Source organism: Homarus americanus, unplaced genomic scaffold (assembly GCF_018991925.1).
Source record: "Homarus americanus isolate GMGI-L3 unplaced genomic scaffold, GMGI_Hamer_2.0 scaffold36188, whole genome shotgun sequence".
Lineage (NCBI taxonomy): Eukaryota > Metazoa > Arthropoda > Malacostraca > Decapoda > Nephropidae > Homarus > Homarus americanus.
In genome coordinates, this window is record NW_024718183.1 from 3,797,908 (window position 1) to 3,859,938 (window position 62,031).

Genomic DNA, 62,031 nt, shown 5'->3' on the forward strand with positions numbered 1-62,031 from the left:
AGGGTATTGGAATGTACGTTAAAGTCTATGGGGAACAGTTTTCTCCCACAATACCGCAGTAAATTCCTGGTTAACTTATGGCCAGCTGGTCACTTTAGTACACATGGTGGAGGCGAGAGGTAAGGAGCCATCACTGGAACAAACCTCTTAGTGAAGTCCATACAAAAACTTTGGGTAAATATTTAACCAACAATTCCACATCAAGTTCTGGTTTAATTAATATCAGTAAGTCTTTTAAGTACAGAGAGCCAAGACAAGACGTACTACACTTCTCCTCAGGCGTAAGGGAAATATCTTGAGGGTTATTTTACACATGACCGAAAAAACACCAAAATTCCCAGTGGCAATAATAATGAGGTATGAAATAGGCACACAAGGTCAAGGCAAGACGTACTTCACACCTTTCAAAGCTCATAAGAAACCTTTATGTTAATATAGTCCATTAGCAATGAAATACCCCATACAAATTACCTGTCTGCTGTATCATTATTAATTCCGCCATTATTGTTGATGAAGTGATGATAAAGATACCTAGGGTCGAAGCAACACGTATTACACACTTTGTGAAGCTCATACGAAACAATTATATTTTTCGGTTGATGTCGTTACCAAGAGTGATCCATCTTGAGGCGGCGCGGCGTGGGGCAGCCGTAACTGTGGCGGGTCACGCGCTCACCGCCCCGCAGTGCTGTAATTACGCACTTGTACGCACGTCATCCATCACCAGTTAGTTGATATTCAATGGCGTGGTCTACAGTACTGATGTTACTGGTATTAAGTGTTTGTGTATATAGCAAAGCAACAACGGTCTGAACAGTAAGGCATCTTATTTTTAGATACACGTGAGAGTTACAGTTACCTTGACTAAGTTCACCGTGTGTTGGTAACAATGTAACCACCGTGTGTTGTTAACAATGTAACCACCGTGTGTTGTTAACAATGTAACCACCGTGTGTTGTTAACATTGTAACCACCGTGTGTTGTTAACAATGTAACCACCGTGTGTTGTTAACAATGTAACCACCGTGTGTTGTTAACAATGTAACCACCGTGTGTTGTTAACAATGTAACCACCGTGTGTTGTTAACATTGTAACCCCCGTGTGTTGTTAACAATGTAACCAACGAGTGTTGTTAACAATGTAACCACCGAGTGTTGTTAACAATGTAACCACCGAGTGTTGTTAACAATGTAACCACCGTGTGTTGTTAACAATGTAACCCCCGTGTGTTGTTAACAATGTAACCACCGTGTGTTGTTAACAATGTAACCCCCGTGTGTTGTTAACAATGTAACCAACGAGTGTTGTTAACAATGTAACCAACGAGTGTTGTTAACAATGTAACCACCACTGTAACCACCGTGTGTTGTGTGAGTGTTGTTAATAATGTAAACCACCGTGTGTTGTTAACAATGTAACCACCGAGTGTTGTTAACAATGTAACCCCCGTGTGTTGTTAACAATGTAACCACCGAGTGTTGTTAACAATGTAACCACCGTGTGTTGTTAACAATGTAACCACCGAGTGTTGTTAACAATGTAACCACCGAGTGTTGTTAACAATGTAACCACCGAGTGTTGTTAACAATGTAACCACCGAGTGTTGTTAACAATGTAACCAACGAGTGTTGTTAACAATGTAACCACCGAGTGTTGTTAACAATGTAACCCCCGTGTGTTGTTAACAATGTAACCACCGAGTGTTGTTAACAATGTAACCCCCGTGTGTTGTTAACAATGTAACCACCGAGTGTTGTTAACAATGTAACCACCGTGTGTTGTTAACAATGTAACCACCGAGTGTTGTTAACAATGTAACCACCGAGTGTTGTTAACAATGTAACCAACGAGTGTTGTCAGTACTGCGTTAGATATCAGCTGTAATTACCAGCGACACATTAATGGATCGCCTTATTAATGTAGTTGGGTTATATTAATTAATTCGATACAACAGCTCCCAGTGACCGGTTGTATTATCTGATTCATAAACCTGAATTAACACACACTAAAACACCTCACCTGTTGTAGACATATTACTCGTCAACACTGACTGGGTGAGTCATGGTTTATCACTTTTTGTACTTTGGCGCACCTAAAAATTTTCCATCAGGCATGTCAGGAACTACGAGATTTATTGTTTACATTGTGAACATTACAGATTTGTTGACTGTGGGAGATGACCAGCTGGTGTACAAGTGTTTATGTACTACTGTACACTGTGTACAGTAGTTCGCGGGTGCCATCGCGCCCGTGGAGCCATAATCTGGAGCCCGCGAGGGTTTATTAAAAAAATAAATTATTTGGGATTCTTTTTTAAAAGTTAAATTAAAGGAAATGTGTAATAACTTGATACAACTGCCGTGTACAGGACGTGTGTACTTAACCCAGACCTGGCCCAGAGTGAATGTGTAAAACGTATTTAACTGGTAACAGTCAGACGTGTAAAACTGCTAATAACTGTACAGTGTATATGAGATTTTTGTTTCAAGAATGTAGATCAAAGTTTTGGTGCCCTCCACTATACAGGTATGTAGCCTACTATGATAAATGTGACCCAGAGCCTACAAAGGGTTGGGGACCACTGGTGTACAGCAAAATGGTGTTGGTGTACACTGTCTCTACAGCATGAGGGTGTTGACGTACTATTGTTATAGTTCGACCCGTGGGCACCCCTAGTTCACCCAGCCGTAGATGGGTACCTGACTTTACAATTAAGGCAGTAAAGGTGGTCGAGTGTATTGCTGGCCAAGCTGCCTCTTTATTGTCACAGAGTTTAGTATACAGTACAGTGTGCAGTTTACACATAGTCTCTACCGAGCCCTGACACTTTACTTCCATACATCCTGTGTGATGCGACCCTCAGTGTACAGTACATTGATCCTGGGTGACTGTCGTGTACAGTTAGTGTTTCCACAACTGTGTACCTGTACCTTAATGATGCTCTTCAATAATAGCAACAACAGACTATCACGAGGTGGTGGTGTGGCTGCCGAGTGAGGCGCCTGGCTGGTTCAGTATAGCGCCAGTGAGAACAACTTTGGGAATATTAATTCCTCACCCACACCCTAAGGACACCACTTGCTAGTGGTCACTCACATTACCGTCTCACACACACATACTTTTACGGTCACTTAGTAATTTCACTTATATATATATATATATATATATATTGTACACATATATAATCACTGTCAATATTTTTTTATCTGCAAATTAGGTAACATTCTGGCAGCCATTAGTGAACAAGTAAAGTTTCCTCTCATCATTACTCAAGATAATGTCGAGTTTTTTTTACACAGATTTGTCCGGTTTTTGGGTCGCCTCATGTGTCACCCGGCCAGGGGCTTTTTGTCTAGAGCTGTGTGTCCAAACGTCGCCACCACCTGCCATATTATTAAAGCATTTTTTAAGTCTGGTGACAAACAACCTCTTACCTCGCTGTATATTATGTCGACACAGCAATGCTGATCCTTGTCACGTCCTTTCCTGTTTCACATCATAACCTTAGCTTCAGCAATAAGGAACACACGTAGAGATACAGGGACAGGCACAAAGATTTCAAAATGAAAACCTTGTCTAAACTCTGTTCAGACTCACAGCATATTACGATACATCACCTTGTTACTATACCAAAATCTGGATAGATGCCTTTTAAAAAAATAGGTGCCGGAAAATACTGTTGTAGCTATAACTTTGTATAAAAACAATTATAAAATAGCATTGTGACTTTTATAAAACATTGACACAGTTGCTTCCTGAGTGTAGAACTTTAAGAAACTGGAAGGTGCGGAAAGTTTGGGCATACTTAGAAATAAATTCCCTTGGGAGTATGGGAACCCGGAGACTAAACGTATACAAAGTCTTGAAATTGGTGGATTCAACCTGCTGTACACAGTATGTGATACACACCGACCTCTTGCTGGTAAACTATGTGACACCAACAGCCTCAACACTTGAAACTTGTGTGAACCAGCAGCGAGAAAATATGTACCTCAGCAAACCTGTGATGCCGGGAACTACGTACTGTACACATAACAGTCTCTCGACTTTGTAAATAAGTAGACTACAGTTAAAGCGAAAAGTGATCTTTATGACAAAAATTTAATATACCAAAATGTTGTTAAAATATGAGTAAAAAGAATATAGAACGTTAAGAAACCGTTTTGGTTTCTTAAGTAAAAGACAATGTTAAATTATCTCCTTATCAGGAGACGCTAAGAAATTATTTAGTTCCTCAGAAAACTATGTTATGAATTACCAGTAAACCTGGTCTTTAGTTATGAGGTGCCGCTGTCGTTACAAGTACTCCTCATATTGTGTACAATATTGGGTAGTAATACAGTACTTACTGTTGATCATACTTGGCTACCATTTATTCTTTAGGGTAGAATACACACATAGGTTCCCTTAAGTAAGCTGGTAGTGTGAGTACTGTAGTGTTGTGTACGAGTGTCACTCAGTAAAGACACAATCACTGGTCTACCCTCACCAGGGGCTTGTGAGACCAGGTAGTGTAATATTCCGGTGTTCACCTGCACATCCATAATAACATTTGTATCCATATATAAGCAACATCGAAAGAGATAAAAATACTATTAGAAAAATGTCATCAAATACTGGTGTGAAATGTGACATGAATCTCACCGCCGACACACATTTGGACTCTTGATTATAATGACACACAGTCGACTTTGACTGAATATAAAAGAGGGCTGCTTGAAGCGGGTCGTTTGAAGGTGTATATTACTTTTTAAAATCATTTGCATATATATTGGAGTCTCCAGCCTCACGCGATCACTGTGCTGTTGAGTTGCTTCTCGTATTCCCATGATAAAATTTCAAATGTGTTCACACTGAATAGAAACATGACATTACTTTAAGAATAATGCGATGAGGGTAAACGACGTATGACTGAAACAAGAGCAACTGTTGACATATACAAATATATGTCCATTAAGTTGTAGCGACAAGAATAGAAACTTAACCTAATTTACCAGAAATATCACTTGTTTTGTAAAGCTTAATCTATGATGATTCCTATTTAGTAAGATATATGTCCTGTACAGTATACAGGTAGCAGTGTAAGACATATGTCCTGTACAGTATACAGGTGGCAGTGTAATACGTGCTCGGGATCTCACATCTCAGGTAAAACAATAATTAACATAGATCTTGATTTAACACTGATGTTTTGTGTAAATTTAAAACATGTCTAGTAATAACATAAATATTGTATCATAAGAAATTAGTAGTGAAGAAAACACTTAAAGATTTTAGATATATCAATAAACAATTAATTAAAATATTCATGTTACTACAATAAATTAATTATAAAATGAAAATATTACACACACAAAAAATCATGTTGAGAATTTCATATAAAAATATTACATTTTAAATATTTTTATTAACTAAATGAAACTATATTTTATTTCAGTAATGACATAATCGGATTAAAATAGTTAAACTCTCATTTATGAACCACGAGAGTCATTATTCGCTAACTACTCTTTAATCTACTGTACACTACATCCACTACTCTTTCATCCACTGTCCTCTTCATCCACTGCTCTTTCATTTATATGCATTCTGATTATCTTCGCGCTAGTCTATACCCAGGAAAAGAAAATATTGAAACCCTAACCTAACCTAAAGTACTTTAAGCTAATATAATATAGTTATCATCTGTAAAAAGGATCCTGTCTATGAAATGGATCAACGAAATTTACAGGACGTCAACAGAGGAGCGATGGAGTCGGAGCTCGCGTCCCACAATAGTGTTCCCGAAAAAATATAATAAATCTTCATTATTAAAATACTATAAAGTTTTCCTCATCAATTACTGAAGTAAACAAACCCCTCCATAGATATATTTCCTCAAGTTACTGGCTAGGTGCGGAATTGTCGTTATTATTATTATTAGTAGTAGTAGTAGTATTAGTAGTAGTAGTAGTAGTAGTAGTAATAGTATCGTTATTGTTATTTTTCTCATTACTATTGTTATTATTATTATTAGTAGTAGTAGTAGTAGTTATTATTAGTAGTAGTAGTAGTAATAGTATCGTTATTGTTATTTTTCTCATTACTATTGTTATTATTATTATTAGTAGTAGTCCTCCACCCTCTGGAAGAAGTTATCAGTGTCAATTTCATTCCTAAATTAGTGAAACACCCTGACTTAACCCCAGCAGAAAGAGCACTTCTTGCACTTCCACCAAGACTGGGAGGGATGGGACTAACAAATCCAGAGGAGATTGCTGCCACCGAACATCAAAATTCACTTAAGCTCACGGCAGCCCTCACTGACCACATAATAGCCCAGAATGCAACAGGGGAGGTGGATACCAGTGAAGTAAATAAGATTCGTATTTCCATTACGACAGATCGACAGCACTGCCAAAATGATAAGTTGCAGCAACTGTTGCTGCAGGTACCAGAAAATTTGAAAAAAAATATAGCTATAGCACAGGAGGTGGGCGCCTCGAACTGGTTAACTACGTTACCAATAAGGGCAAATGGTTTCAGTCTTAATAAACAAGAATTTACAGATACCATTGCTCTAAGGTACTGTCGGCCAGTAGAAGGTTTGCCCTCCCAATGCATGTGTGGCTCTTCCTATGATGGCGATCACGCCATGGTGTGCAAGAAAGGGGGCTTCATATGCATGAGGCATGACGAAGTAAGGGACCTCACCGCAAATATGTTGAATGAAATCTGCCGGGATGTCATGGTAGAACCGACCCTCCTTCCATTGGATGGTGAGATCTTCCAACACAGGACTTCAAACACATCTAACGAAGCCCGTGTGGACGTCAGTGCTCGAGGATTCTGGACACAGGGACAGCAAGCTTTCTTCGACATCAGGATTTTTGATCCCATGGCCGCATGTCACCGTAACCTAGCTCTCGATGCTGCACACAGGAGGAACGAGAACGACAAGATAAGGACCTATGGGGAGATAATTCTGAATGTTGATCAGGGCAGCTTCACTCCTCTGGTGTTCGCAACCTCTGGTGGGATGGGACCAAGTGCAGGATGTTTCTACGCCAGACTCGCGGAGGTGATCTCCGAACAGAAGCAGCAGCCCAGAAGTTACGTTACAGCCTGGATGAGATGTCGACTGTCATTCTCTCTCCTTCGGTCGGCTTTGCTCTGCCTCAGGGGAACGAGAGCTTCTGCCCCAATTCTGACAACTGCTGCAGATATTGACTATGAGGCTACAGTCACTGAATGCCGCATAGATCTGCGGCTCAACTAATTCAACACAGATACGAGAGCTACTTATGTATTAGGATATTTAATATTAAGGTAATAAAATGGTGGCGAAGGTGTGGCTATTGGGGGAGGCTGGAGGCCACGTTTAAAAAAAAAAGTAGTAGTAGTAGTAGTAGTAGCACGACTCACTGCCAACAACTATATAACGACCTTACAACACCGTTTGAAGGTTGTATACATCCTAATAATACTGCCGTAATAATAGACAAGAGCTAATATCTGCTCTCAACGTTCAGTACACACTATTTATCATGATTTCTGGTCAGGTGAGGTATTAAGTGAGGTATATTTCTGGTCAGGTGAGGTATCAAGGTGAGGATGATATATTTCTGGTCAGGTGAGGTATTAAGTGAGGTATATTTCTGGTCAGGTGAGGTATCAAGTGAGATATATATCTGGTCAGAGAGCAAGAAACGAATATATTCTCCCGTATAAGAATGATCTGAATATTCCATTTGACTCTTAACGATCTTTCCCTTAAAGTATTTCATGAACAAGTTTATTTAGGCTCGTTTCTTTCACAACAAATACTCCATGAGTCACCACTGCACATTATCATACATATTAAACTAAGTTGACGTGCTCGAAGGTCAATTTTCAGGCATATTAGTGCAATTAGACCTCAAGGACGTGAACACAAGAGCTCATCCATCACAGCAAACACGTTAATGGTGCGCGAAAAGTTATTGTACACACACGGTTAATTTTATTCTTCTCACTCGATGGCGACATGAAGCCATTGTTGTTCAGAGAGGTTGTATGTATGCATGAATGTATGTATGTATGTTTGTATGTATGTATGTATGTATGTAAAGTATAAACAGTATGTATTTATGTATGTGGGGTGATCGATGTATTCCATAATGAACACTGTGGCGCCTCTGTTGTCTCGGTAGGGTTGTCAAAATCATTGGGTTTGTTGTGTTATATTGTCTACCATAATTTTGTATTGGTTGTGTGTAGAAAATCCTTCCCCTCCTGAAATTAATAAAGACATTTCCTGTAGCCTCTTAATAAAGTGATTCGACCACCACTTTTGTCTCTTAGTCTGCCCGGTTCCTTCTTCTTATTGTCTGTCTATCTGTCTGTCTGTCTTCCTTCTGTCTGTATATTGTCTGTCTCTCTGTATCTAACTGGTTCTCTTCCTTTTTATTAGACTGGCAGTGTTTCTTCTGTCTGACCGTGACTGTAAGCTCTCTCTCTCTCTCTCTCTCTCTCTCTCTCTCTCTCTCTCTCTCTCTCTCTCTGGCTGCAGGTTCTTCGTGTTTTCATTACTATCCTGTGTATGTTTCTTTCTCTTTCACTCTGTCTATTTATTCCTGTGTGTCTTTCCGGTTTGTATATTTGTTCGTCGGTCAGTCAGAGTATGGAAAAATCTTAGAGAGAGAGAGAGAGAGAGAGAGAGAGAGTCTGCTTCAACAATCATCTCACACTGTGGGGTCTTGCATATGGAGATGACTGCACTCTCACATAGTCTTGACAAGAAAGAAAGAAGACGCCTTCCATTCTACACACCAATAATTTATACCTTGTGTCTACCTCAACTTGGGGTAGACTATGATAGCTTACATTTAGCACAACGAAAACACAGATGATGAGGGTAATGACGATTATCAGAATATGTGAAGGACGTAGGGCGTTCAGTAAGCATAGCGGATGTCGTGAGCAAGAGTTTTTACTCAGAAGTGGCACTGAAGATCTGTAAAACTGTGTAAGAGGCACAAGTCTGCTCACATCATGAATATTCACCGCTCTCCTGGATGGTTCGACCTCCGTTATATCACTGACTCCTGGTCAAGGGTTCACGGAGACTCATATCAAGTCTGGACACGAACTGGCAGGATATGACATATCAGCAGAGTTTACAGCACCAGAAAGCTACTGGAGTCTGACTGTCATGTTCAGGTTAAATATATATTACTCCAGGTTTCTCGCCTTGACACTCTCTGGGTACCAACAGAAGATGGTAGAAGCAGCTCCAGGAACGAAAGATTTAACTGTGCTGTATCGTGTTCAGGAACATCAGGTCACTAGTGTATACAAAATACATATACTGAATATATAAGTCGAATAACCATATGAATCTTCTGCTCACTAATGAGAGCAACAAACCGTTTATTAAATTGAACTGTTTTATAAGTTAAGGCATTAAATTAACATGACTCAGTACAACAGCTTTAACCAATGTAATACAAGATAAAAGGGTCAATTCTTATCCCTACCTCACCCCGCTGGTTCATAGTATAGTGTAGGTGAGGGAGACAGAGACTTTTAGGTAAAAATTGATTTCGATATTAACAAAACCACTATTTTATATAATGGTCCGGCGACCGAGTGCATACGACGCTCGCTCCCAGTCCTTTTGGTAGCTTTTTAGCTCTTAGTGCTCCCTCAGGTCATCTCAGTGCTCCCTTAGCTTGTCTCAGTGCTCCCTTAGCTTGTCTCAGTGCTCCTTCAGCTTGTCCAGTGTTCCTCAGATCATTCAGTGCTCCTTTCAGTGCTCCTCAGCTCATCTCAGTGTTCCAGCCTCAGTGCTCCCAGGTCATCTCAGTGCTCCCTTAGCTTGTCTCAGTGCTCCTTCAGCTCATCCATCTGTAAACGGGAAACTAATTACAATTGGGAACTGAAGGTGCGGTACCAGCCACACTGACACCACGTGTACCGAGAGAAGTAAGGGAGGAAAGGTAGGGGACGAGGTAAGGGAGGGATGGTAGGGGACGAGGAGAGGGGAGGTAAGGGAGGAAGGTAGGGGACGAGGTAAGGGAGGGATGGGTAGGGGACGAGGAGAGGGAGGTAAGGGAGGGAAGGTAGGGGACGAGGTAAGGGAGGGATGGGTAGGGGACGAGGAGAGAGGAGGTAAAGGAGGGAAGGTGGAGGTGAATAGGTAAGGGAGGGATGGGTAGGGGACGAGGAGAGGGAGGTAAAGGAGGGTAGGTATGGGACGAGGTAAGGGAGGGATGGGCCGCATTGATAAGGCAGAAAATTAATTAAGAGGAGAGACATTATGGTGAGACCTCTGACCTGTGATGAATGATGTGTGAGGAAGTGTAGGGGGAGTGGGGTAGAGGTGTGATGAATGGGGTGTAGTGAGGGAGAGTGAGGTAGGAGAGGAGGTGTGAGGGAGGAGTAGGTGTGAGGGAGAGTGGATAGTGAGGGAGAGCCTATAAACTTTCCGCTGGTTGTTGTAATCATTTGTTGGTGCCTGGACAACAGCCTCACCAAATCTGTAATAGACGGCTGTGCTGTGCTAGTGGTGTCGTTGTTGTGGAACAGTGATGTAAACAGAAGATAACCAACACCACCACCGCCTTACCAACACCACCACCACCACCTACAACACCACCACCACCTACCAACACCACCACCACCACCCTACCAACACCACCACCACCACTCACCAACACCACCACCACCCCCTACCAACACCACCACCACCACCACCAACACCACCACCACCACCCTACCAACACCACCACCACCCCTACCAACACCACCACCACCCCACCACCAACACACCACCACCACACCCTACCAACACCACCACCCACCAACACCACCACCACCGCCCTACCAACACCACCACCGCCTTACCAACACCACCACCGCCTACCAACACCACCACCGCCTTACCAACACCACCACCGCCTTACCAACACCACCGCCTTACCAACACCACCACCGCCTTACCAACACCACCACCGCCTTACCAACACCACCACCGCCTTACCAACACCACCACCGCCTTACCAACACCACCACCGCCTTACCAACACACCACCACCCCTTCCTAACACCACCACCGCCTTACCAACACCACCACCGCCTTACCAACACCACCACCGCCTTACCAACACCACCACCGCCTCACCAACACCACCACCGCCTTACCAACACCACCACCGCCTTACCAACACCACCACCGCCTTACCAACACCACCACCGCCTTACCAACACCACCACCACCCCACCCTAAACCAACACCACCACCACCACCCTACCAACACCACCACCACCACCCTACCAACACCACCACCGCTACCAACACCACCACCACCACCCTACCAACACCACCACCACCACCCTACCAACACCACCACGCCCTACACCACCACCACCCTACCAACACCACCACCGCCTTACCAACACCACCACCACCCACCCTACCAACACCACCACCACCAACACCAACACCACGCCTACCAACACCACCACCACCACCACCCTACCAACACCACCACCACCACCCCACCAACACCACCACCGCCCTACCACCACCACCACCCTACCAACACCACCACCGCCTTACCAACACCACCACCACCACCCTACCAACACCACCACCACCACCCTACCAACACCACCACCGCCTTACCAACACCACCACCACCCACCACCCCTACCAACACCACCACACCACCCTACCAACACCACCACCGCCCTACCACCACCACCACCCTACCAACACCACCACCGCCTTACCAACACCACCACCACCACCCCTACCAACACCACCACCACCCACCCTACCAACACCACCACCGCCCTACCACCACCACCTCACCCTACCACCACCACCGCCTTACCACCACCGCCCTACCAACACCACCACCGCCTACCAACACCACCACCACCACCCCTACCAACACCACCACCACCCACCAACACCACCACGCCCTACCACCACCACCACCTACCAACACCCCACCCACCACCGCCCTACCACCACCACCACCGCCTTACCAACACCACCACCCTACCAAAACTACCACCGCCGCCCTAGCAACACTACCATCGCCTTACCAACACCACCACCACCCTACCAAACCACCACCGCCTTACCACCACCGCCCTACCAACACCACCACCGCCGCCCTACCAACACCACCACCGTCACCATCATCTTCAACTATCATCACCACCCTACCACCATCACCACCCCCACCACCATCACCCCTACCACCATCACCCCTACCACCATCACCCCTACCACCATCACCCCCTACCACCATCACCCCCTACCACCATCACCCCCTACCACCATCAACTATACTCACCTCCCTATTACCACAAGGTTGCCACTTCAGCCAATAATCAAATTTTGTTATAATGACTAACAGAAAGTTCCACGCTGTTGGGAGGCTACATCACAGGCGTATTCTCTCACAAAAAATACCTTAATATGTTAAAAAGCTGACATACATCTCAACGACGTCATAGAGAGCCGCGTTTAATTCGTGGCCGAGAGACAGTCCCCGTTTGCCCCGGACTCTGCCATCTTTAGAAACTTCCACTCGGGTCTGCCAGTCCATCAAACCCGCTGGTGGTAGAGACCTTTCGAGTAACAGTCACATGTGTCACCTTTCACTGGGAACCTCTCCAGCTGATCTCCTTTGATGACCTATATGTACACATATGTATGCTGTACTTACATGTACTTACATTCACTCATACAAACCCTTCGTAAGAGTCGTAGGCACTTCAACATTATGAAGTGTTTGGAAACTATCAGTGAAATATATATTTTATAAAGTGTATTTCCAGTCAAGTCGATACGTGCCAAGTGCTGCTGTGTGTCACTGCTCCCCGGCGTGTATTTGCCTTCAACAACAGAGATGATTTTAAAACTAACATTTATAATGCATATGTATGTTTTAATTGTTTTTGCTTTTTGTGGGAAAGTGTAAATCGTCGCCTTTTGTGTGTAAGATGGAATTAGTACCCCTGTCCAATATTATGTGTTGTGTAGGTGTGAGTGTGCTTTGACATCTTACCGTGACAAGTCGAAAGATTATAATTAGATTTGAATGAAACTTGCTGTTTGTTGACGTAAATCTATGATGATGTTCAGACGGGTTTGATAATCATGATTTTTCTCTTTCACATCTTGGAGAAATTATGGTCCGTTTTGTCTCTGTGGCGTCAGGGGAACCTCAAAAGCTCCTCGCGGTCACCTTGTTGGCGACTGTGTTCACCATATGAGTGTCCTACTCAGAAATCTCTCGACATGTTGATAATAATTTGCCGCCCCTACAGTGAGGGGGTGCTAGCCAGGGTCTGGGGACGTCTCCGAGTGGTTCTTTCCTCTTATATTTTGTCGTTTGCTTCTTTAACGTCCTTTCAACTACTTCCTCTCTCTTCGTCTTTTCCTAATCCTTTTCTTTCTATTCTTATTTTCTTCGTTTTGTTTATCTTCGTCATCTCCTAATATAGGATGTGAAGTAGAGAACGATGTTCATTCAGCTGCTCAAGTTACAGATGGTTAACCACAAGAGTGAATTAGACAACATTACTGAACAATTTTCTCTTATTAAATAATACTGATGTCGATTATACACCGAGGAAGTTAATAATAATATCAGTTTAACACTTATCGGTTTAACACTAACTTTGCCAAGTACAAACAAGAGGTGTAACCTCGTGGTGTAATATATTAACAACTGAGTTAATGGAGGTGAGTGAAAGGGCCTCTTAGTTTGAAGTAAAATTGCTGCAACAAGAGAAAAAATTATTGTGATAAACATTCCTGGAACTAATCCGTTCCGAACACATTGTACTCGAGATGTAAACGATAATGTCGCAGTAATCCTGAATTTCACGTAGCAAGAAGTAACCAGTGATCAACAATAAACAAAGGTGACGAGAGCTGATCACTGACTGTTATGCCTCTCTTGATAAAAAAAACCCACTTCAATCATGTCAGGAAAGGCAGCAAAAGGATTGTCTGGGTGAAAGAGTGTCCCGAGGCCCGTTAGGTGCAGCACAGTGTATACTAATCTTTGGGCACACAAGGAGGCATCATGGCCGGTACTGCACTCGACTGCGTTTATTTCCTCAACTTTCTAGAGTTTTGTACCCATTTACAGCTAGGTAGACTGAGAGTGCCCCAGGAACTCTTGAGAGGCTGCAGGCTCTCAGAGGTCATGAAAGTAAAAACACCTTCGCCTTATAATAATTTTGACTTCCCATGTCTTCCTAAAATAATTACTGAGCTTTAATACTTTGGGGAGGTCAATATTTTTTTTTTACGATTTAGTAAGACTGAAATTAAATTATACCTAAAGTAAGTTAGGCAAAGTCAGGTTAAGTTAAGGTACGTTAAGGTGGATTATATTTTCTATGAGACTATTCATTTACATATATTATGATGATCTATTATAACCGAAATAGAATGTTCTAAATATAAAAATGAATGTAAGATATTCATCGGTACTAGGCACAACAACCACGTAGACTGTACATCTAAATCACCACCACCTTTTATTCCAGAGGCTTATACATACAACACAGACATCTTAGCGTACACGATAATAGCTTCCAGTAATACAACATTCACTTCAGAAGATAATCACATTTAATCTGCGAATCCATTAAGGACTTCGGAAAATCTGGTATCATAGATGAGTTTGCAATTAGTGATATGACGGAGGCAAACTTTAAGCTGCTTTGTGCTCCCTCATAACCGCCACACCTATTTAAATCCCCTCTTCCCCCCCCCCCTAGCCTATATAGTGCCGAGTCCCCTCTCTCTCTCTCTTTCCTTTACAGAATCGGTGTTTTCCTCAGTTATCCTGTTGCAATATTAGTACATTTTAGGGGTGTTGGGAGTGAAGGTGGGGGAAGACTCCGTAACCCCCCGGCATTCCATCTTCTAACACCAGAATATCTGAAAATATCTGTTAACGAGAACGACCGATCTGTGTATGTGACGACTATGTGTGGAGACCCCCAACCGCCCACCAAACCTGATCTTACGTCACTGTCTGGAGGGTCAGGATGGATACAGGGTAAAATGTAAACACTTATGGGGGCGTTGTGTTATCTCGTGGCTCTTTTATTATCTCGTGGGATCTTGGTTAAGGTTCTCTTTAGTCCACTGTTAGTCTCCTCCTTCAAAGTTATGTCTTATTTTAGTTCCTATGCCATCTATTTAATTGTTTCCTGAGTCGTGGCAAGCATGTGTTATTTGAAGGTTATTTTTGTTAAGTAGGCTGGAATTCTTAGTTATATTATCATTAAAATGTTATCTTTCACACCCATCAACCCAATACTAGAATATCGTGTGGGTCAAGAGCTTTATAAAAGGTCACAGTCCTTATTATCAGGTAATCATCCGTCACCACCACCAGGTCACCCTCAAACATCACCGGGCCACCACCAGGTCACCCTCAAACATCACCAGGCCACCACCAGGTCACCCTCAAACATCACCAGGCCACCACCAGGTCACCCTCAAACATCACCAGGCCACCCTCAAACATCACCAGGCCACCACCAGGTCACCCTCAAACATCACCAGGCCACCACCAGGTCACCCTCAATCATCACCAGGCCACCACCAGGTCACCGTCCTCCGCCTCTGGGTCACCCCTTAATGACACTCTCACTCTCCCCCAGTTTACTTCTCGCAGTCACCCTCATCATCCACCTTCCCCCCAACCCTCATCCACCCAAAGCCACTTACCTGGAAGGCTGACTCGTGTAGGTGGCCTCCTGGAAACATAATCTGCCCAGTTTATGCGACATGCGTTTTAAGCCAGCGACCACAAGCGTCCCTTTCCCTGAATGGCGTCCACTGTAGTCTCAGTGTGGGAGGGCGGAGGTTTCTGACCCATCACACACCGACGGCAGCTGGTCACGCTATTCCTCTCTCCCTCATTCCAAAGGTATGTCTCCCATTTGGGAACAGGTCATCGACCCACAACGGGGCCTGGGGGGAATAAGAGTAAAAATAGAAAAGAAAAATATTATATTAATCTACACCACAAAGGTGCCGGAAAACCAGTTTTTTAAAGTGAGACAGATTGTATCAGTATGGAAACAACAGAAGACGGCAGAGTTTGGCTGTGTACTATAAAGGGTTATTCTAATGTGACCGGCATCCACACATAAACGGTGGGCACCGCGGGCACGACGAGTGTTACGAACCCTTGTCGGCGGTACACAGGATGCCAAATCCACCGAACATTGTCCGTTAAAGTACCTGTAAAAGAGAAAGAGAGAGTGAAGCAACATTGCGGCGAAGAGAAAGGGAAGAAAGATTGTCAACTAAAGGAGGAGAGTTAATAAGACGAAATGCCTTTGATTCCACCCTATCTAACAGTTGGACAGAAGAAGAGCCACCCCAGATATGAGAGCAGTACTCCAAGTTAGGACGAATTAATCCCTTAAATACTTGAAGCAACTGCTCAGGAGTGAAGTAGCTACGGCATCTGTACAGCATTCCCAACTTTATGGAGTTGGTGTTCAGGTGAAACTAAATTTCAGCTCTCTGTGAATCACCTCAACTTGAATCACCTCACTCTAAATTACCTCACTGTAAATAAGCCGTTTGTAAATATATCTATGAATCATCTCTCTTTAAATCACCTCTCTATAAATCACCCTCTGTAAATTACCACTGTGATTCATTTCTCTTTCTAGCAGAATAACTTCATTTTGATTCAAAAACCATTTGAGGTCCAAATCGATTTCCTCTTAACTCGACATGAGTGGGAGATGAATTAAGCCCGATAGGAGGATTCCAACCCACATGGAGCACCAGAGACCCCATGAGTATTGCCCGCAGCTTAACGGAACTACTGCTCCTTAAGTCATAAAGCCTCTTATGGTGCCTTTATAAAAGAGTGCCTCTGCCGGGAAGAAGAGAGGAGAGAAGGATGTTTACCTGCTGACTACAGTGACAGGGAATGTGTTACTGAAGGAGGAATGTGAACGTAGGGTGTTGGCTGTGTAATGACGTAAGGTGTTGTTGGTGTTGGCTGTGTAATGACGTAAGGTGTTGGTGTTGGCTGTGTAATGACGTAAGGTGTTGTTGGTGTTGGCTGTGTAATGACGTAAGGTGTTGTTGTTGTTGGTTGTGTAATGACGTAAGGTGTTGTTGTGGTTGTTGGCTGTGTAATGACGTAAGGTGTTGTTGGTGTTGGCTGTGTGACGTTGTTGGTGTTGGCTGTGTAATGACGTAAGGTGTTGGTGTTGTAATGACTGTGTAATGACGTAAGGTGTTGTTGTTGTTGGTGTTGGCTGTGTAATGACGTAAGGTGTAATGACGTAAGGTGTTGTTGGTTGTGTAATGACGTAAGGTGGTGGTGATGGTGTGCGTCTTGGTCATATGCACTACAGTAGAGTTGTTTTCTCCCCCAAGACTTTTTTCTCCTTTAAGTCTTTGTCTAATAACCTAACCGACTCGATGAAGCCTACTCATGTGTATGTCAAGGTGCACACACCTCAATGTACATGTATGTCATCAACTATACACCTCAGTCACAGTGTACGTGTGTATCATAAGCTATACACGTAATGTGCACTTAGTAGTAGGTAGTAGGCAGCTACCAAACAGAGAGGTACTACTGCCTGGGAAGATATTGGAAGCATAATGTGTTGCCTAATGGTAGACCCTGCTACCATATGGCATCACGAAAATTGTGGCCAAGTCCCAGGTTGATGATCTGACTTTCTGCCTCATTTACACACAATTGCAGGGTCTCAATTGTTTCTCTTACTTTGACAACACATCGTAAGTACAGTATGTCTGATGTGTTGTCAAAGTAAGAGAAACAATTGAGACTGCAATTGTGTAAATGACGTTTCTCTTGATTTTTTTATTTATGGTTCTTTTATTATTATTGTTTTGTATTATTATTTTTATCATATTTATTATAATTTTTCTTTGTTTGCTTTAATTATTATCATTATTATTATTATCATTATATTTTCGCCTCCGAGGCCCCAGTGTGAGTCAGTGACCTGTGTATAGTGGGCTTTTTTTTTACGGGGCTTAGCCCACCCGGGCACAGGTCAACGACCCACATTGGGGCCTAGGGGGAGAAAAAATAAGAATAGAAAGAAATTAAACATAGAAAAGAAAAGGGTTATATTAATCTACATCGCAAAGATACCGGAAAACCAGCTTTTTAAAGTGAGACAGATTGTATGAGTATGGAGGCACAGAAGAAGGCAGAGCATTCCACAGTTTGGCTGTGTGAGGAAAGAAGGGTGTACTATAACGGGTTATTCTAGTGTGACCGACATCCACAGAGAAACGGTGGGCACCACGGACAAGACGTGTGTTACGAGCCCATGGCCTTGCCGGCGGTACACAGGATGCCAAATCCACCGAACATTGTCCGTTAAAGTACCTGTAAAAGAGAGAGAATGAAGCAACATTGCGGCGAAGAGAAAGGGAAGAAAGATTGTCAACTAAAGGAGGAGAGTTAATAAGACGAAATGCCTTTGATTCCACCCTATCTAACAGTTGAACAGAAGAAGAGCCACTCCAGATATGAGAGCAGTACTCCAAGTTAGGACGAATTAATCCCTAATAAACTTGAAGCAACTGCTCAGGAGTGAAGTAGCTACGGCATCTGTACAGCATTCCCAACTTTCAGGTGGCAGCTTTAACAATGTTGAGGATGTGTGGCTTCCATGACATATTAGAGGAAATGGTGAGGCCTAGCATATCTGTTTTAGAATTTAGCAGAATAATAGCGTCCTGAAATGTGATTGGTGGGAGATCATCTAATTTGGAAATTGTAATTGGTGAATACGGAGTTTTATTACTATTGAATTTAACCAAGTTTCTAACTCCCCATTCGGAGATGCTGCACAGATCCTCGTAAAACAAATACAAATTATACGTGGCTTGGTAGTGAAGACAACGCACCTGGACGCTCACATACAGGACTACTGATAAGTTAGTGAACCTCCAGGATGACATCAAAATAGTTTGAACGTTATATTATTGTTAGTCTTTATCATTTCTTCCTTCATCTTCTTTCTTTCGTCTTTCTTCGTCTATAGATTCCAAAGCAGTAGGCAGTATGCACCACAACTCACTCAAGCTTAACTCAACCACCCAATTTCCAGATGACGCATTTAATAAAGACCTTTGAAGCGCAGTGATACATACATTATAACATGAGCCAGTCATCAAGTTAGTTCACTAGCGTTTATTATCCCTATGTTAGCCGTAAGATAAGGTTCAATAATTACTATCCGTACATATATATCTCTTCTAAGGTTAACTACTACCAGCTTAGCCTACGTAATATCCTTCTAAAGTGTGAGTAAGAATAGCATTTGTATCTCCTGTTTACACTCTCTCACTCCCTCACTGGCACAGTTTACATTTCTCTCTCCGTCTCTCTCTGGAGCCTAAGTAACATAGTCTCTCTAAATCCGAGTCTTAATCTATATAGGCAAGGGGATGCCAGCACCTAAGAAATACTTTTCAAAAAAAAAATAAAAGAAGGAAAGGATGTCCTCAGTGTTAGAAGTCTGCTTGTACCTTTTCTAAACTTTGGGAGAAAATGGCCCCAATAAAGAACGTCTTTTATGTTTTTTTTTGTGCGTTGAGATAGTGACACCCACCGAAGAATGAGTCTCTGTGTATGAATAATCTGGGCGCAACTTATATCAGACTACATCTTTACCAGATGTCCATACGGAGAAGAATGAGTCTTTTTCACATGGAGATTCTAGGACCGGGTAGCCTCTGAACCCAACTTTACGAGACATAAACACGTCGAGGAATGCGTGTTTTACATGGAAATCCTTGGGAGCAGCGGCTAGCGTCTGAGCATTATCACAGCGTAAAACAACAAACAGCTACACACTTTGAGAAATATTAACTACAGGAGATGGAAAAAAACTTTAATCCAGCAAAGGTGAATCATAGGGAGAAGTTTGGCAGTAAGATACTTAAGCTTAACTTCAGGGAGATTAACACAGCACTAACAGGAGTATAAAGTTAGAGACAAAATCTTACGACTTTAAGAAAAACGACGGAGGATACAATGTCGTTTTTCTCTCAAGTTTTATTACCTTTCGTACGTGACGTCATTAATCAGGCTATATTTGTTTATGTAGCCGTGGATGAGCACAAACACACAGCTCGTAATTAGCAACAACTTACAGTAGTAAAAAAGAGTTACTGTACCCTTGATTTCGCTGAAACACATGGAAACGACAGTAGTACAGTAAATGACCTCACTGTTGTCCACTTTTAGCCATTTTCATTCACGAGTATCGTCAGTCGTCGGCTAAAGTTCATAATCACTGCTTAGAGTACAATAAACCTGTTTTCTTGCTTGTTAGACCTCACTTGGATTACGCAGTTCAGTTCTGGTCACCGTACTGCGGAATGGATATAGAATCCCTAGAAAGAATTCAGAGGAGAATGACAAGACGAGTAGGAACCTTGAGTACAGAGACAGGTTAAAGCATCTTAATTTGCACTCCCTCGAGAGACGTAGAGTGAGGAGCGATATATCGAGGTGCATAAATGGAAATCAGGGCTCAACAAAGGTGATATAACGAAGGTCCTCAAACTGTCCAACCAAGGGCGAACTCGTAGCAATGGTTTTAAATTAGACACCATTTTTGGGAAACGTAATTTTCACTAGGTACCTTAACAGGTCCCTTTTCTACCAAAATATCAATTGTCATAGTGTCCAGTAAATGTGGCCAGTTGGCTAGATCACATAGATCTTCATCAACATGACCGTTAGCGTAGGTAGAACTGTCCATTTTAAAAGCCTTAGTATTTTTTCAGTACTCTCCTCTTCCTCAGCTTGAATATGACCCACACTATCACTATCACAGTCGCTCAGGTCTTTTTTGCATAAGTTTCTGGTGTTTTTGAAAACACATATTTTTCTCGGGAACCTTTCATTGACATTTCGATTTCTTTTCTCTTCCATTTTTTCTGCCTTTTCTCTGCATCCGAGATGTATTTTCTGAGTCTGTCCCTATCCCTGCTGCCAATGGTATAATAAAAAACGATGGCTGTGTACGATAGTAAAATAATGTATATCAACAATTTCACAAAACACAAATCACGGACAACTGGAGGTTCATACACCACTGACAGGTGCCCGTTGTCAACGTACCACTCCTCTTCGACAGAGAGCACGGTAAAGAATGACATTGTTTTCAGTCTGGGTGGTATGAAGGGGTGGCTTAATCTTACCTTTGACCTCATGTCAGCAGATGCATTGCCTGACTGTGCTGGTCACTAATCCTTCAGGTGGTCTCCTGAATCTGGGTGGTAAGGTGAGGTCAGCTTAACGCGGTCACTAATTATGGTGTTAGGTGAAGTAAGGGCCGCGGGGCCCCCACTAGCACGGTGCCCGGGCGGTCGGACTGGTTGCCATGCCCTCGGGACGGCTCTGCTCACCAGCACCAGTCATCTTAATTCTGTTGGTTGTAGCACTTGTGAGTACGTTACCCGCCACTATTATAATTTTTTTGACCTTCCCTTTTCACACCTCAGCGACCCTGAGTTTTTGTTGTTCTTTAATCAGTACCAATATTCCTACACTGATGATGCTGGTGTTGTTCCTTTAAATTTACTGGACCGTATGTGTTACACCCCCGACACAATACTCCCTCGTATTGACCCTGATGCCTCTCTACAACACTCACTGGGTTACACCAACCCCAACTGTAACTCTTACTCACCTTTTTACTTTATCCTCTTCACCAAATGATCGGCTCGTTAGCCGCTTGGGCGATCGGTCACGTCTCTGTTACGCACTGTTGGCAAATACTGGGCATGCACCGGCTCCTGAATGTACCTGAACCTGCTCCAGTGTTGGTCAAGTCTTGTCTTGAAAGAGCTCACACTCGGTGCCGTCACAACACTCTCTGGTAGATTGTTCCAAGAGTTCACAACTCTCACTCCGAAAAAGTTTGCCCTCACAGTTTTCTTGACTTGCGGCTTCTTCAATCTTGAGCTGTGACCCCTTGTGGGGCGAGCGTCCGCCAGCTCCAAGTAAGGGCACTCGACTGAGTAGTGCCCCTTGAGATGCTTATACACCTCAATTAGGTCACCCCTTGCCCGCCTGTAGAACCGACTCTCCTGAGTTTAGCTTTGATCTTCTACTATCTCATTCCTTCTCCTTAATTAGCCATAACATCAGTAGTATTCTCCTTCACTTAGATACCTTTTTAGATCAGTGTATATCTTCTGCCCACAAATTTCATGTACTTGGGTTCTGCGTCAACACGTCACGACACAGTGGTGGTGTCGCTCTGCATGTTGATATGAAGTATAACACTTCTGTAAGAGATGATTTAAAGGTTCAGTGTCATGGTCACGTTTGTGTAATAGTCCGTTCAACGCTTAAGTATTCATATTATGCTACATCGCCCACAAAATATATGAACTTTTGAGTCCCCCATGTGAGACGTTCGTTCTCTAATCACTTCAGTATGGCTTTGACCTCCGTTTTCTTTTCGTGTAATCTATCAGTGACTCGGGTATTTCTGTATACCTCCCAGGGTGATCCCGAATTTGAAATTGTGAGTGAATGAATTTATTGTACGGACAAGTGTTTCTCTCTTCCTGGTTGGCTTGATCCTTTGGGTGTGGTTTCGTTTGCTTGTTTGATGGACGGGCTGCTCGATAGAAATATCTTGGTCCTCTGTTGTGGGGGGCTTGTTAAATTGAAGTTGACAATCTTTTCCTCCTCTTTCTGCTGTCTTGGACCGTCACTCGCGAGTGTCTGGGTCATGTTCTTCGTGCCATAGTTGTTCGTAGATGTTGAGGAGGTGACCGTGATAAGGTGTTCGTCTGCCCCGAGAGGCCCGTGTTTTTCTTGTCTCTTGGTAACTTGTGTCTTTTCTATTTTTTTCTTATCTTCTTGTGTTTTTGTTTCTTTTTTTCCTAACTTCGGTGTAAACTACATGGAGAGCCTCCTTGTAGCGAAGTTTCTTGTTTTGGCGAACCTTGGCTACCCTGCACTCCTTCCACTTGGGGCAGGTCCAGTCGGCAGTCCCCATTTTGTGTTTTCTTTTAAGATCATTTAAAATGTTTCATTATGTGTTTCGGTCGTCATTAATTCCTTTTATTTTGTAACCGTAATTTAAATATCCTGAGGTGGCATGTTTGGCACATTTTTACATTTAAACCTGATTATATTGTAGGGTACGTGATGTTTGGTTCACACTCAGGATGGGATGGAGAAAGGAAACTCACAGTGTGCTCTCTGTATACATGTTGTATTGGATGTACAGTGCAGCTTGGTGCTGGGAAGGCAGCATGGTTACAAGCGTGATGTAGAGAGAGCTGGTTGGTGAGGACGCTCAGAAAAGGACAGCTTGTGGGTCGCCATGCTCGCCGGCTGGAGCGAGGGCCGCCAGGCAGCGGCGGAGGAGGTGGTGTAGCTTGCTGCGGCTGTAGCTAGAAGAAGAGTGGTCACCACGAGGTCAGGTCTTATATAGCGGAGGTAGGCGTGGCTTCATAGTTGACCTCCGTCATGTAAGGCGGCGCTGGTTGACCTAGACCACGAGGCATACACTGGGGAATTCGCGGGGTCGGCTTCTCAGAGACAAACAGCGTTTGTAGGGGAGATATCCATTACAATATATTATATTATACTATTTTATTTAACTGATGAGGACTGCAGTTGTCAGTCGAAATTTGTTAATATTATTGCAATTTTTAGTTTTATGATTCACCTGTACTGCATCAAAGCATAGCAGTGGCGAGGTGCTGGACAACTCGTACCCAAGCAAATTGTAGCCATCAGAAAATGTCAAGTCATACCCAATTCACGAGACAGTTCGTACCCAATACCCATATATATATATATATATATATATATATATATATATATATATATATATATATATATATATATATATATATATATATATATATATATATATATATATATATATATATATAATATATATATATATAAGAATAGTCCTTCGGGGCAACTTCTGATCCGCTACACCGGTATGCCTACTCGCGTTTTAAATTTGGACTTTGCGTAGCGATAAAAAGCCTATCTGGTGATGTTTTAAAAATTGGCACGGTGGCACCAGAGAAGCTACAGCGGTTCTACAGCATCACAGACATAATCAGGACCGAGTTACATGCAATAACTTTGATATAGAAGAGAAAAAGTCTACTGTGTGGCAAAGAAAATTATGTAACCATATATGTGTTGTACAAAACGCTTTAGCTAATAAAAAACTAGATGGTTTGAGAAAATGTAGCATAGAAGGGGTTGTAGTGGACGTCTCCCCTACAACTTCCTACAACTGCGTAGCCACAGCCACTACCTGCTACCGCCTCCCTAGCAACCAACCAGATGTTACCGTATCTTAGCAACGGAACTAGTCACCGGCGACTTCTCGGGTTTTCCCAACATGACTCATAGCGGCTGCTGGGTATATAAGCTCTGTCTCTCCATTGAGATTCATTCTGACCATCTTCTTGAACAAGCAACACCTCCTCGCTTCTCCTCGCCTGCCTGGCGGTCCTCGCTCCCGCCAGCGAACATGGCGACCCACCAGCTGTCCTTCACTGAGCTTCCTCACCAACCAGCTTTCTCATTCTGCCCATCTTCCTGAACAAGCAACACCTCCTCCAGCAACCTCCACGCTGTTAACATTTATTCAATCAGGAGGCCAGCAACAGGCAACATCTTCTCTAATGAAGCTCCTGCACATCTACCTCCTTCAACACGCTACTCACCGAACGTCTTCTACTGAGCAGCCCCTCACCACACGGCACCTCCAGCACCAGACTGTCTAACATATAACTTATATTATATAAGAAAACCACATTAGAGTTTCCTTCCATCCTGAGTGCTAGACAACATTAATATCTCGATACCCCTACAAATGGTGACTCCCGGAGATTAGCACTCACACAGGATGGAGGAGACACTGATCACGCTCCCAGTCTTCAAGCAGACACTGGCTCCTCTTCCTGCCCCAAGCACCACATCCTGATGACCCCAGCACACCGTCCTGCCTCAGACGCCGACCCCGGCCCAGCAGTAACCCCTGCCGCCCCTGCCGCGGACTCTGTTCCGGAATCCAGACCCACACACCCCTCTTTTCTCCCTCAGGTACTCCCTGCTAATGTCCTGCACCCTGCTGCTGTCGTGGACCCAGCTGCTGTCACGAGCCCTATTCCGCTTCTGCTGACGCAGCCCCTGCTCCTGACCCAGGCCCACACACACCCCAGCAGGCGCATCTGACGACCCTGTACCTGTCGAGAGGGAAGCACAACATTCATCGCCTCCACACACCCTTTTTCTCCCTTCTCCCACAGATAGTGTGTATCTAGACAGTTGTATTTCAGCGATCGGCTCATCACGCCATCGCCGTTGTCTCACATGAGGCATGCACCGCCCGGTCTGCCTCACATGTGCTAAGCAACTCTACAGACAACAAGTCTCCTACACCGCCTGGAGGGAAGGGGGAGTATTGTAGTGGACGTCTCCCCTACAACTTCCTACAACTGCGTAGCCACAGCCACCACCTGCTACCACCTCCCTAGCAACCAACCAGATGTTACCGTATCTTAGCAACGGAACTAGTCACCGGCGACTTCTCGGATTTTCCCAACATGACTCATAGCGGCTGCTGGGTATATAAGCTCTGTCTCTCCATTGAGATTCATTCTGGTCTCTCTTCTTGAACAAGCAACACCTCCTCGCTTCTCCTCGCCTGCCTGGCGGTCCTCGCTCCCGCCAGCGAGCAGCGAGCATGGCGACCCACTAGCTGTCCTTCTCTGAGCTTCCTCACCAACCAACTCTCATTCTGGCCCATCTTCCTGAACACGCAACACCTCCTCCAGCAAGCACCACGCTGTCCAGCATTCATTCAACCAGGAGGCCAGCAACAGGCAACATCTTCTCTAACGAAGCTCCTGCACATCTACCTCCTTCAACACGCTACTCACCGAACGTCTCTACTGACCAGCCCCTCACCACACGGCACCTCCAGCACCAGACTGTCTATCATATAACTTATATATTATACAAGAAAACCACATTAGAGTTTCCTTCCATCCTGAGTGCTAGACAACATTATTATCTCGACACCCCTACAGGGTACTCATATCTAGCGCTTATCTAGCGTGTTCCAAGTGTCAATCGAGCGTCATATTGGGGTTGGCAACACTGGTGAGGGTCTGTTTACCGTCTACTGGGACGGTCGTCTGCCTGTGACCGATAGACAGTACCGGCTGACTCTTAAAATATGTTACGAATATCTTCCCGACTTCCACCTCGTGTGACATCTAAGGTTAGTGTCCAGTTTCTTCTCCTTCGAGGGTGAGGTGAAGATATACATTACTCCCCTTGAGTGTGAGAGTGTGTCAACCATCAGCTGATACAGGTAGCCCTAAATAACCCATTGAGTTGGATAAATCCCTCCATTCACCTATTGGGGTAATTAATCTGCATATGATTTAGTTATGATAAATAAAGACAAATTTATGGTAGTACACTGTTCTATCTTGATGTTAGAAATATGTTTTTCTGAATGTTTAAACTTTTAAGACATATTTCGTCCATGATATTTCTAATACCGAAAGAAATATAACCTAACTTAACCTACCCTTTTTTATGTATTAAAAGACAAAAGACAAAAAATCACCAAAAACTAACCTAACCTAACAGTAATAAACAGTAACCACAGAATTCCGGAAATTCACTCTTTTCAATCAATATACGTAACTATTTTTTTCTATAATCATTTTCTTATATTATTTTAGGTTAGGTAACACATTTTTTTACCAGATTCTTTGGTTGCTGTAATCTGCAATTTTACCACCTAACCTAGCCAAACCCAACAACCTAACCTAACCTAACTTATCATCTTAGGTTCTGCGAGCAAATGGCGGTCGACGACTGCAGTCATCATACTCGGGGGGAGGAGGTGCCAATAAAACCTTGTTCGCAGCAGCAGGAGCAACGTCACTTGTGGCCGGTGTTGTTGGTTACTCTGCTTGGAGTAATGACAACAGGAAGGTATGAATTTTATATGTTAAAAAGTACCTCCAGCCACTCCCCGAGTTATGAACAGGTTTCATTCCTGGGCCCTGTTTGTAGGTCAATTTGTTTGTATATTGGAACAGTGTCAATTCCATAGTTTAGGTAAGGTTAACACAACCCTGCCCATACTAAACAAAATAATGTACCATTTATAACTAATAATGTAAATATTACCAAAAAAAATATTAAACCATATAAATTAATGTAAAAAAATGGGAATTTAACTACAACGCTGTCCATACAAAACAACAGTAATAGCCCTTACATAATAAATAATGTAAATAAAGTACTGTAATGTTAAATAATACAGAATAATGAAGGTAGTAAACAATGGGACTTTTGTGATAAATATATTTGAATCCATTTGTAAGTGCAGGTGTTTTTCACTTGGGGTTCTTAACTCTGGGACTGTCTGTGTATGACAGGACCTCAAGAATTTTTGTGGTCCATGTTGACATGAATGTCTAGTCTTAATGTCCTTTTGTATGAAAAACCAATTAATTTGAAGCTGTTTTAATACATTTACTGTACTAACCTTGGTTGGTTGGTTAGTAACAGAAGTTTATTTTAAACCACGGAAAATTACTTTACATCTTATTGCTACAAATCATCTACAGTCCATACTTCACTTTAACGACTAATTGGTACCTCGAAAACGGTCTTTAAAGTGAAAATTGTTAATGTGGTGAGTATAGTTTGCAGGCTAATGAGTCAATTGGTACCAGCCCTCAGACACTTTCACCCCCTCGAACCCCTATAAACCCCACAAAAATTACAACCACTTACTCACACATTAATACTGCATGTAGCAATACTACAGGTAAAAGAAATAATTGTCCTAAGGGCATACAAGTAAAAATGTACCCCCCCCACCCCCCCGTCTGCAAATGTTATTCGGGGATTTGTCGATTCGCAACCATTTTGAGAATCTAACCCTCGTGAATTTGGGGGGCCCCTGTATTTTATTTACCTGATGACTTAAGTTTTTTACTTTCATTTACTGTATTTTGTCATTTTCTTTTTTTCTTTTGTCGTAAATTAAGTGATTTTAGATGTATATAAGGAGTTAGGCTATGATCTAGTGGGATTTTAAACATTGTTCTGTAAGTACGTTAGGCACATAGCATGTGTTCAGGAATGGAACCCTTTCGTAACCCGGGGATCCCCTGTATTCAATAATTGTAATGAGTTCCACTCTACTACAATATAAGTAACACTTTTAATTCCTCATATAAATATTCCGAATAAATTAAGGAATCTCATCACTTGGTCATTTTGTGCAGGGTGTTGAGAAAACCATTCCTGGCTCCAAGTATCTGCTTGATGTTATTCTTGGCCCAGAACAAGTACCTGCACCTCCTAAACCTTCTAAACCAGAAATTGGGCTAGTGAGGAGGAGGTTGGAACGAGAAAAGAAGAAAAGGCAGCAAGAAGAGGAAGAGACAACATCTATAGTAACTGATAGTGTAGCTGTCCAAAAAGGTAAGCATCATTTTTGATGGACTAGGGAAGGTAGCCTTTGGAAGAATAGCTATAAGGTAAGCTAGGTAAGCTTTAGGTAAAATGAAGATCATGCTTGAGCTGGAATATCCATAAATGGGAAGTGAGAGGAATGGAGGTAGTGATGGAAGATAATGTTTGACTAAAGAAAATTGACCAACAGTAGAGGTGGCATGGTGAAGAATGAAGTGTGTTATGGTTGGGATTGAAAGGAATTTTTATTGATTGGATAATGCTTAAATAGCCCTCTGTACTTTTAATTCTGGAGCTGGGTTTGGTAGAATTGAGGCTACTGGAGACAGCAGCAACTTAACACTGAGGACACAAGCCAATTTTTTTAGCCATTATTCAGACAGTAAAGTCATCCTATTTGTCATAAAATACGGTAACATGTGTATTTATTGTAAGACTACCGGGTATTTTTTTTTACTTTAAATACAAAATAAACATGCATAATGAAAACAAAATAAACATGTACACTATAATGAATACAAAAGAAACATGTTCAGTATAATGAATTTAAAATTATTTAATTTGGTATGCGGGATGGTGCCTTTTTTTTATGTGCTCACTGCCCTTGACATTAAAACCTGGCTACTCTGCTGTGTTATTGTTATTTTTCAACTCCTAAGTTTGAGTAGACATACATACAGGGATATCTCCATTAGCCGGAACAATTGGCGCAGAGCACTTCTGGGAATGAGAGATTTCCGGGTAACGAGACAACTCTCGAAGCTGGAAAAAATTTCCTCGTCCCCAAAATTTTCCGGGTACCTGGAAAATTTTATCAGAAGTTCCAGATCTTGTGCATTGCATCATATCTCGAACCTGGAAAAAATCCCTTATCCCTGGAATTTTCCAGATAATTCCTGCTTTGGGAATGATTTTCTGAGAAAATTTCAATTCCGGTCGGAGAGTTCCAGTTAAGAGGGATTCGGGCTAACGAGAGATATTACTATTTTACTCTGTTACATGCACACACAATTCTTCATACAGAATGTGCCAAAAAAAAAGAAGATTATCATGACGTCAGAAGCATAGAGAATAAAGCTTTCTTACATCTGCGGGAGTAAGTGTGCAGATTGTCAAAGAGGTCTGTACTGTACCTGAAAATTGCTTAACTATTAATGCATAATCTTATTTTATTTATTTATTTATTTTTTTTTTTAATTTCAATGTTGGGATAAATTTACATTTCTTGTTAATTCCATTGAGCCTGAGCCCCAATGATATTAAACAAACTTTTTCTGCTGATTTATTTTACGGTATTTTTAAAAAAATAATAATATTCTGCAGTAAATGACTTTGTATTTCTTTGTTACAGAACTTGAACCAGCTGTGGAAGTCTCTCTTGGTAAGGATTTTTCTTTTGGGGGGAGGGGTTCAAAATAGATATACATACATACTTTATGCAATAAACAAAACTTACTGCAAAACACATAATCCCTAGAATATAATTTTCCATATTTTCACATCATATGACATTTTCCGAGCTTTCTTGTGTTCAGTTACTACATAAAATTAAATGTACAGTTATGGATTGATTGATTGATTGATTGTGGTAATTACATCCCTGGCGACGCAACAGCTGTTTTGCCAAATTAAAATTAAGGATCAAAAGACAAATAAAATAATGTAAGATAAAAACACAATAAATAACATAGAACTTTCCTAAAACCATTTAAACATTAATAAATAAAACTCAAAGCTTGTGTAGAAGGCTGGCTTCCTCCTCCCAGCTGTTCTCTCTTATGCCCCATCAAGCAATTGCCAAAGAGCAACACAGTATTCTTTTATTTTTTTATTTATTCCTCTTATTTACTGGTATAGTATACTGTACTGTACATGTGACACAGTTCAGCTGGGCAGTCACCATGCTGATACAAGAGATGTATGTGGCTGCTGCCTGTATGCCATGACGTCACATAGGGGTGCAGTGAGAGTGCAGCTGGCCGCAGTTACAGCTCAATGCCTGAATACATACTGTCATTTCCTGCACATTTATCTTATTTTATTGTTTTATGTTATATTTTCCTTTTATTTTTAAGCTACATTAGAGTACTGTATTGTAATGAAGTGCACTTGGAGCACAGAATCCCTGTTTTTCCGACTTTCCTCCCAAATTTTTCCCAGTGACTTGAACGCCAGTAAACTGAAAATTTACAATCATTAATCAAGAAAGGGTGTTATAATTTTTATATTCTTAAACCAAAAAGTGATTAATTGTTAAACAAGAGATTTCTGTACCAGTATTTTAAAGGCGACATATTGGTTGCTACCTCATTATAACACTGATAAATTAGAGCTCTACCGAGGCTCAAAATAACTCGTATGCCGATAACTTTGTTGTACTCCACTGACAAAATATATATGCCTTGTGAGACCAAATTTAAGGCATTACCTACTGGATACCAGTACAGAAATTCATCGCGGGATTTTTCATTATAAAGGGACGTCCTCCCCAACTTTTAGAAAACAGTTACACCCCTGCATACCACCATGAAAGAAGTTCTATTGTACAGTTTTTGTATGGCGTTGGTCGATTAGATTTTCAATACAGTAACAAACATTGATGTGTGAATGTAATTTGTTACAGTAGAACCTCAATAAATCGGACTGATTGGGGCAGACCCCAGTCCGTAAAATGTGAATATATATTGGGGGGGGGGGGCTGGAGATAACGCTGCTTATCTGAGCTGTTTTGGTTGTCAACAACTGTTGCCACTGAGATGATTGTTATTTACTGTAAAGTGTTATATGCAAGTAACCACAGAATTTGTCTTATGAATAAAGAGAAAACTGTATACTGTACAGTACTATAAAGATACAAGTAAGTGTAGGAGTATATTGTGTGTGGAAGATGAATGTTTATCTGGGAGCAGAAGGGAGGGGGAGTATTACAGGTGGGTGATCTCTCCCCCAAGATTCCTTTTACACTTCTTTATGCAACTTTCACCACAATTCTCATATAATTAGGATCATTTGGTGCCAGGCTGATAAAATATTCTCCTTAAAGAATCAACTCTCCTGAAAAAAGAATCCCACGCTGAATTCCATGAATCTTTTGTTTGTTTACAAAGAGCAAACAGCTGATAGGCTTACCACAGTGTCTATCTTCATCACTTAATAAATTAGTACAGTACAACTGTTTATCAGCACTTAATAAGTAATGTTATAGTGTAAAGTATTATGCATCTGCATATACCCTGGTTTATTCATTAATCATTTGTCTAAGTGTACAAGTAGCCAAACTGAGTCATCATATAACACTCAAAGGTAGTAAATAACGTTTTTGGGGACGTGTCTTCATATCAAATACTATACAGTGTGTTATAGTGACCCCTGTTGTAAGCTGGTCTACTGAAAGCTCTCACAATAACACATCTTGAGTAAACAACCTTCTGACACAGCTTATCCTTTTATTTTTAAGTCATATTACATATTACTTACAGCATTGTATTTTTTTTTCTCTTACTGAAGATGCTATATTAATCATGATGAACCAAAACCATAAGAGGCTAATCATTGGAGAATATAATACTGAATCAATAAATAAATAAACCTGACGAATGCAGCAACACCTGATCAGCCCCAGCCTGCTTACATACTCAACTGTCTTAGTTCTCAGTAGGCCTATAGCAAATCTCATTAGACCACTGTACAGTATTCAGTAAGTGGTGTTCATTTCATAAGAATTTTTTATGGAGACCAATTTATCGAAGCTTTACTACAGTATTACAAACCAAGTAAATATTCTGTAGAAGATGACTTTGTATTCTTTTGTTACAGAACCTGAACCAACTGAGGAAGCTTCTAATGGTAAGAAAAAATTCTGTGTTGGGCTCGAGGTAAGCTTGTATGTGTAATAGACTAAATTTGATGCAAAACTTTTATACGGTAGCTTTCATACTTTTAATTCTTAAGTCACTCTTGTATTTGGTTATTTAAAAGAATTGGTAGTAAATAAAATGTAATGTTTCAATCTTCATTGTTATAAGCAAAGTGATAAGGAGAAAATGAAAGAAAATTTGATAGAGTACTTAAAGAAATCTGGATACACTTGTTTTGTGGGGAAAAGGTAAGGGACAAAGTAGACTGGCTGTTTACTAGGGAAAGTTATACAGAAATGTTGGGAGAGCAAAAGGCATGGTAATATTTGTCTTGAATGAGGAAGTAATGGAGTTGTGTCAAAAAAATTGTGGAATGATTTAGCAGATTAAATGTAGGAAGAAAAATGTGGTTTATAATAAGGACATACTGTGTGCACAGGGAATGAGAAGAGCGAGAAGGAAAGATAAACATTATGGGAAGACCTGCACTAGATGCTCCATTGATCTCACCCACAGTCCCCCACTGCTGAAGTATACCATGTGAACAGATGTGCCAAATCATAAAAAAAATTTATTTTTTCATAAATTTTATATATGCAAACCATCCAAGGTATTGTATTGTATTTACGTATTAATTTTTGGTGTTAAAAAGTCGCTTGTGAATTAGGCATTACAGAGGCTGGCATTAATGAAGGATGACATTGAGAGAAATTGCAATATACTGTACAGGCATCCCTTGATATACGATAGGTTGCATTCCTGAAAAGTTGATTAAGTCCTCCGGCAAGTGACCGTATATCGAACACATTATAGCATGGTGTCAATGGAGCTATGTTCAAGGATTCAGTCAAATAGGGCCAAAAACCACAATATTAATACACTTCAACACAATACTCTGTCACTATATTAAAACACCCTAACACCACACTATCACTATATTAAAACACCACACTATCACTATTTTAAAACACCTCAACACCACACTATCACTATATGAAAACACCCTAACACCACACTATCACTATTTTAAACACCTCAACACCAACTATCACTATTTTAAAACACCTCAACACCACACTATCACTATATTAAAACACCCAAACACACATTTCACTATTTTAAAACACCTAACACCACACTATCACTATATTAAAACACCCTAACACCACACTATCACTATTTTAAAACACCTAACACCACACTATCACTATATTAAAACACCCAAACACCACACTATCACTATTTTAAAACACCCTAACACCACACTATCACTATATTAAAACACCTCAACACCACACTATCACTATTTTAAAACACTCAACACCACACTATCACTATATTAAAACACCCAAACACCACACTATCACTATTTTAAAACACCCTAACACCACACTATCACTATATTAAAACACCCTAACACCACACTATCACTATTTTAAAACACCTAACACCACACTATCACTATATTAAAACACCCAAACACCACACTATCACTATTTAAAACACCTAACACCACACTATCACTATATTAAAACACCTCAACACCAATTATCACTATTTTAAAACACCAACACCACACTATCACTATATTAAAACACCAAACACCACTATCACTATTTTAAACACCTAACACCACACTATCACTATTTTACTCTTATCACTATTTTAAAACACTCAACAACACTATCACTATATTAAAACACCCTAACACCACACTATCACTATATTAAAACACCCTAACACCACACTATCACTATATTACAATATTAATACACTTCAACACAATACTCTGTCACTATATTAAAACACCCTAACACCACACTATCACTATATTAAAACACCACACTATCACTATTTTAAAACACCTCAACACCACACTATCACTATATGAAAAGCTTTCTTTTTACCCTCTGTACCAGGATGTATCAGTCATGTGTCCTTTCTGTTTGCAGAATGATGCCTTTTGGGTTTTGTCTCAGTAATTTTGATGTTGGTCCTTGGAACTGGTTACTGGTGCTACTGGCATACCCCTAGGAGTAGTTTCTACCGTATTAGAAATTTCATCCACGTAATCTACAAGCTTAGTCATGGGTTTATATTCTTTATTTCTGGCCACTGTGCGTTCAGTTGGTTCGAGCATGATGATAAACTGTTGGAACTCAATTATTTAAAAAACAAATTCCATTGTTATTTTTCCTTGGTCATCAAACCAATATGAGGATATCATGTAAATTTTTAGATAAATGACTCGAGGGATGCCTGTACCCCTGTCTTGGGCTATCACCCTTATAAATATGTTACACCGACAGAGACATCCAATATCCTATCAACAGGTAACTACAGTATTGTTTGTTACAGTGTCGGCTTTGACAGTCATTACCACAGAAGGCCAACTAACATCTGTGAGCTCTCCTCCAGCCCCAGAAAAACCAGGTATACATGCAAGCATTGGTTTCCAATTCTACCTCAGTTTTGCTATAGATTTTGCCATAATCTACTCCTAGTTTCATAATTGAAGATTTCTACATTTCTTACCCTAATTTTTCATCATCAATGTTTCATGGCTATTTTTCATGCTTACTTAGGTTGTCTGTGGTTACCTGTTTTGATGTTTGAGAATCATTCTGAGTGAAAAGGAAGTTTGAGGTCAGTAATCAGTGTTAGTTTAAAATTTAATCCTGACAGTGCAGTCAGCTTGGGTCAGTCTTCTTGTGTGTCATCATCAGAGAGACTAACATCCCCTCCCCTGACTGAGAACTGTTAGTGAGGTCAGAGTCAACACTTGTCAACTCAGGTCAAAATTAATCCCCTCCTCCGAGATATGACAGCTAGTGAGGTCGAGCTCAACCTGCTCCGGTTACAAGGGTTGACTTTAAAATGTTGTTAATATTGACGTCATGGTTCAGCCTGTCAGGTCATATATAATAAGGCAGTCCCAGCAAGTTGCTTTAGTTTTAGGAGACATTTGTGGATTGACTTTACTGGAAGACTTCTGTTTATAATGTAAGAAACAAACTTATCCTCTAAAAAGCATCACATTATGCTTTCTAATAAGATGTAAGAGATGTACAGGGCGATTCTTTTTTTTATTCGAAAACCCATAAATAATTCCTATACCCCCTGTACACTAAAATCTATATTAGTTAAGAATCTAATGCTTTGCATAAATGTAGCCTAATGTTGCAGAAAGATGTAACATGATCATGAGAGTTATCAAGTATCATGTGATTTATCACGTGAACAACCTTACGCAATGCACAAAAGGCCATTGCATTCTGTGAAAATTTTTATTTGGTGTGCAGTAAGTCGGCAAAGAATTATATGCCCAATTTTCATCTCAGAAACAGTAAACTTGGAATGTTACCTCAACATTATCCATGAGTTTCTTGGGCACCTTACAGATGAGGAAATCAACCCAAGTTGGTGCCACGAGTCACACTTTGCGTTACAGCATGAACGAGCTTAGGCTAGTCTTTGGTGACTTTGTATTGTCCCCAGATTTCTTTTTGTGAGATTTTTTGAAGGATATAGTATATGCTACAAATCCACTCACCCTTGGTGTATTAAAAGCAATAATCAGTGACACAATCAACAATATTTCTCAAGAAATGCCTGCAACTTGGTGGTGAACACTGTCACCACTGTATTTAAGGTAATAAATAATTTTGTGAATCATGTCACATCTTTCTGTAACATTAGGCTACATTTATGTAAAATATTAGGTTCCTAACCGATATAGTTTTTAGTGTATGGGAGTTATTTAGGGTTATCGAATTAGAACTCACACCTGTACAGTAAAAACTCAATAAATGGGACTTCAATATACAGTATTAGACTCCACTTTTTTTTGGACTCTCTGAGGTGCTCTGGACCTCAGCATCAGTCCGGACAGTTTGTGTTCGTATATGAAGTTGAACGTCTGTGCGTGGGTGTCCTGCAGCATGTGACACACACACACACACACACACACTAACTAACTAACTATAGCTGTCACGTCTTAGAATTTTTATTTCATATGCAAATTTGCGTATAAAACCCTTAAGCGATAATTTAAATCATACGCAATTTTGCTTCTGAAAACCCTAAGAATGTTAAAAGTGGCATCCCTGTAGTGAAGGGATTAAAAGTAAACAATGATAATGCTGTAATTTTTTTAAAGGTGTGAATGTTTTTACAGACAGGAAGTCCAGTATTGTATTTGAACTCTTCACAGTCAGCACATCTGGCATATTGACATTAGTCAACATTTTCTTGTCTATTGCATATATTTAGAGCTGCAGTTTTGTGAAAAATAAAGAGAATGAAACAGTGCTTATTCCCCCAAGAAGATACTCAGTAGTATAGGTGGATAGAGACCTAAATAATTGCCATGTGAATATGTGACCCAAAGGTTTACTGCAGTTTCAGATCTTGAGGAGAGAATGGCTGCTGGAGAAATAGCACAGGATGTAGAAAATGCGGCCTTAAGTCAGACATTAGAAGACCTGGCAGCACTAACCCAGAAAGAGATCACTGGTGCTCTTTCTGCTGCTGAGGATGCTGCCATGATCATCAGACAACATACTGAGAAGGCATATCAGGCCATTGATGCAGGACAAGATAAAGAACATCTTTTTGCTGCTGTTGCTGAGCTGTCAAACAAGCGAGTAGAAGTGGTTAAAAATGCCCAAGAAAAGATTGCTGCTGCTAGGTAAGTTCATTTTATTTTTTAGAGTGCCTACAGAGTGAAGCATTTGGCCTAGCTTTATCTGTTCCAAATGTGAGGCTGAGTATATATTACATTGTTGTAGGATGAACTTGCTTTTTATATTTGTTTGAATCTCAGAGTAGCTTATAACTCATTCTTACTTTGGTTGGTAAAAATTTGACTGTTATTGTAGTCCCTTCTTAACGTGGTGTAAAACTGATGGACCTCAAGATTTTAGTGACAACCTCCTTTCACTTCCAGAGATGTTTTATGGAAGTTATATTGGAGTTATATTTGAACACCACCATAGGCATATCTGTGCCTGGGTCTCATCCCAGGACAAAGTAAACAACAAAGTCAAGAATCAAATAGATTACATTTAAATTAAGGAAAGATTCAGAAATTCAATAACCCAAATCAAGATGTATCCAGGGGCAGATTATGGGTCAGATCACATCCCAATAAGGAGTTTAGTGAGGATAACACTTCAAAAATTTAAAAAAAAAAACTATGAACAAAATCAAATGGGATTTAGGTAAACTCAAAATCAAAAACATTTTCATACAGGCATCCCTCAAGATACAAAAATTCACTTATATGAATTTACTAAGTTGACACCAGCAACTTGAGAAATGAAAGCTTATACAAATTTGGGTCTGGGCCCAAATTCAATTTTCACACGCTGGGAGTCAGCTGGCGCGTCCATCATGGGAGAGGATGTGCTCACTGATCATAACCCCCCCCCCTTTTATCTCCCACAAGCCCGTGTCCTTCCATCCCCCATTCAATGTGTGTGTGAAGTGATCTCTCTTTATCTGTGTGTAGTCGTGCCATCCTTTCATTGTACCTTTCGTTATGGCATCCAACGTTCTGCTGAATCTCTGGCTACCGGCACTACGCTGAAGAAACCACGAAAGGCTATGACTTGTGACAAAGTTGGAAGTAAAGTAATCAAGTGTCGTGAATGTGGTGATGGTCCTACCAAGATTGGGAAAGGTCTTGGTCTGGCTGCTTCTACTGTGGCCACATTTTTTAAGCATGCTGAGAACTGTGGTGGCCTTGGTAGACAACAGTGATGAGGTTGAAAATCCTCATGTCGCTGAGTAAAGCCCCGTTTACACGATGCGACAAATCGTGGGTGGTGTCCCTGCGACACCAGATTTGTGTCGCGAGGGGGCAAAAAACGGGGGCATCCGGCAACCCACCAATGTTGGGTATTTGTTGCACATCATAGCTGCCCCAGTGCACAACAGTCTATCAAGCGAAGAAGATATATCAGCTTTCATGTTTTGGCCTATACAGCTTCAGTGGCATCAATAAGACATTATGCAGTTAATAGAACTGTATAAAGAGAATAAATGCCTCTGGCAACTGAAAAATAAAGAGTATTAAGACAGAAGTGCTAGAGATACTGTATAGCTGTATTGAAAATTTTTGAACACCTGAAAGACAACATACCACAGGTGACTGTTGCTGATTAATGTGCATAACTGTCATCCAGTACAGTTTACCACAGAATCTGTGGGTCGCTGTGTGGGCAGAAGGCAGCAGATTACGATTCACCATCCCCTCCTATATTATTTATATTTTAACAGTTCTCTTATTCCATGGTACAGTATGCCTGAACACACTATATTTCTTTCTTGTTTTTAGGAAATAGATAAAGTTTTTAAACTTTGTTTCGTGAATACTTGGGTCCACCGGTCCCTCACCTCTTATACTGATTTAGGTACATGTAATTTTATAGCTATTTTTTTACTTTGCAAGTATTCACAGTCTCTCTCCTGAAATAACCCAAGGCTACTGTAAAAGTTGTGGAACACATCTACTTTTTTTTTTTGCTTCTGACCCTTTCAGTACAGGGATGCCACTTTTAATATTTTATTTGGCTAATCCCAGATGATTTTATTCAGCAGAAAGAGGACCCACCACACAAACAGTTAATTAGTTGTTTGTCTTAAGGGATTTCTGTTCATGCAAATTCTGAGGTTAGAACTTTCTGAGAACAGCTGAATTACGACTTTACTTTACTATACAAATTTTAGAGGTTTTACCTTTTTCTTTCCTGTTACTTCAGAGAGGCAGTGGTGACGTTCCAAGAGCAGATTACTAGTGGTCTGTCCTCAAGTCTGACAAAGGAGAACAAGAGCCTGATTGCTGCAGAAGAAACTTTAGGAGAACTGAAGTATGCTCTGGAAAACATCAAAGCTATTGTGACAGAATCGGAGAGAGATGGCAAGGTTGTCAGTAAGTAGAGTCGTTGATTTAATTTATTTGTATCTTTTTTGTTTGAGTGTAATATGGGTCATAAGTGAATAACCCAAGATACACCAACATTATGAATCTTGTTAATGGCACCTGTAGTTTCAAAGGATATGATAAATCAGTGGCAGTAAACAACATTTATGCAAATAACAAAATTGTATTAAATGCAATACAGCCTCACCCCGTCACCTTGTTACATCCAGAACACATTAAGATTTATGAGATTTGGTTGTCAGTAACAGCCATGCAGCGACGGATCCAGGCATATTAAAAAGGGGGGTTCAAGAAGTTGTGGGTGGGGGAGCATGGAGAGCAGAGCGAGGCCACCCAGATGTGTTGGGGGGGGTCAGTGTCATAGGCATTTTGAGGCTATTTTGAAGCCATGTGCTTGATATTAGATATTCTGAGGTCAATAGTAATTACTTTTTACTATACAAAAATGCCTGAGTACAATATTGCCATGTGTGGTTTAGGTAGAAGTTATTAACCCTCACTAACATCCTGCATCTTACACTGTCTCACTCACTCAATTTCAATAAATCAGTCAGTTGATCACTGTCAGCCAGTCTCAATTAGTCAGTCAGTCTCACTCATTGATTCAATCTCACTCTCTTATTCACTCAGTCACTCTCACTCACTCACTCACTCACTCGCTCACTCAAGCAGCTGTCGCACTAGTCATTGAAACCGTTTGCTCCAGCACTGGATTTTTGCCCAGCTGTCCACTGGTATTCATGGATTTAGGAGGATTGAGTTAGACCCTCTTCACTGGGGAGTTAAAATACAGCATGCTCTTAAACCTCTATAGATCAATTTATATTTTTGTTGTAAAAAAAATTCTACTGTGATATTTATGCTAAAATAAGGATACCATAGATGACCACTGCTTATTTTAGTGATTCATACAATATATGCAATAACATGATGATTTAGTCATGTGGGGACTGAATACAATGTAAATTTATAATACAGTATGCAGAGAAAATATATACTGTACTGCATATACAGTATACAGTACAGTATATATATATATTTATTTATTTATTTTTATTTTTATAAATTATGAACAGGATTGAATATAGAGTAACTTATTATTTGAAGAAAAAAAATATTAATAATAATTTATGTCCTTCAGATAATGTACTTCATATTACTAAGTTGCTGAAAAATGGAACATAAATTGTTATAAGAAGCCTATATGGAAAAATGAGTGTATTATCACCTAATCCTTTCATATCAATACATCATAATACAGAGTATTATAATTATAACATTGCAACTCTGTTATAAAGAGAATAGTGTTAGCTCCATGAATATTAGATATTATGGGGGGTTTTAAGTACTATATGAAAAATAGTACAACCACAAAACCTGTATTTCCTAGAACAATATCTTTGTTTCTCTCTTATGTATGGAACACTAGGAAGCAGTTATTTTTTTCCTTGAGACAGAGACTCAAATTGCACTTCACACATCTTAGGGAGGCTTCTTAGCCCAGAACCCCCAAATGTTTTGTCCGAATCTTCCAAAATCCGGGTCCAGATTTTTTTATTTAAACCAACACTGCACTGTATACTGTATTATCAATTTGTTAACTAAATTTCAGAATGACCAATAATTTTAATGTAAAAATGCAATAATATTCAAGAGCACAACTTTCTCGATGTTTACTCCATTGGAAACAAAGGTAAAAATAGATCCGATTATTGGCGGACGAGTCGATCGGCTGATGCGGGCTCCAAAACGTGTTTCTTGTAAGGCTGTCTTTAATAGAATTTGTACTCGTTAACAGGACAAAGTCCTTACAGGAGGCAACTTTTTAACTGAAATCTCGTATATTGAACTGCGCGTTAATCGAGGGTGCACTGTACATTCTGAGACCATATCCATGCCGAGATATCGAGGGTTTACTGAATATTTTTTAATAAATAGTAGGAAATAGAGCTTTAGGAATGCATCTCATTTTATACTGTGGTTATACTGAGTTCAGTCCAGAGCTTCCATAATGAGCGACATATGAATGCTCACATTCATGTTCGTCTGGATTTAGTCCAGATTGACATATGGCATCTGGATTAAGCAACACTATCCAGATAGGACTAACGAGGTTTGTCTTTTATTTTTTATTTTTTATCCACCAGGTGATTATCGTGACCTAGTTGAAGCCGGTCGGGAGCAGTTCGAAGCAGAGGTTAGGTCACTGTTACCTGAAGTGAAGTTGGGTGAGATGAGCAACAAGCTGACCCCAGATGAATTGAACCTGCTCATTGCCCATGCTCACCGTAAAGTTTTACAGCTGCAGAAACAAGTTGCTCGTCAGCAGGTAGCTATGATTCTCTCTATAATATCCAGTATACGTGTGAAATATAATTAAGTTATTGTACATTCTGTTTTGAAATGTTGATACAAGTATCCCCTGATCTATGGTCTCCCTATCTACCATATTCCACTTTAACGATGGTGATGTACAAAGACCACCCCCCCTATCTATACTGTAAATAATCTGCAGGGACAGTGGTCATCGTCTGACCAAAGCACTTAACAGTCACCAAAACAGAGTACAATGTGAACATTAGTGATGCCCTCTCATTGTAAGGTAAAAAAACCCACCCAGTTTTAAGTAACAACACCGTTACTGACTGATAATCATTGAATTATACGATCACGGCCATATAGCATCACTATAGAACATAATTTGGTACTGTAATGCATTGGATGGCTGCCCCCTCATGTCTGTTGTTGTCAACATGCTCGCTGCCTGGCGGCGTGGGAAACTTTTTTGAATTTCGTGGCATAATGCAATTTATATGATCAAGGGTTAAAGCAAATGAATATTGTACAAGTTCATTGTATTTTTCATACCTGGTAGTAAAAAAAAAAGTCTCCATTGCCATGCATATGATTTTTAATGAGGTTATCTTCATATATTTTTTTTTTCTTGCCTGTGTGGTAAGTATGAATTTGTTTCCATATTTTATAGTGACAGGGCAATGCCTTACTAATATATGTTGTTTTTCTTCTCACTGTATATGCACCAGGCTGATTTTGAGGTGAGTGTCAACAAAGACATTTTATTTTTTTCCTTCAGTACATTGTTAGAAATGTGTACTGTAACTCTGTTGCTTTTCTCAAAATGCAATATAAACCGAAGGAATGCTTATTAGTGCCGTGACAATAGTCTGTGATGACAAAAAGGCACATGTGAAGGTTAACAAAACACTTATCACTTATTAATGGCTTTTTGAGGTCCCTAACCTCATTGTATAACGGTCATTGTCTGTACTGTACTGGGTACTTAAATCAGTAAAAACATCATTGACTATACCAGTATCCATTGAAATATAGAAAATATGTAAAGGGAATATGGTTTTAGAAGAGTAAATATTTTAAGAGAATGATTGGTGAGCTCTGATTTAACTCTTGTGCAGTGCAACTAAAAGATATGTATCATAATGTGAAAATCAATAGAGTTAAATGGTGTTACAGTGTCTGCTAGATATGATTATTGTTAGTTTTCATATTCTCTGTACCAAAGTTTCACAAAGTTACAAAGGAAAGATGTAAGTGAGGAAAGGTTGGTTCTTTAAGTTTATTTTCCTGCACTTGATTTTAAAACAGTTTCATAGGCTCTTTACTTTAATTGTAATAATTATTTAACCCCCCTTTTTTTTTGCAGACTTTGGAACACGACCGATTCAAAGAAGCTCTAACAAAGCAGCGCGAGGAGGATGTTAAGTTACTAGAAGCCAAAATTACTGCTGAATTAGACAGACAAAGGCAACAGTTGGAGGTTGAATACAAGTGTGTATTACTGTACTGTTATCTTAGTTGTTTTTTAAATTTAGTGAAGAAAGGTAGCTGCTATGTTTAACTTTATTACATGTTCAATAATATTTTGTATTTAGAAGGATTCCTGAAGCATTAAAAAAAAAATGTGAAAATAGGAAGGAATTGGTGCAGAGCTCTTCCATGTAATAAGACGAATCTCTCAAACCCTGAAAAAATTCCACATCCTCAGAATTTTTCCGGGTACAGGAATACCACATAAACTGACGTCCCCTTAACCGCCCCTTCATGTAAGCAACGAGTATACGAGGTCTGACAATTAAGTTGGTTAACTCGCCGCGTGGTTCAACTGGCGGCAGTACTGTAGCGAATGTGAGTGGCGTGCGTGTGACCTTGATCCCTTCTCTTACTACCCCAGTTGTGTCGTCGATCTCAAGCAATGTCTGTCATCAACACTTAGTAAATTAGTACAGTACAGTCGTGTATTTATAATCACTTAATAAATATTATTGCAGTGTATTTATCACCACTTAGTAAATACTATTGTAGTGTATTTATCATCACTTAATAAGTAATGTTATAATGTAAAGTATTATGCATCTGCATATACCCTGGTTTATTCATTAATCATTTTTCTAAGTGTACAAGTAGCCAAACTGAGTCATCATATAACACTCAAAGGCAGTAAATAACGTTTTTAGGGAAATATCTTCATATCAAATTCTATACAGTGTGTTATAGTGACCCCTGTTGTAAGCTGGTCTACTGAAAGCTCTCACAATAACACATCTTGAGTAAACAACCTTCTGACACAGCTTATCCTTTTATTTTTAAGTCATATTACAAATTACTTACAGCATTGTATTTTTTTTCTCTTACTGAAGATGTTATATTAATCATGATGAACCAAAACCATAAGAGGCTAATCATTGGAGAATATAATACTGAATCAATAAATAAATAAACCTGACGAATGTTGCAACACCTGATCAGCCCCAGCCTGCTTACATACTCAACTGTCTTAGTTCTCAGTAGACCTATAGCAAGTCTCATTAGACCACTGTACAGTATTCAGTAAGTGTTGTTCATTTCATAAGAATTTTTTTATTAATCTTCCCCATTTTGTTTTACTTTTTTTCTTTCTTCTTTTCTTAAGTATTTCTGGTGACCAGAGCATCTCAGAGTCCAGAAAAAGCGAATTCCAATATACTGAAGTCCAATTTATCGAGGTTTTACTGTATTGTATTAGAGTGTTTTCTGGTTTTGTCGCAGGAATGACAGATATTGTTTTAAAACAAAGAATGAACATCAAGTTTCTTGTGAAACTGGGAAAAACTGGGCCTGAAATTTGGGACATGTTAATGGAAGTTTATGGGGATAATGCACTAAAGAAAACAACAGTTTACAAGTAGATTCAGTAATTTTCTGGGGGAAGAGAAGATGTGACAGACAATGACAGAGAAGGACAACCAACAACGAGCAGGGCTGAGGAAAACATTGAAAAAAATTAGGGAAGTCGTGCGAGCTAACAGGCGATTGACGGTGTAGAAGCATTGCAGATTGACAGGGAAACAGTTAGAAAGGTTTAACTGAAGATGAGAAAAATTTGTGAGAAAATGGTGGCAAAAACTCTCGGTGGCAAACAAAAACAAAGAAGAGTTGAAATTTGCTCTGTTCTTTTGGAAAGAGAAGAAGCTGGAGATGACCTGCTTCACCGAGTCATTACTGGTGGTGAGTCATGGGTCTACCAATACGACCCTGAAATGAAACGCCAGAGTGTTCAGTGGAAAATTGCATACTCGCCACGCCCCAAAAAATGTCGCATGTCAAAGTTGAAAGTGAAGACAATGCTTATCACTTTTTTTTCGATTTTAAGGGTGTAGTTCACAAGGAATTTGTTCCCTGGGGGCAGGATGTGAACCAGTCTTACTATCTCGACATGCTTAAAACACTCGGAGAAAAGGTTAGATGAAAACACCCAGAACACTCGGCATTGATTCTGCAGGAGTTTTTGGCCGAGAAACAAATTACCTTACTGGAACACCCTCCTTATTCACCTGACTTGGCCCCGTATGACTTTTTTCCATTTCCTTTGCTGAAGAAACACATCAGGGGGATATATTTTGAGACATAGCTGACATTCAGAGTAGCACAACAGCAGCTATAAAAGCAATTTCAGAAATGTTTCCAGGGGTGTACCATTGTACACTGCGTCATCTAGACCCACAAACAGCTGCTTTCTCTTATGAAATACCTTCGCCTTAACCCTTAGGCCCCGGGTGACGTTCCAGAACGTCCGCCTATTTTCCCGCTTTTTTTTATGTTGATTTTTTTTCACGATGTAACCTCGCGTGGGGGGTACTGCCAGCAGCACCCTAACCTGGGACTTAAGGGTTAAACCCACCTGTGTCAATCTTCTTTGCCATGGCCCTGAGTTTATCCTTGGCATGAACAATATCTTAGAAGGTTAACTTCTTGATCCCATACTGTTGACTCCTCACTCATACTTTTCCAACATCTTCATCTTCACCTGCAAGGACAGGTTCTTCTTCTTCTTCAAAGAAGGTGTAGAGGCACGAGACTTGATCTATAGGAGAAGTAATCATAACACAAAAAGTTTGTAGTAAATCACTAAAAGTTAACGTAAATGAGTGTAGGCGGTGAGGGGCAGTGCACTGGTGATATGTATGGAAGTGGGACTCAGACTGAGGCACGTGCCGTGTCCGCGTGACACCCACACACGTACAAACACGTAAACCATCCGGACTGATGCGCGATTTTCTGGACTTTTTTTTTTTATTTAGAGGGATGGTCCGGAGCACCTCGGAGAGTCCAAGAAAAGCAAATTCTGATATGTTGAAGTCCGATTTATCGAGGTTTTACTGTATTTAAAATATTCAACTTTTCGTTACCCTGTACGTATATAGAATATTTAATGTTTACCATTTTTTTTTACACGTGTTTGTACACATGCATTTCAAACCAAACCAGGCACCAATACACCCAAAAATATATTTCTAATGAACTTTTAAAGAGGTTAGAGAAGGAAGTGGCCCTGAGTGTGACAGGCAAAAACATATTGTTGTTTGAGAAACATATACAGTGAACCCTCACTTTACACGGTCAGTTGAACCCACGGCGGCCCGCGTAAAGTGAACAACATAACATATGGGATTAATTGAAATAGAGACCAGGCCGACCCCCAAACTCCACTTTTTCAGACACAATACCTACGTTGTAGTAAAAATAACTTCTTAATTTTATGATGGTATGCACACACAATTAATAATTAAGAGAAATATCAATAATATTAGGTTTTTTAACACTTACATTAGCAGAAAAGATGGCTGGGCACACGGGGATGGGGGGTTGGTTCCGAGGCAGAGGGCAGATTATTGGCCCTCACTTGTATCAATTGTATCACTATCCACCACAGAGGCTTGCAGGGCCTCTTTGTCAAACCCCTCAAAGTCCATATAAGTCCATATCCTCACTATCATTATCACTATCACTGACTTGGGCCGGCTGTGGTGGGTGGCGGGTGAAGAACTCGGTAATGTTTTGATGACTGGGCGACCTTGTGCGCACCCTGCTCGCGCCGCTCTCCGCGTAAAAGGGTACACACACCGCGGAAAGTGAGCATTCCGTGTTCGGCAGGGTACTGCGTGAACATGGAAACACGTAAAGTGGAACCGCGTAAAGCGAGGGTTCACTGTACACAGTGAAGCAAACAATATGAACCACTTCACAGGTCTGATCAAGTGAACTCTCCTGCAACACTTGGCTAGAAGTCACATGGGGTTGCCAGGGTAAAACTTTGCACAAAATATGAGATGTAAATACTCAGAGCTACAGTTGAAAACCAACAATTGGCGAACAATTACTGCAATATAGTGAGGAGTCTAATGATGCATTGTAACTTTGTCCAGATATCCAGAACCCTTTTGTCTATTGATCATGTTAAAGCAGAAATGGGTCATGTTTTGTGGAAAGTGTTCCCTAATTGGTGAACAATACCGCACTTGTACTGTATAAGAAATTATAAACCAGTATTGACCACATTGTAGAAATCATAAGATATTATTCAGGAGAGTGTTCGTTATAAAAGAGACATACTGTTCATGTATGAACTGGATGTATATTCTAAAAATAATACTTGATTTGTGTACTAATTATAACAATGTTTGATTTGTCAGACACAAGATGGCACATCTTCGTGAGGAACTGGAAGGAGAACTACGAACTCAGCTCAAGCGTCAAGCAGCTGCCCATAGTGACCATTTGGCTGATGTTCTCTATGTACAAGAGAAAGAATTAGAGACCAAGTAAAGTATCATATTTTTCACTTGTTTTTCTGTATGGAGTTTGGATTTCTAGTGTAGTGAATGATCATCTGGTTTGTTGTTTCAAGGTGTTTAGAATAGAATAAAAAAAAATGGAATGTTGTAAAAAGGAAACTGATTGATATCCAGATATGATTGTTACCATTCTTTTGCATGGTCATTACTATTTACTGTAATATTAAAGCATTTGGCAGAAGGATATGTGCTTTAGGTAAGGGATATTCCGGTACGTCACCCGGGGCGTAAGAGTTAAGGGAATATTGTATAGTGCTTAGAATTGAATTCTTGTATGCGAATCTTAATGTAATTGTCATAATTGTAAATGGGAGATGGGTATTTTTCCAAGAGTTTGTACAGTAAGTGTCTGTCTGTTGTATTGATAATGAAATATAGAGTTTTCACAGTTGATCAATTGATTTAACTGTTTAATCCTGCCCTGGTTACCTGACGTTGTCGAAAGTGACCGCCGCATGATGCCTCAAGGGGGAATGCCGGCTGGAGTTCAGGTGATGTGAGTCGGGAGGTGATATGAGTGTACCCCTACCTGTGACCATACCCCACTACCAGGTCCAGCTCCAATTATCCCATCCCAAGGGATGGTTTGTCAAACCTGCCAATCAGATATGGAAAGTGACAGCTAGAGTCAGAAGCTGGTGACTATGCAGGTCGGCACTGACAATGAAATCATACTACCGATAGGTCAATTATTTGACTGATGCATAGGACACCTTTGCATCGATCAGAATTTTTTGAGCCATGCAAGTGCATTGATTGCATTATCCTGGATCCGGCAGTGGGTATTGGTTGTAATTGTGAGGGATATTAGATCATTTGATCAACCTCCTTTTAACAAAGTCGGTGCTGTATGGTGGCCAAGTGTAGTAATAAGAGCAGATGGGCTTTAGGTCCTGCCAGAAAACAGGATCCTTTATTTTTGAGGCAGTAATATTATATGGCAAATACAGAAAGAATGTTTTATTTTTTTTTTTTAAATACTGTACATCCATATACTGCAGTATATTGTTTTACATTGGTATCTGTCTAAAATATCCAATTGTTTCAGATGGTTTGATCTTCTCCAAGACAAGGTTCAATATGAGAAGAACAAATATTTAGCATCTGTAGCTAAGATACAGGGACAACTACATGGTCTTAAGGTATGTATGAGGTATCCAGAATTATAAAGTTTATTGTGAGAGGTAACAGTTACATGGTGTAAAGTGAAAGCCAATGGGTACAAGGATTACATTGAGGTAATAGAGGTGTTAAAATGAGAAGCAATAGGTACAGGTATCAGATTATTTGTATGGCTTCCAGGAAACCAGATTTACCTGATAACTGGTTGTGTTTGGCTGGCCACGTTACTTTACTGTTGGTAACGCCACGGTGGAGCACGCCTCAATTTTAAACAGCCGACATTTGTGTGTACTTGGGTCTCTCTACTTTTTGTGGTTATACATATAAAATCTCTCTCTCTCTCTCTCTCATATATATATATCTGCTTTTGACATTATTTATACTTCTCTCTAGTGCTAAATTTATTGTAAACGTATGCATAATATTCATACTCACTAATTAACAAAATATTTGTACAATGGACTGCAGATCCTGTCAGCCTCTGGCAGCGCTGTTCATTGTCCGCCGAGGATATCTGAGAGCATTAGCAGTATTGATGTTGTCTTTTCTCTTGAAGAGGTTAATCCGCTATATCTTAGTTCTTCATCTTTAGGAAATGTATGGAAGTGTATATTTCCCTCTCATTGAACAAAAAATTGCACACAAACACTACACAATTAGTGAACATTATTCAACAAAAGACACCAGTTTTCACAGTAGAGGCTGCAGCCAAGTGAGGGGGCGGCCTTTACACTTAATGACGTCATGTGCTAGCTGTGTCTCTTTTTGGGTGGTCAGGTTTGGGCAGACCTCCTTTTCTATAGTCCTTGGCTTTAGACCTCGGCTCTTATTACTGGCTTTATATCAGAGACAGGTAGAGAGGTATGATGTGCCAAAGGGTGAGAAGCAGCTGCTTTTGCCACAGCATCAGCATGCTCATTCCACTTCTTCATGACAGGGGCCAGAACCCACCAAAATCTGACTCTCCGGCCCTGACGTTGGATGAGAAACAGCCATTGTAAAATAGCTATAACTAAGGGATGGGGTAATGAGACTTTAGCTAAGGCCTAGAGAGCACTACGAGAATTGCCAAAAATTGTATAATTGTTTTGAGGTTAGGTAAAAATAATCTCGAAGGCAACTAAATTCCCGGGGGAGACTACCATCCCGACAGTAATCGGGAAAGACTACCCCAAAATCCACTCCTGCATCCGACTTAGAGCCGTCGATGTAAACAGGGTTAGTCCCCCTGTGAGAGGAGGCTTGCTCTAAAAAAAGAAAGTGAACCACACAGGGAGGGAGTAAGTCCTTCCTTTCATTCAAATACTGACAAGCTTGAACTTCAGGGAAAATACACAGAGCAGCACTAGGGAAACACATGGGGCATATCTGAACAGGAGGAAGATAAAGAAGACTCAACTCCCCTTACCCTGAGGCTCGGTTACTGAGTGTAGTGTGGGGACATTCTCTCGTCAACTACACAAGTGTTGGTTGCAGACTATGGAAGGTGATGTAGGCGAAACTAACACTGGACTTGGAGATACTGGAGTCAAAGATCAAAGGATGGTTCATCAGCATCAAGCGGTACACTTGGGATTGACGAGGACCTGAAGGCACCAGTCCCCAGGCTCACCCCAGCATGATGAATAGAGTTCAGTGTATTGAGTCTAATCTCAGTGGCTGGAGAGTACACCTCATACCATAATTCAGTTTGGGTCTAATTAGCATGTAGTAAAGGTGTAGCAGAGTTCCTCGGTCAGCACCTCACAACATGTACCCCAAGGCTCAATAACTTCAGAGCTCACTGGCAAGACTCTTTGAGGTAACATATATATTGCTGCCATATAAGCCGGTTGTTGAAGATAATACCCAGGAAGCGGGTCTCTGTGACGCACCGCACACGACCACCATAGAGCTGTATATTGGAATCTAGGTTAACACCTTGAAGGTGGCTGAAATGCATGGCAACGGTCTTATCTTGGGTGTGTGGTGGTGGTGGGTGGTGAGGTAGTGGTGGTTGGTGGTCAAGGGAGTGTGGTAGTGGTGTGAGGTGTGGTGGCTGGTGGTCACAGGAGTTTGGTGGTCGCTGGTGATCATGGGTGGTGGTGGGTGGTGTGAGGTAGTGATGGCTGGTGGTGTAAGGTAGTGGTGGGTGGTTGTGAGGTAGTGGTGGCTGGTGGTCATAAGAGTGAGGTGGTGGTGGGTGGTGTAAGGTAGTGGTGGCTGGTGGTCACAGGAGTTTGGTGGTGGGTGGTGTGAGGTAGTGGTGGCTGGTGGTGAGTGAGGTGGTGGTGGGTGGTGTAAGGTAGTGGTGGTTGTGTGAGGTAGTGGTGGCTGGTGGTCATAAGAGTGAGGTGGTGGTGGGTGGTGTAAGGTAGTGGTGGCTGGTGGTCACAGGAGTTTGGTGGTGGGTGGTGTGAGGTAGTGGTAGCTGGTGGTCACAGGAGTATCAGAGTAGGGAATGTTTGGCACAGAATCTATCTCAACTCCAAACAAAAGCAAAATTTGTACTGTTCTTGTGTATAGTAATACTGTAGCTGGTGGTGAATCAGAGTCACTTACTTGGGTAATATCAGAGCCATTTTCCTGGGTAGTGGAGGCAGCCATTGTTTGTGTTGGCGTGTCATCTGGTCTAGAGCAGTGTTGCCAAGATTCCTCCTCCTTCACCGAGGAATTACTTATATCTTCATCCTCTGGTTCCCACTCACTGTCACCACTAACTGCCGACAGTTATAACACTGCTGTGCTATCTCCACTACACTCCCTACTAGCTTCCACAAGGGGAGAAGGGAAACAGAAGTTGTATCCTTCCATAACTGGGTGTGGCGTGTCTGGAATAGTGGATCAGTGCTTACCAATTTAATTTAATTATTTTTGGCTCATAATTTTTTGAGTAAGTTCTTTGATAATAATAGAGGTAACTGAACTGTCTTTGGAATATTTTCAGAATGCACTGTCGGCACGAGCCGATGTTGATAAAGCTGCCTATGCTGCCCGTGAATTGTGGCTTGCTTGTGTGTCTTTAAGAAGTGCTTTACGGTAAGTAATATTGTAGAAACATCGTGGTTTTCTGTGTACAGGTATGTATTTTAGGAGGTAGTATGTTTCAGTGTAGATTTGACAGACAGTATGATTCAGTGTAGATTTGACAGACGTGATGTCATCAAGAACTGATCAATAATCAAACAATGTAGTCGGAGTCTTTTATTCCTGTAATTCATTCATCTTGATCTATTTCATAATATATTCCTATAATAAAAATTGACTTTTTTAAACTGCTCGGTTATTTAAGAGTCATTCCGAATTGAATTTGAAATGTTTAATTATCTTTGAAAATTTTTTTTATAAATTAAGCCAAAATCTGAATTATAATAGAATTTTTGGTGTTAATCAATAAATTGTTTAACTTTGAAGCCATTTTGACAGATTCATTGAAAGTGAGGGAATCCTGTACTCAACAATTACTTGAAAATTTTTAATTGGTTGCAGTCATTTACGATTAAAAATTACAGTTGCCCCCAAGCTGGCTATTAAGGTCTCCTACCCTTGAGAGAGGGAGAGAGAGAGAGAGACTAGGATGACAGTAAGGAGGTTCTTGAATGTATAAAACTCCTTGTTAGTGTCTGGTTTAGGATCAGTGCTCTGTGTTACCTCTGTACTCTTACAGTATTTGTTCTTTCATCCTCGGTGAGACAAAGATCACCGCCGCTTTTATATTTCTTTCATAGTTTTCACCCATTTCAAACCACTTCATGAACCATTCATTGTTTCCCATATATGAGTTCACTTTCCTTTTTGCCACACTCCTCTCAGCAGATGTGTCTGCTCTGTTCCTATTTTATTTAGTCTACCATCTTCTGTACAACATTTTGAAATTTCCAACTTTTCTAATTTTTTATAACTGTAATTAAGTGATATATTTTAGCACTGCATAATTTTTCTTTACACATCACAGACTTGGAAGTGACGGTGCCAAGTCGTGGGAGGAACAACTTAAGCCACTCGGTGACCAGATAGCAACAATCAGAGCAGCAGCAGGTGAGTCAATGGGAGGAACAGCTTAAGCCACTCAGTGACCAGATAGCAACAATCAGAGCAGCAGCAGTTGAGTCAATGGGAGGAACAACTTAAGCCACTCAGTTACCAGATAGCAACAATCAGAGCAGTAGCAGTTGAGTCAATGGGAGGAACAACTTAAGCCACTCAGTGACCATTTTGGCTGAGGGTCTGCGAAAATTCATTGCCATTGCAAGGCAACTCCACAATGGCATGAATGGCAGTGTCCTACACAATGGCACCCAGTCTGAGTTCTTCCCCATTCAAACGGGGGTAAAACAAGGATGTGTACTGGCACCAACTCATGTCAGTGTCAATTTAGCTGATGGGGTGGACATTAGTACTAAGTGAAGGGTCTTTTCAACATAAGACGACTCCAAGCAGGAACAAAGGTGTCAACAGCTTCCATGACTGAACTTCAGTCTGCAGACGACCTCACCCATGTCACTCACACTGAACAATACCTACAGGAGATCCTGAACACCTATGCAGATGCTTATGTATACTTTCGCCTTGAGGTGAATTTATGTAAGACTTAGATTCTCTTTCAGCCTTCCCCTGGTTCAGCCACACCTCCACCATCCATCCAGCTTAATGGTACTACCCTCTCTAATGTTACCCACTTTCAGTACTCGGCTTCCACCTGTCCACCACCGCAGACATTAATGAAGAGATTCAACATCGGATCAGATGTGCATCTCGACCCTTTGGCAGACTCCGTACCTGTGTCTTCAGCTGTAGGGAGCTGAAATTATCTACAAAGATGCACATATATCGAGCAGTGGTCCTCCCCTCCCTGCTATATGGCAGCAAGACATGGGTCACATACAGGAGGCAGCTCAAGGCACCTGGAAACTTTCACCATCACTGTCTATGTTCCATCCTCCAAGTTCACTGGGAAGACAAGAAAACAAATGCCACTATTCTCACTGACACCAACTGTAGGAGCATCGAAGTTACCATTATCAATGAACAACTACGCTAGACTGGCCATGTTACCCGCATGGACGACGGTACTTTACAGTCACCTAAAGAATAGTAAACGTATCACTGGCGAGCAACTGAAAAGATATAAGGATAGTCTTAAGACAAACCTGAAACGGTGCCAAATCAACCCCCTCACCTGGGAGACAATTACTCCACATCGTAACGCTTGGAGGAGCACCACCACACAAGGTGTCAATACTTTCGAGTTAGCCCGACTTCTTTCCAAGGCAGACAAGCGCCAACGCTGGAAAGACACTGCCGCTGCTCCTCCCACACTAGATATAGCCCTCCACATGTGCAACATCTGTGATTGACTGCCGGTCCCCTATCGGTCTCTTTAGTCACCTTAAAACTCACCAACGAAGGGGACATCCTTAATAACTCATATAATTGTATCATAGTTGGATGATCGTCATGCGCGATTCCAAGTGACAGCAAAGTAGAGTGTGGGTGTGTATTGTTGTGTGGGTGTGTATTGTTGTGGGTGTGTATTGTTGTGGATGTGTATTGTTGTGTGTGTGTGGGGGGGCGGAGGGGGAAGGTGAACGTATGTGAAGGCCACTCAGTGAGCTACTGAGCTATACTGCTTGGCTGACTCACCCGTAACAGTCAGCCGTCACCATCTACAGTTTTCCCATTTTTACAATTCTTATGACACTAAAACAATAAGATTTCATTTAATATAAACATGCATAAAAGATTTATATAATTTCTGATGATGGATGAGGTGCGCACATGTTCTCCTTCTCCAGGTTGTTGTGCATGTAGTACTGAATTTTCTTCTTATAATAGCTTTTTAAAAAAAATCTAAATTTTGGGCAATATTATAATTTGAGATAAATAAAAACTGCTAAATACAAGTTACTTGGTTCTAGCAATGCATCTCTGTTTTTACCAGATGTTTACTGTGATAGAGCATTATGTGCCTGAAACCAAACCATCTCTGTAGAGGGTCAACTGTATCTATTGTAGATTACGAAGTTTCAAGGATTTTTTTTTTTACAACCTCTGGTCGCATCCAATAATTTTCTTTGTATTTCTTACCTGTAGGGGAAGGTAATCCATACATCACAACAGTTCTGAATGCTGTCTCTGAAGAGGCTATGGCTCGTGGAGTGTTTACAGAAGAAGCTCTCAGAGAACGCTTTATGAAGGTTGACCGAATTTGTAAGCGTGTGTCCATGATTGGAGACAATGGTGGTAGTCTGATAAAGTACGTACATTATGATAAAGTTCTATTCTCTAATTACTTGCTATATATTAAGTTTAGTGTTATATACACAATTTTATATTTAGTCAGATGACAATAGATGAGAAGCAGCTTGTCTGTACTGTATATTTATTTTTCATGTCCTTACGTTATTGATGCTGCAATAACATCTAAGTGTCTTGCACTCTTTATTTTTTAAGAATACAGCTCCTCCCTGACTTACGACGGGGTTAAGGACCCAAATCCAGGTCGTAAGTCAAAATGGTCGTAAGTCGGAAATGCTTTAATAATACATAGAAAATCTAAATTGGGTGTCTCTTTTTCTTCTCAGCACCACAAACACTCACTTTTAAGCTTGCCAGCCATTTTAAAGTGAATTACAAACGAAAATTTTGTCTGTGTACTGACTTAGGGACTCAAAAATACGTAATTTGACCAAATTTTGGTACGACTGCTGGTCGTAAGTCGAGTCGGTCGTAAGTCGGGGAGGAGCTGTACTCTATATGTTTCAAATAAACTTTACGTGTGTTCATGATATATTTTTATAATATTTTATGAATTGTTTTGTTTTGATTTTATTAATGGGGTGTGAAGATATGGCTGTCAATATGAGCTGTTCTGATCAAATTTCCCTAATATGGATTTTAGATTTTGTATCCTTGTTATTTTTACATGTTTATGTAGCCTTTAACTGTTGCACAGGACAGTGAGTTATATATAATACCCTTATATCATATGATTCTTCACATTTGTACATTAAAGACACCCACTATTTCACTCTCTCATTTCATTGTAGTACTTGAGTAATTTTTTCCCAGTTTCCAGTTCCCTCACAGATGTCTCTTACTCAATTTCTCCACTTGTAATCTATTTCAAAGTGTGACTTATCATTCAGTTTGGGTCATCCTAAACCCTCATGTATATTTTTCAGATATCTGCTCTCATATGTTCAGAGTTTTTTGGTGTTAAATGCTTTTGAATACCTACCTGGGACTGAAGTTCGTGATGAAGAACTTGCAGTTGATTCACTCTCCACCTACGATATTCTAGCAAGAGCTCGGTATGTGTTTTTATTATAAATAAATTAAGTAAATTTAGTGTTTTTGTTCCAATTATTCTTCTTTTCCTGAATCACAAACAATAGTTATGAATAATTAAAAAAAATATCCAACTGCTGAGGATGATTTTTCCTTCAGCTTAGACATATAAAGTGTAATAAAATAAAATCCCTGAAATGAGCTGATGCAGAGTATCTTTTAACATACAGAACCTGTCAGTCATTCACTGTGTTGCACTTCAAAGTACTGTACTACAGGAAAACCTCCATAAATAAGAATAATTGGGGCACTACCTTTGCCAAAAATAAAGAAAATTCCAAATTATGATCAATTTCTGTGTAATGTTCATGTATACTGTAACCCCAATAGTTTACCTTCCTTTCACTCCTTAATTACCACACTTAGGGTACACCTCTCAGTATGGTTGTGCCTCGTCAAATGTAAGTCTGCGCAACGTGAATCTGCCTATATATGAAATTATATTTGACACTAATCTTCCCTTCCCAAAGGCAAGCCCACCTGCGTGTGAGTTAGCACAAGTTACATGGCTGTCATTTTTAATTTAACATGCACCATGCCTCACATGGCCTGCCACTCACGAGTCCACCTGGCTAAATATTCCGTAGATTTATATTTAGACGTATAAATACGGTAAACTCTTTCATATTTGGCACCTGTGGGACCAGGATGGTGCCAGTAAATAAAATGGTATACCAACACCTAACATCTTGAATGTTTAAGGAAACCAAATTTTCCAGAAAATTACGGCTTTGGGAACAATTTTCTGAGAAAATTTCAATTCCGGCTATCAGAAAATTCCGGGTTTGAGGGATTCCGGCTAACGGAGATATTACTGTATAAACATTATTGACGAGAAAGCTTCCTCACAGACTTGTTGTCATTCTACTTGGATGATTGTCTGTTTTATGCAGTTTTTACCTTCTTAATTAAATGATCATGTTAGGTTAGATTAAGTTAGGTTATGTTAAATTGCATAAAACAGACAGTCGTCCAAGTGAGATGCAATCATAGACATAGGTGCTTCCAAATTGTACCAGAACCTTGATAGCTCCATTTCTAACTGCTGAATGTCTCCTTACAATTAAATATACTGTTTTCTATAATTGTCTTTGCTAGTGTTACCATGACCTCTTGGTTCCCCAAGGCACAAATATCAATGTTCTTGCAAAGAGTAAGTATTTTAATCTCATTTTATTTTTTTAGATACCTGTATGTACAATTTAGTACATGAATAATTTGTATTTTAAAAGTTTTAAAAATTGGTCTTAATTGTCTATTATTAAAAAGGAATTTGATTCCTGTTAATAATAATTTAGTTTTATTTTCATATTTGGTACAGTATTTTACTTGTACCTCTTCACCACTGTCTGTATAGCACAGTATTTTGCAATTAATTTATGAATAAGATTTAATGATGAGTGTGAATAACATACAGTTCAAAGTTTAGATGCCTTTTAGCTGTATCAGGCACCTATAAGAATACCGTTTCTGTCGTGTCAAAAGGGAGGGAGGCGTTTAACCCGTGTGTAATGATGCCGCGTATGACCAATTTTTGCTTAATTTTTTTGTTTTATTTTGTCTTCACAGGTATTGCTTGGATAAAGATGATTTAACCCAAAGTGTTCGCTACATGAATCTCTTGCGTGGGGAGCCTCGCAATGTTGCTGCCAGTTGGATAAAGGAAGCCAGATTAACTCTAGAAACACGCCAGACTGCAGATGCTCTTCTGGCTCATGCTGCTGCCACAGCTGTTAAAGCTCTTTGAAGTAGTTTTAAGATGTTAACAACTCACAAAGCCTTGGGAAACACTTTATCTGCTTAATGTGTTTCCAGGTTAAGGGTCAATATGTACTCAAACAGCAAGATTAATCTTATTCAAAATCTTTTCATATCTACTTTAGTGCAATGTTGAATATGTTATTAAAATTCTATTGAATATTTTTACTTCTTGATATGTGGCTGGCAATTTAATTGATATTTCAAACAGACAAAGAACATTTTAAAAGTCTACAATTTCATCTTAGAACTTGTGAAGCTATGCTGAGTATGGGTTAAAAAGCAGAGTTTCCTACACGTCTTGGAAAAAAAGATAATTGAAAGAGACAATATAGTACAATTATCTGTAAAAACCTTGAAAATTAAATTTAATTGCATAGAGACTTGAGATGAATGAACATCAGTGAGGGAGCATGACGGTTATGACAGTCAATGAGGGAACATGACAGCTATGACATTTTTTCTAGTACCCTGTATTGAAAGAGAAATATGTACTATACTTGCAACCCAGCAGTCATCCTTATGAAAATGTGTAATTGTATTTGTCTTCTCTGTTTGAAGGATTTGTCTGTTGTAAAATTTTAAGTGAGATTATACATGTACTGTATTTTTTTATCATGGCTAACCCACACAAGTGTGTAAAATGGCTACAAAGTGATGGTGATGACGAAGATTTTACAATGCAAGGTGTTGTGATTATGAAAGGATGTTAATGAGTTCATTGCATAATGCTCACTATAATTATTTTTTTGTAAGAAAATTAAGCAAGGTAGTTATTTAGTCATAAAAGAAGATTTGGAGGCCAACTAAATCTTTGAGCACTGCACCAGTTGTTCTTGCTAACGGAGATATCACCATTAATAGTTGTGGGAACCTTGAATAAAAAAAAATAGTATGAACTGGAAATTGTTATCATAATTGTATGCTAACTGTATAGATTCCATGCTTTACAATGCTATATATGTCAAATTCATTGTTGACATTTCTTATGAAAATACTGTATGCATAAAACTAATACTCTACATCCTTTTGCATTGGAGATATACAGTATATTTTAGAACAGTGGTTCACAAACTATTTTCATCACAACCCAAAACTAGATTGGTCAGGCACACTTGTGATCCACAGTATAAACTAACATGAATCAAAAATAATTTGTTGTCTTTATTTTGTTAGTACTGTATATTCAAGCAATAATATGTAATACAATAGAGTATAATATAACTCAAACTAATAATATATCATAAAATGTAAATAATATAACTCATGCCAATGACAGGATGTCTTTTTGTCTAAGGCAGGTCCTCAAAGTGAGACGTTGTGGCAGACAGGCTGCAGCACAGATCATGCTTAGGCTGAGAGTGTTTTGAAGCTTCGTCTTTGTCAGTGCCAATGTGGAAAATCTTGTCTCCCAAAAGTATGTTACGTGGCTGTTAATGGCACAAAGACTATCAAAGTTTCAACAGCAACAGTTACTTTTTTATTTAAGTGTGTGATCCAGAAAGAACTGAGGGATTGCTGCTTGAAGTTTTCACACAGTAATTCATCATGTGTATTTCTATCAGTTGTTCCAGCAGTTCGGGTGTGCTGTTATCTGGCAAATCTTCCACATTAACACTGAAAGGATTTCAAACCAAACACTATTTCATGGTAGCTTTAGCAGGAATATAGTGTTTGAATTCTTCTCTGAGATTGTTCAGGTTCTCCAAGACACTACCATAAATGTCCTCAAAAGATGTTGATACACTTTCCTCAAAGTCTTCCAACAGGTGACTTAAGGATGGGAAAGACCCAGTCTTTCCACACAACATTTTGCCTTTCCACAACTTCAGTTTGTCCTTAAATGAACAGCTTGTCAGTGAGTTCAATGAAAGTGTGACAGCTCTGCAACCCAAATTTGGGTCACGACCCATAGTTTAAGAATCACTGGTATAGAATAATTCATACTTGAAGAAGTAAGAGTTAGCTTACTGATACTAGTCTAGATGAAAAACCTGTGATTTCAAACATTATTTTACGAACTGCTGCTTCTATTGCGAGATATTTTCAGTGAAATTATTGAATATGTGTTTTCAGAAAGTGTATTAGGGCACACACTGATAATATGTTTGTCATTATTTTCTAATTTTCATTACAAAAATTAAAGGTTAATTTGGTGGTAGTTAATTTGGCCTAAACTTTCCTGATGTAATTGTTTATTTTCACAAGCTTATATATACAGAATGATGATTTAAAATTTTTGTAATATGTACATATTGTTCATACTGTGTAAAGATCATCTTTTGGCAGATAAAATCAGATTAGTTACTATCTTTTTTATCTTTTTCCTAATGAGGTCAGTGTCACTGTTCTGTTATACAGGTCAGTGTAAGACGCTCTACAACAGTGGAATCAACTTCATGAGAAAATAATGAAATTCTTGACTTTTTATATTTATATTTGGATGGCTAGGAGAAAACTTAAGCCGAGTGACTGCAAAACTGAGATTGTTGTTGTCCAAGGAAATTGTAGGGGAGACAGCACAGGGGATTTTGGCTCTTTAAGCTTTGGAGAAGTACAATATTTTCTTGATTTAACAAACTAATTCGACCCACCCCTGTTCATTAAATGAAAATTTCCACTAAATTGAGCTTTCCGCCACTCATTGTGTGTCCTGCCGCCATAATTGCTCACGGTATTGGATCTTTGGACCCATATTCTGGAACAGGATGGTAATATTGACATTATATACCTAGATTTTGCCAAGGCTTTCGACAGTGTACCCCACGAAAGGCTGAAAATCAAACTGAAAGGGTACGGAATTCGGGGAAATGACCTCACGTGGATAGAAGACTTTCTACATGACCGCAAGCAGTGTGTGGTGATTAATGGCACGAAATCATCATATGTAACTGTCACAAGCGGGGTACCACAGGGCAGTGTATTGGGCCTGCTGTTGCTTGTTTGATTCATAAATGACATGCCTGACGTACACACCTCCATACAAATGTTTGCAGGTGACGCCAAGTTATTTCAGGAAATCAAGAACCAAGCTGACTGTGAAGAGCTGCAGAAGGATCTCTGTGAGCTCCAAGAATGGTCGAAGAAATGGCTGCTGAGATTCAATGTCACGAAGTGTAAGAGGATGCACCTGGCTTGGGTGTTTGCTCCCCTCTGTAATGTGTTGGGTCTTTAACATGTTGGAACAGAAAATTATCTCTCGGAGTTTCTACAAAAAGAGTAGCAGGGTTATTCAAGTCATTACTTTTCCTTTTCTTTTATCCTCTTCACCAAATGATCGGCTCATTAGCCGCTTGGGCTATCGGTCACGTCACTGTTACTCTCTGTTGGCAGGTACTGGGCATGCACCGGCTCCTGAATGTACCTGAACCTGCTCCAGTGTTGGTCTAGTCTTGTCTTGAAAGAGCTCACACTCGGTGCCATCACAACACTTTCTGGTAGATTGTTCCAAGAGTTCACAACTGTCACTCCGAAAAAGTTTGCCCTCACAGTTTTCTGGACTTGCGGCTTCCTCAATCTTGAGCTGTGACCCCTTGTGGGGCGAGCATCTGCCAGCTCCAAGTAAGGACACTCGACTGAGTAGTGCCCCTTGAGATGTCGCCATAGTTAAAGTCCCCCATGATAAGGAGGTGGCTAGGATTGAGCATCGATGCATTGTCTATTAAGGCTTTTAAGTCCTTTCTTCGATTTAGTGGGCTACAGTTTGGGGATCTGTAGATACACCCGACAAAAAGTAAGTTCCCTCCCTTTACATCACTTGGACCCTTCAAAAACATCCTATCCTTGTACCCTCGCCTGGCTGGCTCTAAGGTCTTGCCTAGCATAGGTAACCACACCCCTCCTGCAAGTTTCTTGAGAAAGGATCATAAATTAGACAAATCCAGCAATTCTGAACTCGCATTCCTCTGGGTCAATTCTCCTGTTCTTGTACAACAGTTCTACAACTCCTACAATATCGAGTTGGTGTACAGTTTCGTTCAAGATTCTTCGAACACTGCTGGAGACAGCTGGCAACTCAAGGTCGTTTGTTTGCTATAGTACGTAGTATAATATTGTAGTGGATACTCTCCCCTACAACTGCTGACTGATCACTTGTCGTTCGCTTACCAGCCAATCGGCAGCGAGCTTCACAGTCCGGACCTCACTCTCGGACTGTGCGGTGATTGGCCCGTTACTGCCTTTACCTCAGCCAATCAGCAGCGCCGCTCACTTTGCACCTCTTCTCTGATCCTGCAGAATCGTATAAATACTCCTCAGCCTAGCCGTGGAGATCATTCTACTCAACTCTCTCAAACCAACAAGACCTCTCAACAAGCTCCTC

General features: G+C 40.4%; 1 protein-coding gene across 2 annotated transcripts; it reads left to right on the forward strand.

The window, feature by feature from the left end:
- The first annotated feature begins 26,175 nt into the window (after nucleotides 1-26,175).
- Nucleotides 26,176-60,018, forward strand: LOC121859258 (MICOS complex subunit MIC60-like). Of its 2 annotated transcripts, XM_042356008.1 has the most exons (18): nucleotides 26,176-26,323; nucleotides 26,905-27,051; nucleotides 28,359-28,557; nucleotides 29,900-29,929; nucleotides 32,365-32,394; nucleotides 34,764-34,838; nucleotides 36,807-37,095; nucleotides 39,170-39,339; nucleotides 41,499-41,680; nucleotides 42,396-42,407; nucleotides 43,034-43,158; nucleotides 47,340-47,468; nucleotides 48,550-48,643; nucleotides 51,550-51,641; nucleotides 52,558-52,640; nucleotides 54,696-54,858; nucleotides 55,787-55,915; nucleotides 57,522-60,018. In XM_042356008.1, exons 1-18 carry the CDS (start codon nucleotides 26,279-26,281, stop codon nucleotides 57,697-57,699), a joined length of 2,172 nt encoding a protein of 723 aa, XP_042211942.1. In that variant the 5' UTR covers nucleotides 26,176-26,278; the 3' UTR covers nucleotides 57,700-60,018. The 2 variants fall into 2 exon arrangements, with proteins under 2 accessions (XP_042211942.1, XP_042211943.1); XM_042356009.1 differs by lacking the exon at nucleotides 42,396-42,407.
- Nucleotides 60,019-62,031: the final 2,013 nt, after the last annotated feature.

What these genes read in the sequence shown, in the direction of transcription:
- LOC121859258 (XM_042356008.1), top strand. Translation starts at nt 26,279, where the DNA reads ATGTTACGAATATCTTCCCGACTTCCACCTCGTGTGACATCTAAG. An exon ending in CACCTCGTGTGACATCTAAG is followed by an intron (nt 26,324 to 26,904) that starts GTTAGTGTCCAG and finishes TTATCATCTTAG; the next exon opens with GTTCTGCGAGCAAATGGCGG. An exon ending in GAGAAAGAATTAGAGACCAA is followed by an intron (nt 47,469 to 48,549) that starts GTAAAGTATCAT and finishes CAATTGTTTCAG; the next exon opens with ATGGTTTGATCTTCTCCAAG.